Genomic DNA, 72,089 nt, shown 5'->3' with positions numbered 1-72,089 from the left:
TTATGGTATTAAGTAAAAAAAAAAAAAAATCATTACGTAAACAAAATATCATGTAGGAACATATATTAAAATATCATGTAGGAACAAATTGAATGAGACTTTTACATCAAACTTATCAAACTTTGAAGAGTAGGTATAAGGAACCACCTTAAAATATATAGAAAGCTTAGATTAAATTCTAAAACATGTTTCTAATAATTTAGTGCTATTTGGAGTCGTGAATTATAAATTAAGTATAATTTGTAATTATTACGAAGTTTCCTAGATTGTAAAGGTGCAGTAATGTGAATGATGTGCAAGTATAATATATATATAAAACTTTTCATTAATACAGAACTTTTAGAGCAACTAAGAGAAGAAACACATTATCTCAGAAGTGAAATGGAAAATTTTATGATTGAAATAATATACAGAAAACAAAAATGTAGCCTGAATACAATCACCATTTCTGGAAAAGCACTATGATATGTTAAAACTAGAACAAAGCAAGTGACTTTAATCCAACACCACTTTTAGCTTCTACAATGAGTAAGTAAATATTTCTGCTCACATAATACTTCCTAAACTGGTTAATCTGATTTGATGTGAAAAACAGCATAGTACTAATAATCAGAACCTATAAGATTCAAGAGAAATTCTTTGTAATGGCCTGATGTGTCAGAACGAACTGCATGAGTTAAAGGTTTTCCATATTTCTTATAATATTCTATTTTTATATGGTACATGTCTACCTCAGTTCTTGTCACAACTACCCTTATTAGTCTAGTATCTTGAGTTCCCACACCCTTCATTGACTTGCGCAAGATCTACCAAAAAAAAAAAAAAGAGAGAGACATAGGTTAATTAATATTATTTTGTGGGCATAGATTAATATAACTCAGAACTTAGGAAAATGTAATCTCAGAAAATATGTATACATAAAGGATGATGTAGTATGGCTTATTAAGTCGTGTAGTGTACTAATGAACAAGTAGGGACGAGGAAGGTGAGTATAGAATATAGACAATTGTTTAGGGGAATATTTCGAAACATGTATCCAAATAAAATTAAAAAGAAAAAATGAAATAAGTTTTTCTAAAAATTAAAGTTAATTTGTAAATAAGTTTAAAAATAAAATTTTGTAAAATTAGATTAATTGTTTTTACAAATTACCTTATATGAGATAGAAAATTTAGTTTTTTCTTTCCTTTTTTTTCTTCTTCTTAAAGTCTATATAGAAAAAATTGTGTAAACATAATGTAAAATACATATATCACATATTTTAATTGTGTACATATATTTTAGGATTGGTATAATTAGTAATTTAGAGGATTAATTATAATTAGTATGTACTTATATTTTAGGATTGGCATAAATGCGTTTTTTTATCACATTTTAGCACAAGTAACACGTCATGTTATCATGTCTAAAAAAACACAACATATTTTAAAATCTATTTTATAACTGAAAGGTAAAAAAACACAACATATTGTAAAATCTATTTTATAACTGAAAGGTAAGCTTTTAATACTAGTGTAGCGAAAAACTTTGACATCAGTGTTTCCATCATTATACTTCGGTTCTTCAACTTAAGCATGTTCCAACACAAAAAAGATGACAATGACCACCAAAAAATAGTGGCACCAACGAGAAGAAAAATAATGTTAGGATAAGGAAGAAAAAAGAAGAACGAAACACCAGTGCAAATGGGCTTTTGTCTGCAATTATTTTTGCAATTCTATTTCGGTTATAGAACCGAGACATGTTAGAGTGAGGCAGAAAGGGACAGGTTTTTGTCTTAGGTCCCAACCGAGACAGAAACTCTACATTTTGTCTTGGTTTTGTAGAGAACCAAAATCATATAGTCCAGAATTAAGCAATTAATTCTGAAATACGCTTGGCTTTTGGCTTCAATTCAGGCATAACCGAAGCCATATGTCTTAACTTTTGGCTTTGGTTCAGGTCACAACCGAGACCATATGTGAGTTTCTACTTCGATTGGTTTAACAACCAAGGCCATATACTCTATTTCTTTTAACATAATTTTTTTGTTTTTGGTTATTGCCACATTTTTTATCTTGCATATTTTTAACATACTAGACTAGACCAGAACATAAACAAGACAATACATTTTATGAAACCCAACATCATCCACAATCTAAATACATCTAAAAATCTTTAGTTATAACAAGTGAATATCTTAATGAATACTAATATATTTGAAGACAAAAAGAACCTCAATGAAGACTACAATGGAGGAAAATGCAAAATTGTAGCAACAAGGGAAAAGAATGTTGCGACACTATGCAATAGGACCTTTCGCGAGTTGTAAAAGTTCACAAACTTATTCTATGTAAATGGGTATAGGTTTCGGTTCTAGGTTAAACCGAAGCATATAACTGGTTGCATGAGTATAGGTTTAGGTTCTCAAATAACTAAAGCCTATATTCATGCAGTCAGTGTATAGGTTTCGGTTAAACCTATAACCGAAGTTTATACTTTAACACCCAAGATAAAGCCTTTCAAAAACACGGTGACATTTTTGAAATTATTTGCACAACTATAGACTTCAGTTCTAAGATAATTAAAGCCCATAACTTGATCTCATAAATATAGGTTTCGATTCTTTGAGGAACCTAAGCCTATACTCATAAGGTAAAAGTATAGGCTTCGATTCTATAGTTATGCAAATAATTTTTAAAATGCCACCCTATTTTGAAAAACTTCGTTTTTTTCTTGAAACCAAAGCCTATTAGGTGAAGTTAAATCATTTTTTTGCACTAGTCTAAAATTGAAAGTTCATGATGAAATTAGTTGTTAAATTAATTGATAAATCGAAAATAGTACACAAAGAGTTATATTAATATGTTAGTTTTTATATAAAAACACATATATGGATAGTTTTAATTAACTAGTTTAGTAAATTTTGCACTTCATCATTTTGAACATATGAATGTCTTATTAAAATTTAAAACAAATATCTTAAATTGTGTAGTATGAAAAAATTGAATAAATAAGGAATTAAATATTATTGTTTGTGATTCCAAAATAATTAAAAAGTAGTATTGTAAAATTTTTACCAAAGCTATAAGTTGAATATGTCAGTGAAATATTAGGTTCATTAGAAAAACCACTAATATTTTCAAAAATAAGTTTATAAACTAATCAATTAGGTTATAACAACTAATTGAAAGATAAGCCAAACACATTATAAGAATTTTTGTATCTATCAATGGATTTTGCTGACAAAACTAAATTTGTCAGTAAATCTAAATATATCGACATATCTTACTGATAGATTTTAGAATTTAAATTATCGAATGGATATTCTGTTGGTAACTAATACATCAGTAAAATCCGCTAGTAAATTGAAATATATATTATGACTAGACGTTTTCATTGGTAATATATCTGACAGTCAATTCTATCAGTAAATTCGTTGGTAAAATGAGCTACAAATTTTCCACCAAGTCAGATGGGATTTTTTTGTATATTAAGAGGGGATGAATGAGAAGAAGAAGAGAATAAGAGAAGAATGAGGAAGAGGAGGAGGAAGAGAAAGAGACGAACAAAGAGGAAGAGGAAGAGAAAGAAAAGAACAAAGAGGAAGAGGCGCAGTGACGAATGAAGTTGGAAGAGGGTAAGGAGAAGGAAGAGGATAAGGAGGAGGAGTTACACATGAAAGTGACAGCAGACGATGACAATGAAGAGGGAGGAGGAGGAGGAGGAGAGGAGGACGAAGAGGACGAAAAAGGAACAAGAGAGAAATAAAGACGAAGAAAAAGAAACAAGAAAGAAACAAAGAGGAAGACGAGGAATAGGACAAGAAAGAAGATCCAATTGTGATATTTACCAACAATCAAAATTCGTGGGTAACTACTAACGAATATTTACCAACATAAAAAAGCAATAACAAAAAACAAAAATGCATAAAATGTTTACAAATAAAAGGTAAAACTTGATTAAGATAGATGAGAAACCAAATTGAAAATTTGTGCTACCTGGGAAAAACAAATAATACCTTGGCAAAGTAAAAAGCAGAATCAGTAGCACAACGCAATATGGTCAAGAGGTCATATCGAAAAGCGCCAGATGTTTCTTTCTTTATTGCCTACATGAAAAACATGATGAGTTGAATGTTCACAATCAACAACAAAAAATATGGTGAAAACATGTTCAAGATTTTCCTATATATGTTTGATCAAATTTCTCTAATATTTTTTTCCTGTGTTTAGTCTCTCTAACTTTTCAAATGAGAAAAAAAAATACTTTTTTTATCTTTCAAGTGATTTGAGTAACTGGTTTATTTATGTTTATCACCAAGTGGATCAAGTCATGATAAAAAAGTTCAATTCCTAATTTTTAAGTGCTTACTTCAACAATTTCAAATTATTTCATAAAAGTGTGAAAGAAAATAGGTGACTACTTGTTTGGAGGCATAAACATATATTTTTACCTTTTCTAGTGAGTGTCCATGTGAAGTTATGTAAGCAGAGTTAACTGCAGCCAAATGTGTGCTACTTTTCTCACTAAAAATCTTTATGAACACGTCCTCATCAGTTCCCAACCTTTTCTCCCCTGCTTTATAGAGTAGTTTTGCATCTTCTTCTACAATTACAGGGTCCAACTCTGGGCCTTCATAACGTGGTGTAGTTACATATGCAAGCAACAACTATATTCAAGTATCAACATTAACATGTCAAAGATTATACACAAGTTTTCACTGGTTCTTTATCAAGATTCCTAAGCTACTATGTCCTCAAATATTTTGTAAGATTCTTACTAGTCAGAAAAAATTAACTTCAGAATATTACAATGTGATTTCACTCTAATAAGTGTTTAAACCTTGAATATATATATATATATAGAGAGAGAGAACAAGAAAAAAAAAAGTGTTCCAAAAAGATAAGAGGAGTTTGAGATAGATAAAACACCTTTTTATGATCACCACTGAGTTGGATTTCAATATCTGTCTCAAGAGGGGAATGATAAATTGACTGATAAACTTCTTTTAATCGTCTAATTTGTGATGGAGTACGTGAACATATAGTTTCTGTTAAAGCTTGATTATCAGCAACTCCTGGTCTTAAGGCTTTTCTCACTATCTTAGCATCCCTAGTTGCAGGATCATGCATCCAAAGTGACATTGCTTTCTGAAACCATTTAGAATCAAGATCAAAAAAATAAAATGACACTCACTTATCATTTGAGAGTGGTAAATATTAGAAGCTAAATTACAGCCTAATTCATTATTATAAACCTAGCTTGTAAAGTAAGAATTGATTCTATTTGTACACCATAAAATATGTTGATGGCTTTTTCCTAGAAGAAAATTAATCGGATATACAACACTAATAAAATATAAGTCTAATTCATATAATAGATTGATATCACTACTAATCCAAAATTTTTAAACAAGGTTTGAGTTTTTTTTATAAGATACTCAACTTTTTCACAATATTATAAACTTAAAATCACATTTGAATTCTCGATATATGTGTATTGAAAAATTTTATAAATTCAAACTGATTGAAAAATAATACCAGTAATAATTCAAAGAAAATTCTTACGTGAAATTTTATTATATTGTAAAGTTTACATGTAATTAAATATTGAATATAAAGGTTAATGGATGAATCAAACGTTATCAAATTCTCCTAAAAGAGAGGTGAGCAAATTTGCAAAAGGACAACACAAAAGGAACTGAACGTGTTATTAGATGAAAAAACTTAACACCCCACTTATTTCATTGTTACTGAATCAAACAAACAAAAATACCTAAACAGAATTATGGGCAAGACAATAATGTAACATTGTACCTTGAGATGCCCATGAAGTTCTTTTGATAAACGTTTGGAAAGTAGTTCAGAGAAGGTGGTTTCATATTCTTGTTGAATGAGACTGCGTTGTTCTTCATTTCTATGAGCCAAGATGTTGATAACTTTAGACGTGTCACAACCAAGACCTGCAAATTTAAAACAATAAAAATGGTGATTTTTGGTATTGTATCTCTAGTTTACCTAAATTCATTTTTTGTACAAACATTAGATGAAAACAGGACTGTTTCACCATATTCCATATGATTAAAGTGCTTTACTTTAACATGGCATAATGAAAGAAACAATAAAAATTAAAAAAAAAAAATTGTTTCTTTTGTGAGTTTGTGTTCATTAATTAAGAACCTTTGAAAGCTTTATGCAGCTTGACAGCATCTTCTCGAGCTGATGGTAGCACTGGAGGTATGCTCAAAGTTGACATTGCCAATTTTCTCTTCTTCTATGTCTTTGTCAAATATTGAAATGTTATTGCATCGATAACTTATTTTGTTTTGTTTTTTCTTACGGCGTTTTGAAATGAAACACACACAAGAAACTTAGCTAACACTTCTGGACAAACTCAAATGCCAAAAATTACTAATATTGGTGCTTTTTTCATCATCTCAAATTTAGGTCTCAAAATATGCCTCAATCCATAAATATAGTAAAGTAGAGCAATGGCTACGAGATGTATCTTGCTCTAGAGTTACGTATATCCTTCTATTTTGATTATGGTATGAATATAACAAGTGATTCAATGATTCCAAATTATCGAAAGTTAATTTGGTGAATCAACATTTAAAAAAAAAAACAATGAACTTTTCATAAAGTTATAATTGAAGAAAATAAAAACTATGCTTATTTTTTTCTATTGGGTTTATGTAAACATCTATCGTACTATCACTACAAGAATGTTGAAATTAACGTTTGATAAGTCCTTATTTTGGCATTTTTTGTGAGTTAAAAAAATTCTTTTTGGACCATTTTTAGTTCTTATTTACTTACGATAGATCACATTTGTTTTCTAGAGAAAAATAAATGTTTTCATTAAATTGTGTTAATAAAGTATTTTTAGTAGTATTTTCAGTTTAGCTAGTAGTATTTTTTGTAAGGCCCACTTATGTTTATGCCTTATTTTAAAGGGCCTTTCCCTAATCAGACGGGTCTAGGGCTGGCCCAACGAATAAAACCAACCCTAAGTCTGCCCTAATTTACTCACTCTACACTTTCAGAAAATCTTAGAGCTGCAGCTACCCCCTCTCTGTTAGGGTTCAGTCTTCGGCCGTCGTCGTACTTGTTCAAGCCAGATTCCATTCCATGTAAGTTGCCTCTCATTCCATACCTCTCTTGTTTAGCACTGTTACTTCGTGTTCCAACTAAGGTCGTTCTGGGTAGCTTCGTCTTATATTGTTCCTTATGTTTCCAGCTCACTAATATACTCTAGGAGTTGTTGTGTTCCCCTGTTCGTACCCAAGGACCCAACTGCTAGCTTGTTTTCTAGGTACGGGAGACTAGGGTTCGCCCTTTCTTTTGATTTGTGCTGATTGTGCTACTGTTTCATCATTTAATTTGTTTGGTGTGTTAATGCGAACCTATGTGTGGTAATATTGAGCCATTTGTGACCTGTTGAGTGTCTGTGCACGAGAGAACAGTGGTGAACACTGGTTTTCTCGCCCAAGCGAGCATGTCTCGCCTAGGCGAGATCAATAGAGGCTCGTCCAAGCTGCTTTACGCGAGTGGTCGCTCAGGCGACCCATGTTGCTCTTGAGCGAGCGAGCATCTCGCCCAAGCGAGAGGAGTCTCGCCTAAGCGAGATCCCGTGTGAGGCTACTGTTCCCATTTTCGAGTTATCGCCTAGGCGAAGGGGGCTCGCTTAAGCGAGACCCTTCAGCCTGAGCAAGGAGCTGGGCGAGGCAGTGTGATGTGTGATTATTTTCCTTGAATCTTGAATGGTTAATGCTTGCTTGGATTTGAGTATTGTGTTAAATACATGAGACAAATAAGTATGCCTGAGTGATAGGATTCATGAATTGTGAATAATGGGTTTGGCATGAACTTAACATGTGATCTTAATGAGGAAGTTGGTATCAAAGTGGCATGGTAACGAGATGAGTTGGAATGGGATATTCATGGATGGAGTATGATGAATTGGTATGGATTTGAGCTAAAACATGAAAGGTATGGGTAATAAAGGTTGACATAATATATGTATATGCATGATAAATCTTCCTTGATTGTTTGGGTGTGATTGGTCGATGGTCAGTGCATAAATCCTTGAGATTTCTAGGTGGGATCTCAGGTCGTGCTTCAGTGGTCGGGACGTAATTTCATGGCCCCTGTTAGTGGGTGTCCATGGTGGTGCCCCATGTATATGGTCTGGTAAGGATTCAAGGTAAGGTTGCATCCTAACACTCTAAGAAGTCAGTTAGTCTCACTTAGAGCGGACTGACTCTTGTGGTGAGAGTAGCAGGGGGCCTAAAACTCATTAAGGGCTAACCTTGTGCGTGAGGGATTGATTTATAAATACTGCTTGACTTGGGTGATAGTATGTGAATACATGACAAATTGATTTCTACTCTAGCTTACCCTACTATTTGTTGTTGTATGTTTTGTGGTGTGGTCTTTTCTTTTGCAATGATCATCAACTTATTGATGGGAGCAGAGGTGAGAACTCCCCGAAATAATCAGGGTGATGGAGGTTCCACTACATAGTCTGCTTGGACTGGATCCGTATCTTGATGGGTCTTCTTTCTAGGCTATGGCCCATGTATTAGTTTACTATTCTAATTTCCTTTGGGGTTTTCAGTTGAATGTTGTAACTAGTTACTTTTGGCATCGTGGTGTGCCTAGGATTGTAGGGGTTGTGTTTAAGACCCCAGGACTGCGTTGTTACACTATTTGTGCGTGACGTTTCTTTAATTACGCTTATTAATTAAATGGGACGTTACATTTTTAGTCTTCATTAGCGAGAGTTTAAAATTTTTGTCTAAATTGATGCGACTTTAAGGTTTAACGACGTAAAAATAAGTAGTGTCGGTCAAAAGTAGGCTAATTCATTTTTGTCACACTAATTCATTGGTAGTTAATGATGTATTAATTTAGACTATAATTCAAAAATCAATGAAAAACTTGTATTTATAATAAAGATTTTAAATACTAATAGTTTATAGTTTATAGTTTATAACTTAATATCTAACTTAGTCACTCTTGTGACTAATTAATTTTATTTATAAAAGTGATTATTATTTAATTATTTTGTTGCAATAATAATTTCATGTAGATTCAACACTTTTTTATATATATTAAAATTTCTCAACATACTTGCTAAATGTAAGAAAATACCCACAAGTGGATTTAAATGAAATGAATCCATTTGGTCTTAATGGAATTTTAGAAATGATTTAACTAAATGTATATTTGGTTTGTAAGAAATTTGCGGGAAATATAAAATCCTCTTTTTTTATTCTGTCATAATTTTAAAGGGCTGCCCCTAATCTAATGGGCCTAAGGGCTGGTCCATCGGGTGTCCAAGGCCCTTAAGGCAGCCAAACCCCCTCTCATTGCTGCATTCTTGCAAACACAGTTCCCTCACACTCCCTCTTTCTCAACAGAACGCTTTGCTAGGATTTGGGATCTATCCAAGTTCAACTGAGTTCAACCCCTTTCTTCCGCTCACGGTTTTTAGCTCTTAAATCTGCTTCGGGAACTATCGTGCTCATTTGCTTAAGTGTCGAGGTTGTTTGGCTAGCATTTTCCATGTAAGGGAAGCTAGAATCCTTTCTATTTAATGTGCTCGTCATTGGTCTTGCTTGTGTTTCATGATTCTTGAACTAGTATGCTACTATGGATGCATGGGATGGTTGGTACTATCATTTGTGTGTGAAATACAACTGGTGCAAGTACGAACAGTGGCGAGGACTGATAATCTCGCCCAAGCGAGCTTGTCTCACCTAGGCGAGACTAACAGGGGTTCGCCCAAGCTTTCTGCGCGAGAGGTCGCTTAAGCAATGAGTCCCCGTTTTGAGCGAGATACATTCTCACTTGGGCGAGGAGTGCTCGCCTAAGCGAGACCTCGCAGGAAGTCACTGTTCCCATTCCTCGACTTCTCGCCTAAGCGAGGGAGTCTGCCTGAGCCAGGGAAACCTCTTGCCTGAGCGAGCACCCTCAGCCTGAGCGAAACTTGGGCGAGGATGCGCCTTGTTCTGATTTCTTCTGTGTGACTAGACGAATGTCACATTTATGGCTGGATTATTGTATTAAAGTATGTTCTGATTGTTTATGCATGAGTGATGTGGTTCATGGGTTACGAATTAAGTGAATTTGTACGCTTGAGATGGTAATGATTGTGATTCATGAGTTTTAACATGATGTGAGTATGATGTTTGTATGGGATGATTCATGATATTAAAATGATGAGTTGGTTAATGGATATGGCATGGCGTTGGTATGGAATACACTTATACCTTCGTGGTTTTGGAAGGATGAATGAGATGGATTCAACATGGAATACAAATGAGGATAGATGGTAAAGTTCGGCATGAGATATTTATATGTGCATGTTAAATATTCTTGTTTGATTATGATTGGTCCATGGTTAGTGCATAATTCCTTGAAATCATTAGGGGGGGTTTCATGGTCGTGCTTTAGTGGTCGGGACATAATTCCATGGCCCCTATTAGTGGGTGTCTATGGTGGTGCCCCATCTATATAAATTGGTAAGGATTCAAGGTAAGGATCACATCCTGACACTCTAAGGAGTCAGTTAGTCTCACTTAGAGCGGACTGACTCTTGTGGTGAGAGTAGTAGGAGGCCTGAAACTCATTAAGGGCTAACCTTGTGTGTGAGGGAAATTGATTCATTGTAACGCTTGTAATACATAGTTCGGGGGTGAGCAGAGGTATCCATCACAAGTGCAAGCATCCGCTAAATCTGACCATGTTATATGTATCCGAATGAGTCGAGTCGAGTTTTAGTGTATTGATTGAAAGGTCATAATATGCTTGGGTGATATATGTTTATTGGGCTATGAAGGTATTTCTGATTTCATGATAAAAATCTTTTTGGCTCTAGCATACCCTTTGCTTGTTTGTTTGCTCTGTATGTTGTTCTTCTACTCTTGCGATGATCATCAATTTATTGATGGGAGCAAATGCGAGAGGTACTCATGGTCAACAGAGGACAGATGATTTCACCGCATAGTCTGCATGGGTTGGGCTTCATGTTCTTGATGGGCCTTCCTTTAGGGCTATGGCCCATGTACCTGTCCGCCTTTTTGATTTCTATATATTATGTTAAACGTTTTATCTAGTTTCCTTTTGGGCATCGTGGCATGCCTTGGGTTATAAGGAGTTATGTTTTAAACTCCAGGATCACGCTGTTATATTATCTTTATGTGATGCTTCCTTTAATTTCGTTTATTATATTAAATGGGGTGTTAAATTTATGGTATCAGAGTTTAGGATGACCTGAGGTTGTGGGTTTGTCATGCCTCGTAGGCATAAGTAGTCATGTCTAGTCGAGTTTGTCAGTTAAACCAAAAGTTTTAAGAACAGAAAACGCCTTGATAAAGTAATGAAGGTGCACACTCATGACTAGATTAAAGGTTGTTTTCCTTTCTTAATTCTATTGGTTTGGGGAAAGAAGGGTGATAGACAAAAGGGTTGGTTGTCTATAAGTGATAGAGTGTTACTTTGTATGAAGTAGTTTGCCTTGTTGCGCCTTTGTGCTTTGTGTCTAGTGTCTACGGAGATAAGGGAATGCAGATTGAATGTCAACTTGGTCTGCTCACTTTTACAAGTGTTGGATGGGGTCTCTGAGACAACGTCTTGCCTCAGAGATAAGAAGTTGATGTATGATGTATATAATTGAGCAAGGAAAGCTAAGTTTTGGGTTGATAAACCAGAGAAGATGCTAGAGTTCACAAAATAGCGTTTGGTCAGAGGGAGCTTTAAGGATAGACTCTCGGAAACCGATACTACAAGTTTTCTAAAAGGAGTCGAATCAAAAGATTAAGAACACTGAAAGGTATCAGTGCATGCAAGTGCCACATCGTTTGAGAAAAATCAACCTGATTCTACATCCCGACAATGTTGAAGTTCCGAGTCATGCAAATACATAGTGTTAGGAGAAGTGTCATTGAATATAGTCATATGGTCACACCTAGTGCTTCTTGGAGTGGTGGAGGAGGAACAATTGGAAAATTCTATGTTGCTGAAAGTGGAGAGATTGCTTGGCAACGAGAAACCTAGGAAGGGAGGAGATCGTGAAGTGCGAAAAGATAACGAACCTCTAGTGAGAGGCTGAGATGGATAATGGTTTACTGATCAGTCAGGAAAGGTGACGTTCCTAAGTAGGGGAAAGAAGAATTTATTATTAGGGAAGAAGTGGCATAAGGGATTCATACTAAGATTAATAGTCAACAGGTGAGGAAGGATCTTTTCAAATTGTTAGTGGGATGTTTCAAGGAAAAGTAGTCCCCATGAGCAGGACATTTGACCTTGGGTATAAAGTGAAAGGTTTCACGCACCAGAAGGAGGAGCACACCTTTAAAGGTTATTCTCGTATGGTAGGACAACCCAACTGATGTCGGAGCACGATGATGGAGGGGATGGAAATAAAAGTTTTGAATGGTTGACATGGTGTCTACGATGGTTGATGCTAAAGTGGTTAGCACGAATAAATCTCATCCAGATATGCACCTTACAAAGAGATGCTTGGGCTAAAAGCCAGATTTCTTGGGATCGTGTACTCCTTGGTGTCGCCAGTATGATAAAGGAGTCATGATTGTCTTTAAGAAAGGGTTGCGATTGAGATGATGGTTTTTGCTACAATTACGACCAAGCGGAGACTCGCTCGGGTGTGGTACCTCGTGGTGATCAAAGTATTTAAATTCAAACCCAAATTGAATTCTTCCCTTTGCAAGGTTGGAACATAGTCTCAAGGGTGAATCAGTTGTTTTCTCAATCTCGCTCCGATGAGCTGGGACAACCAACGAGGTGATGTTCTTAGATTAAAAAGAGATGAGTCAGTGATTGCGTATGAAGTATGGATCAAGCTAAATAGTGGGGGCATAGCTTCATGTGAATCAAAGACATTTGACGAAGGAAAGTGAATAATAGATGAAGAGGATCTAAATGGCAAAAGGATTATAGACATGTTCTGAAACAAGTACTAGAGTTTTGACCTTGGTGTGGTGGAGTTCACTTCTGTGTTGGTGTCTGAGGAAGAACCGGTGACAATAGTTCCTAATGGAATGGTTACTATTGTGAATTTGAAGTAAATATAGAAGTGGAGGAGATGTTGGAGAAGTAGTGGCTTATACTAAGTATAACCACAAGGATGACTGCAAGTTTGGTGAATCTTAGAGAAGAGGCAGTGGTAGGATAAACTGTTCAAGGGTAAACGTACGTTGGATAATGGAAGATTGGTTTTTCGGGCCTATGGTTGTAAAAAGTGGAAACATGATGAAGGTAAGGAATTTCAAGGCTTAGCGGCGAGTTTCCAAGTGCGAACAGAGTCTTTAGAATGTGCAAGGAGGGTATTGACAAAGGTTGGAGAGACTAGTAGGACATATGGTTTAAAAAGGGTGGATACGACGTTGAGAAAATGGGACGTTAAGACTGTAAAAAGGTGAGTCCAAAGGGTTTTGCAAGTTCCATAGAGGTTTTGGAGGAACATTTCTCAACGATGATTGCCTCCTTGTCACGGCAAATATGAAAGGAGCATCATTTTGAGTGAATGAATGAGTGACTTGTGTGTTGATCAAAGTGACGCAGCGGGATGGTGGGAAGTGATACCTGTGAAGGGTAAGAGGTGCGAGGAAAGAACTATCTTACTCATAACCTAGTGATTTCTATGACAACCAGTTCTTCATGAACCGTGAAATTGTCGTTCTTACGAGTATTAAGTAAGGATGTTCAGTGATCATTTAAAGTATAGGTAGGTGCTTAGCCAAAGAAGGGAACTCAAGATCGGGGTTTGACGAGGTGAGAGTAAGGAGTTGGTGGAGAAGTAAGTGTCTGAGTTGGGAGGAGAAGATGTGAAGAGATTTCATTGGTCTAGTCATCTGACTAGAACTAGTGAATCTCTCAACAAGGTTGGGTAAAAAGCAATTCAGAAAAAACTTAGTTTGAGAAGTATCTTAGAGTTGATAGGCATGAATCACACTAGAAATTTCAAGTCAAGAAAAGACATGGTTCTAAGACTTTGAGGAAGGATGATTACAAGTTAGTAGATCAGAAATGAAGGTGAGATGCCGAAATGAATTTGGTAGTTATAACAGGGGAAAGTTTAATTTGGAAATGGAATGACTTGGTTGTGGACCTTGTTACCATTGATGGAAGTCAGTAAAGGAGGCAAGATGTTATGAGTGTCGTTATGCATAAAAGTGGTCAAGAGTGTTGATGGTGAGACAGTAGGCTAGAACTCAATCGTGATCAAGTCAGTGGAGTGATGCATAAAGGAGTGAATAAGGTGACGGGAACTGATAACGAACATGCTTTAGTTTGAGACTTACAGTGATCTGAGAGGTATTGGAGAGCATATAGTGGATGAGTCAGTATATCAGATACAAGTTAGTTGGGCAGGTATGAAGGAGCATTCCAGTGTTAAGGTTGCAAGTTGGAAGTTAGTTCGAGTGTAGTGACTAAACAAATTTACATTGTTGAACACATATCGCATAACACAAAGGCAAAGTTTCCAGTGGCTATAGGTGTTGGAGTCATCAAACTTGTCATGTCTAGGCGTGATTTTCAGAAGGCATGAGGAAAACGTAGTTTTCTTCCTATCCCATCGATGAATTTTCGAGGACGAAAATTTTTGTTGTTGGGGAGAATGTAAAACCCTCTTTTTTTATTCTACCATAATTTTAAAGGGTTGCCCCTAATCTAATGGGCCTAAGGGCTGACCTATAGGGTGTCCAAGGCCCCTAAGGCAGCCAAACCCCCTCTCACTACTGCATTCTTGCAAACACTGTTCCCTCACACTCTCTCTTTCTCAACAGAACGTTCTGCTAGGGTTTGGAATCTATCCAAGTTCAACTGAGTTCAACCCCTTTCTTCCGCTCACGGTTTTCAGCTCTTAAATCTGCTTCGGAAACTTTCGTGCTCATTCGCTTAAGTGTTGAGGTCGTTTGGCTAGCATTTTCCAAGTAAGGGAAGCTAGAATCCTTTCTATTTAATGTGCTCGTCATTGGTCTTGCTTGTGTTTCATGATTCTTGAACTAGTATGCTACTATGGATGCATGGGATTGTTGGTACTATTGTTTGTGTGTCAAATACAACTGGTGCAGGTACGAACAGTGGCGAGGACTGATAATCTCGCTCAAGTGAGACCCCGTTTTGAGCGAGATACATTCTCGCTTGGGCGAGGAGGGCTCGCCTAAGCGAGACCTCGCAGGAAGTCATTGTTCCCATTCCTCGACTTCTCGCCTAAGCGAGGGGAGTCCGCCTGAGCGAGGGAAACCTCTCGCCTGAGCGAGCACCCTCAGCCTGAGCGAGACTTGGGCGAGGATGCGCCTTGGTCTGATTTCTTCTGTGTTATTAGACGAATGTCACATGTATGGCTGGATTATTGTATTAAAGTATGTTTTGATTGTTTATGCATGAGTGATGTGGTTCATGGGTTACGAATTAAGTGACTTTGTACGCATGAGATGGTAATGATTGTGATTCATGAGTTTTAACATGATGTGAGTATGATGTTTGTATGGGATGATTCGTGACATTAAAATGATGAGTTGGTTAATGGATATGGCATGGCGTTGGTATGGAATACACTTATACCTTCATGGTTTTGGAAGGATGAATGAGATGGATTCAACATGGAATACAAATGAGGATGGATGGTAAAGTTCGGCATGAGATATTTATATGTGCATGTTAAATATTGTTTGATTATGATTGGTCCATGGTCAGTGCGTAATTCCTTGAATTCTCTAGGTGGGGTTTCAGGGTCGTGCTTCAGTGGTCGGGACGTAATTCCATGGCCCCTGTTAGTGGGTGTCTGTGGTGGTGCCCCATCTATATAACTTAGTAAGGATTCAAGGTAAGGATTGCATCCTGACACTCTAAGGAGTCAGTTAGTCTCACTTAGACCGGACTGACTCCTGTGGTGAGAGTAGCAAGAGGCCTGAAACTCATTAAGGGTTAACCTTGTGTGTGAGGGAAATTGATTCATTGTAACACTTGTAATACATAGCTCGAGGATGAGCAGCTCGGGGGTGAGCGGAGGTATCCACCACAAGTGCAAGCATCCGCTGAATCCAACCAGGTTATATGTATCTGGATGAGTCAAGTCGAGTCTTAGTGTATTGATTGAAAGGTCATAACATGCTTGGGTGATATATGTTTATTAGGCTATGAAGGTATATCTGATTTCATGATAAAAAGATTTTTGGCTCTAGCTTACCCTTTGCTTGTTTGTTTGCTCTATATGTTGTTCTTCTACTCTTGCGATGATCATCAATTTATTGATGGGAGCAGATGCGAGAGGTACTCATGGTCAATAGGGGAGAGATGATTTTGCTGCATAGTCTGCATGGGTTGGGCTTCATGTTCTTGATGGGTCTTCGTTTAGGGCTATGGCCCATGTACCTGTTCGCCTTTTTGATTTCTATATATTATGTTAAACTTTTTATCTAGTTTCCTTTCGGGCATTGTGGCGTGCCTTGGGTTGTAAGGAGTTAAGTTTTAAACTCCAGGATCGCGTTTTTATATTATATTTATGTGACACTTCCTTTAATTTTATTTATTGAATTAAATGAGGTGTTACAGGAAACACTAAAAACATCTATACTAAAAAAAACACTATATGTATTCTACATCAATTATCGTTATAACCAATATAAAATTTGTCATTATTTACATTGATTGTGATTATTAGATATGAAAAAAAGTTATATTTTACGTTAGTTGTGAATTTAACTTTCTACATCAGATGCACTTCAAACAATGTTGAATATTAATTTTTACATTAGTGACATTTACCAATTCATCGACCAACGTAAAATATCTAAAATAATTGTAAATAATTCATGTTACACAAGTATAATTAATAATAAATTGAACCACATAAGATATTTACTTTTTACACTTCTTTTTAAATTAGTTTTTGTTAATGGAAATGAAAATTTATTTGACATACATGAACACTCTATCTAATGCATTAAAATTTTTCAAAAGTTTGTAATGTTTTTGTTAGGACAAGTTTAAGAAAAAATGAGATAAAACACACACCTACAGAGGAAATTTTTGAAATTTCATAGTAAAAGTCATGTTACGTATACTTTTAGTAGAGGCATGAACTTACACAATTGATTTGTAATACTCCAATGACTTTAATTAAATATAACGATTAATCACCCATCACAAATAATTAAAGTTATCTCTCTTACATTTAAAGTATATAAATATACTTTATAACACTACAAAAAATGTGTTGTTTATTGAAAAATTATTCCCGACGGATAAAATACCATCATTAATTACATCTTAGCGACGACATTTCTGACAAATAGTATAAGGTCAATTACTGACGAATTATCTATCGATAATATTGTCGATAAATGCATATGTTTAATTTTGAAAAAGGACTCGTCAGTAACGTCGTCAGTAATTTACACGTGTTTATTACTGATGGATAATTCTTCGGTAAGTCACTGCTTGAAATTGATTAAAATCAGAAAGGGTTTCGATGCACATTTCACAAAACGCGTCGCGCTCCCTCCTTACCGTCAATACTCCACTCCGCCGCTTGCATCCCAATCCGGTTGATGTTGAAGGTCGCACCACTATCGCCTACCATCACTTTGTGACCAAGGTGGTCAGTGTATCGCCATCACGTTGTCGACTACGTCCCAAGCTAGTGGAGGCTACTCCATCACCAGTGGTCGTTGCGTCGTTGAGGTCGCTCCGTCACTGTGGTTGCTTCGTCGTCGTGGTCGCTCTGTCACCTTTGTCGCTCCGTCGTCGTGGTCAGTGCATTTCCATCAGAAGCATGTGCTCACCCCCACACTAGTCTAGCCCAACCTTTGTATTTTCTCCATCGCTCGTTAGTGGGATTCTTCGTCCCCAAACAAGTTCGCGCGAGATGAATTTTTGGAATTGTGGGTATGTGTTTTGCTTAAATATGTGTTTTGCTTAAACTGATTTGTGCATCCCTAAAGATTGATTGTCTATTTGTCCTAAATTTGTGATGTGATGAATTGATGCTGTCATGAATTGGTTGTGCGATTAACTGAGATATCTTTTGTAATCTGTAATTGATTGTATAATTTCAACCTTTAATTTTGATATATTTTGTGTAGTTGTCATGGAACCATATTCATATGTTATGTTCAAGTTCAATTCAGAATTGAAACTTTGATTTGTTTGGTTAATGGAATAGGAATTTGCATAATTCTAGTTGATGTTATGGGAACTGCAAAACCCTAGTAGGCTTCGTTTATTCAAGAGTGCTTATTGAGTCAATTTGGGATTTAACATTAAATTTTTTTTCCTAATTTTTAAGAATAATTAAACTGATAAGAGAGTTAGGGATGGAAGTTTCTGTTTGGCAGTTTTCCAAGCTTAGCAATGAAAATTGGCAATTTTTGATTTGGGGATTTGTGTTGCTAATGGGTTTTTGAATAGAAAATGCTTGTATGGTTGAGTTTAATTTAACTTGAACATGGACACAATTTGAAATGGAAATTACTATTCTCGGTTTTGAAAGGTAATTCTTTGCGTCAATTTAAGCTATGTAGAAGTGATTGAATTAAAGCAAATATATTGAAGTTAAGTTTGACGAGTGGTGCAAATTAGTGGCACATGTAAATTTGAATGATTTTTTTTAAACAAAATCAATTATAGAACCTTCAACTACATCATTGAATGGATGCTTCGTTTTCTATTTTGAGTCTTATATACAACCACTAACACACCTACTTGTCAACTAGCTACTCTAGTTTAAAATACCCAAGAGTCAATACCAAAGGCTAACTAACCTAAGTATGTTTGGTGGAATGAGTGCTTCCTTCTTGACAATTTTGCTCTATTCTAATCCCTTTTAATGTTCTTAAGGGCTTCCAACTCTTGAATCACCAATTCCAACTACATATTTGGAAGTCAACCCTAAGGCCAAACTTCCATCCTAGAAAGGCTCTTCAATTTTGCATTTTTTTTTTGTGCAGCTGATGGATTCCAAGAATTCATATTTGAAATCAAATTTCAACCACTATTTTGATTGTTTTATCCTACACACAAGTTACCAAACACAAGTTAGTCTTTTGTTCACCTAAAGGAATCATAAATAGACATAATTGAATGCACTAGATTTACTAAATAAGCTAATTCTAACTAAGAAAAACATAAATGTTTAATTGTACCAAACCCTAAACTGTAATTCTAATTAGAAAAGTGAACTTAACTAACACTACTATAACCATTCACTATGTGCTAAGCCTAGGGTCGTATATGGTAAGTAATGATTATGTATACTATAAAATTAACTCATAAAGTCTAAACATTTCTTAACTCTAAAACCAAACTTAGGTACGAAGCTAATATAAAACTAAGCTAGAATTTGGAAAAGGTAAGAAACCATGTAGACACATTATAAGTGCTAAGAAACTAAACTGAAAGTTAGTAATTAAATTTGCTTATAACAACCTAGAACCTACACTACTTAAAAACTCATTATAGCAAAGTAATTGGCAAACCTTAAACAAGAAACCTTAATCTATGTAGACTACTTCCTACAAGTTTAAAACAGGCAAATAAGACTAGAAATAATACTAATTGCTGAAAAGTATGTACCATGCAAAATATGACCTATCCAAACCTAGAAATCCTCATTAAACTAAGCTAAAACTAAAAATGCTCTAGAAATCTATAATTTTATTTACTTCCTAAAATTGAACCTTACAACATAATTTCACTATCTAAAGCTTAGACATCACTATAAAACTACTCTAAAAATCTATACATCTTTAATTGCACTAAATCTATATAAGAAAGTGTAAATAAATTGTGAAACCTAGTTTAAAGTGGTCAAATAAAGCTATGGATCAAGTCAACTTCTAAATTCTACATAAAACTCAATTTCTAATATATAGACTACTTTTTACAAGTTCAAAACACTCAAATAAGACTAGCTCCCAATTGTACATAATTTTTTTTATCAATTTAAACCTCTTCCCTCAATTTCTTCCCATTCTTTTCTACTGCAGTTTGTCACTCTTATCTTCTAACGTATCTTACCATTGAAGGTTTCTAAGATACGAAATAGAAATTGGTAGTCATAGGTTGTCTTTCATGTTGGACTTAAGTAGTAATAGGTTTATTACTTAAGTCTCATGTTATTTCACTACCACTAAAGTAACATTGTCCTTGTTTGCCTTGTCACAGAACATGGGCGAAGTTCTTGGCCACCATCGTTGGGTGTATGATCGTTGTTACAGTGGTAGGAGAGGCTTGAAGGAAACTTTTGTTATAGGAGTTTAAGAATTTATCCAAACTGCTCGACAATATAAATATTATGCTCTTGAGGGAGGGATTAGATGTCCCTACGTCAAGTGTGAATGTACTCACATTTTGAAAGACGAGGAATTTAATGGTCCAGCAAGTCTCCATTTTAAAGTCATCACCTCAGTCGTGTAGAACTCTCAATCTCATATAACTTGACCTATACTAGATCAGTACACACGTAACATGGTTTTAGGGATTCCAATGAACATAGTCGCTCGTGGTCCAATTCTACGAATCTCTCCGCTCGTAGTCCAACTCTATGGACCTTCCCGCCCGTAGTCCAACACGGCGTGATCCATCCAGCTATGAAACTCCTCGCTCGTATCATCACATGAGAATATCATTAATATTAACCTCCCCGCTCATATTAACCACGTGTTCCATCACCAATCACGAACCGACCCGCTCGTGATACGATCAAGCATATCCCAGACCAAAACCCACATAACAACCATACAAGACGTAATAAAACAACCATTGTCTTTATGCTATCGCTTGGCGTGTCTAAGCGTTGCTGGGGAAAACTCCAACACAGACTACCTAGCGGTCTCAACTTACCGCCAAGCGCCGCCCGCTCCAAGGACTTCCCCCACTCACATCTTCATTAGACTTTTGGAGCCTTTTGAACTATTGTTGATTGTGTTGTTGCATTTGATTCATTTGTAATGTGAGCTTATCAAGTGCAATCATAATTGTCGCAGTCTTAGGTGATGGAGGATCACTATTTTGGGAAGAAGCCATGTCCTGCAGGAAAATGTTAGTAATAATATTTTTCTTTTGGAGGATCCCACAATCTAGCATATTGATAAGAATTAGAGTTCTAATCCAAGAACCAAGAGAATCCTCTCTCAAATAATGCAAATGCATATAATATGACTCAAAAATGTCTACATTAGTTTTTAGTACCTCTATATATGGGCACATAAGTTTAAGAAAACCTAGGAACCCTACAAGAAGGCCCAAGCCCAAAAACATTAAAAAACATGCACTAATTATAAAAGAAATCCCAAAGCCCAAAAACATAGAAACACAACTAATTTCTAAAAGAAAACCCAAAGTCTAAAAACAAAAACTAATTTTCCTAAAAACTATCCTTCAAATATGCTTCAAGCCATGATCTTCATATCCTTTGCATTTCCAATTGCTTGTAGTAGCATGAGCCTTTAATAGATTTGATCTTACAATATCTTGCTCCTTGTCCTTGCCATAGGTCCTTTGAATTGTAAAGGTTCATTTTTAAGTTCTTCTTTTATAAAGCCTAGGGTGAAACCCAACTAACCATATGTTCAACTCGGGTGAGCCAAGGTTCTTAATGGGTCATCATTTTTGGCCCTACTGAAATTTGGAATTTTTTTTCACTTAACCCATCTCAAGCTCGTGGTGGATTGGGTTGGCTCACAGGTTTTATTCCATTTTGACAACTCCATTGGTAAGTGTATAACACAGGAAGAAGTCAACATAGATTGGGTTATTATATGAGTTAAAATTAGCTCTCTTGTTCATATACTAATACATAATTGCATGCTTTTAACTTTTAATGGAATATGGCTTCATTGTTCTTCATATTAGTTATAATTTTGATAAATTTAGAGGAGTTCCAATTAAGACCTCCAAATAAAGATATATAAGATGACTCGGTGATTCTGTACATAGTCTCTATCATTTACTTAAATTATACAACTTTTACACAAATATGAAAAGAAATCATAATTATTTTATCATATTTTATTCATTATGATATGGAGAAAAAAAGGAAAAATGGCTCACATTGTTTTAAAGAATTAACATATACTCTTGTAATGAAAATCATGCAAACTCTTTACAAATTTAGTGGTGTCTTGGAGTTTTCTTCATGATGCCTCGCCATCTCTCTCATGAATATTATATGAAATATTCTTTCTATTTTTTGCAGAAGATCTTACTCAACCATTACATAACACTTGTGATGTGACTCTAAGCTAAATTGTCTATTCCTTGTGTTAGAAAAGATTCAATAGTTGTTAAAATTTCCATATATGAGTACCAAGTTGGCATAGATGGTTACAAGAATCACTTACATGAGACAATACTATCCTAAAAAGGATATAACCAAATCTACATCAACACATATCCTAGTTGTGCTTCAACATTCTTACTCTTCTTCTACACGTCACGGTCATTATCCCTTTCTTCGTCTTGGTCTTGTTATCATTAGCCTCATCGTCGTTTGTCTCTCTATCACTAGTCTCACTATTGTTGAAAGAGTATCGCGCCACATTAGCATCTCGTTGTTCCTCCAATTTCTTGCCTCACTCGTGTTCCCTTTGTAATATCATTGTTCTCTTCTCAACAATGAGTGTGTTGGCTTTGTTTGCTTAATTGATGATTGTAATGAAACAAAGAAATTGCCACCAATTTGCCTATTACGTTGCATCATTATTTAGGTTTTTGCTTTTTGGTTGATATTTTAGATTGCGAGCAAGTCAAGAATAGGCTTTGTTGTTGATTTTCAATCAAAGGTGTGATTCAATGTTTAAAGTAGAGAAAACAATATGTTGAGCATGTAGGGAAATATTGTTGATGAGAAGGTTGGCATTATGCATAAAGTGAGTCTACATGTCATGTTCAATTGTTGGCCAACTTAGTGCTTTAAGGCCACACGTATTGCATCTTGGGCTCTTGGCTTTTTCTACTAAAATGTTTGTGTTGTGTGATGGTGTAATGGTCTACAAATAGCATTTCATTGGCATGTTTGAAGGTTTAGGATTTATATTGAAGTAATTTTCTCACATACTTTCCTATGTTTGAAGGACTACATATACTTGCATTATAAATTTGGGTTCTGAAACTTCCCAACATCATATCTTAAAACAGATGCACACAAGTTGGTCTGATTTTTACATGAAGTTTCAAATCACAAATTCGAAATCTTTAAAAGCATAGATGTTGGTAATCGCACAACACAATAATTTTTTAATGGATAAAAACCAAGAGGGGCGGTGAATTGGGCTCTTAATAAAAATTGTGCTTTAAAAAATTTTCCCTTTTAATATCAAAGATCAATTAAAATTTTTTTCCTTTATTTTAATAATCACAATAAAATAAATAGAGTAGGGAAGAGAAAATTTCACAAGGTATTTATACTGGTTTGGATCAACACTGTTTTGGTGACATTTGAGAGGAAGGTCAGCACAGTCTAACCACAATTACCATTTTTTCCTCAATGCTTTTTCATTATGCATGACTTTTGTTTTTTTTTTTACTTTTTCACACTACATATGCGTTATGTTTTTCTAGTGTGCTTTTTCACTTTTAATTTCTAAAAATCACACTTTAATTTAATATTTTTTTTATTAATATTTTTTTCATTTAAAATAATCACTCACATTTCATTATAATATATTTTACACTAATTACAATTTAATTTAAGTTACTCACAAATTGTAATTTTTTCTTTTTATTAATTAAAATATTTTTTAATCTATCAAATCCATTACTTCACTCACTAACTATTATAAACTTTCCTTTCATTTCTCTTCATTTGTCACCATCTTTCCCTTAATAATAACAATCTTACTTTCACCTCTCTTTCTCCTCAAATCCACTTAAATCCACTCCAAAAACAAACACAAGCGTTTATGGTATGTTTGGATTAGAAGATGGATTTGGGAGAGTGGATTTGATTGAATTTGAAAGGAAAAGAAGGTGAAGTTGGGGTTTTTTAGATTAAGGAAAATATGTTTTTGATTTGAGTATATTTGAGATGAAAGTTTGTGAAAATTTGTGTATGATGTGATGGGTATGATATACTAAAAAAATATTATAATGAATAGTAATAGATGTTTACCAAATTACCCTTGAGAGAAATTGTGTTATAATTTTAAAAATAATTAGCGGAAATTATGTTAAAATAAATTTTAAATTTTTATTTAAAACTAAAAAAATGTTATGCGCAAAAGCATCGTATGAAATCATTGAGCTTAGCCACTACATGAAGCTCTCATGTAGAAAAAGTTGGAAAAAAATGAGGGATTTCTTAAAATTTTAGGTACATATGCGTAAAAGCACCCATATGAGGTGGCTTTCCCTTCTATTCTTCACACTTTTGCAAGTGATAGAAGAGCAAACAAATTTGCATATCTCCTTTTGCAATTCATCTCATTTCTCTAGAAACAATCACGCTCCTCAACTACAAATCAGTCTTCATGAACAATACTTCATCAGAACTAAACACAACGTTAATTTAATATCTTGTAGCATGTGTTTTGTTAAGTAGGATGATAGTTATATGCATCATAACCTTCTAAGTATCTTATATTACACTAAATGATCCACTTATAAGTTTAAACAATAACCATTAACTCTATTGTAATCAAAGGTATACCAAATTCATCTTTATACTTAAAAGTAACATATATATAAATTTAATAAACCTAAGTCTTAAAAAAGGAGAGTGTCAAATGCATGTCAACTCTGTAAATTTATTAAACATTATTATACATATTAGATAAGATGGTTAACAAACCTTTCAAATAAATACATTCATTTGAATTGAATTGATTCTCCCACTAGAGCTTCATATGCTAAAAGAATTGCAAGATGCTTGGAATCAAAATATTTTTTGCAGTAAATGTTTTTTTCTAGTTTGTGTAATGAGATTGGAACATTATTTTTCAAAATGTTAATTATTTTCTATTCTTGTATGGTAGGAAACCAAGCGATCTCAAGAGCCCTCAATCTTCTTCTTCTGACAACACGACTTCCTTCCTCGCAGCTGACTCTGGTTCACCGTCAAGAGTGGGGTACTTGCAAACACTCTGATGCCTAAGTCAACAATAACTCGATACTCTTTCTGTATTATATGAGTTTTTAGATAGCTCCCACTTGTCAATTAGTGAATTGTCCTTTATACTACCTGGCATTACTTCCATCTTTATTGCCTACAGGGCGGTTTCCTTCTCCCATTAAGTGTTAAGGAATCTAATCAATATAGTAACTGCCCCCCGGCCTTAACGGTACTACATTCTCATTATTGTCGATCTTCTGAGCTCTTGGGCCTGTATGTTATCTTTGTCATGACTGGGATAGGTCTACCCCTCTGCGCTGCTGGCCCATTACGTGCCAGGACCACTGGGTCGAGATGTACCAAACCCCCATGGCTGATATCTACCCGGCCTCTCATCCTAAATTCTATTGTTGTCCTGCCAAGTTACATAACACGCCTTGGCCGAGATGTATCTCATCATTTGGGCCGTGATGTTCACGGCCATCGGGCCGAGATCTAATCACGCCACCCTTAACCCATCACTTTCTTCCCATATCCTTCTGCTGACTGTACCTTATCCTGCACAACACCCTATTGTACTTAATTAATGAAATGTAAAGAGGCTCCCTATACACTAGCCCCCCCAGGCTCGTAGTACACAAAGTGAACAAGAGTCTGGATGAAAACATAAATGAAAGAGTAATGAATCGTACGACGGTGCTGCAAAACGAAAATAGGAGTGCAGGGTCTAGAGGTAGAGTGAGAGTAGCGCGGGGCTCGAGATACGAGCCATGATGGCGACATCGGAATCCGTGCATAACCTATGTACACCTTGTACCCTAGGGCTCCTATAAATAAAGAAGAGGGCCCCCAAGCGAAGAAGTAGCAACTTCCCCAGGTATGTCATCCCCTTCGACTTATTGTGCTTCTAGTAGGTGTAGTGAGTCAGACGAGGAGCGGGATATACCCGATTTGTCGAACAGTTTAACATCCCCAGAGGATAGTGACTGTGCTGTAGGGGTCGAGGAATATGCGGCCTTACATCAGCCAGGGTATGACTGGGTAGACCCTAGAGTTAAGCTTCCCTTGTCGCGGTTAACCCGATCCGCCGAACTAGCAGCCTGGCGCAAGCGGGCTGATATCATAGCAGATATTGTCGATGAGCGTATTGTGAGTGTTGAGCGGGTTAAGAAAGGGGATAGTGTGTGCCACGGGCGTGAGGGTCATTCGCATGATTTCTTTTATATGTACTCAACCTTGGTTACCGACTTGCATGTATGCGTGCCGTTTGACGATTTCACGATGGGCGTATTAAGGGTGTTAAATGTAGCTCTTAGTCAATTGCACCCCAACAGTTGGGTTGCCTTGCAGTCCTTCAGACTAATTTGCTGCGTGCTACATCTAAAACCATCACCCCAAGTCTTTCTGCAGTACTACAGTACCCGGCCAGGGGAACTAGCCAGTTGGGTGTCCCTTGTAGGTCAGAGTCATCAGTGTCTGTTAGTGGCGTACATCCAATCGTTTAAGAGATTTAAGACAGGGTTCTTTAAAGTCATTATTAGGTCCGCCGGGGCTGAGTATTTCTATTGTGATGATGGAACGCCTAAGTTTCCTTTCTATTGGACCAAATCCCCCACCACATACCGTACTTGGCTGAGAGAGTCTCTAACCCCTGAAGACCGACATACATTGTCCTACTTGGACCAACTGCCCAAGAAACTCTCTTCAAAGAAAATTATTGGTGTATTTAGATCCTCCCATCCACGCGATGAGTTATTCGGTATGTATGTTTATTTGGCTAAATGCCAGGGATATGATTTTAATGGTGGTTGATGCATTTATGCTTGTGCAGGTATCATGGCAGCGGCTGGTGGCTCTGGAAAAGATATTTACCTGGAACTAAGGCGCAAGAGGATGGAAGAAGAAAAGAAAAAGAGTGGTGGAAGTGCTGGGCGGATGGCAGCAGAAGGATCATCACAGAGGGGGGACCTGTTACCCCTACCTGTTGAAAAGAAGAGGGGCAAACGTCATGACAGGCCTTCCAAACCAGGAACCCCCCGCCCTCCTTCGCCAAAAAAGACGAGGAATGCTGAAGAAGGAGGTCAAGACGCTTTGTCGGCCCTCTTTGATTCCCAGTTGAAGATAAATGAGGGCATAGAGGTGTCCTTGTCCCTAGAGGAGGCGGAGATAGTGTCGGCCATCCGTCCAGAGACCGTGCTGTATGCACTGAACGAGTTCCAAGCGAGAGCTGTGGTAATGGGACGGCACCTAGAGACGGTGTTAAGCAAGTTGCCAAACTCCACTAGGCTATCTGGTGAAATACAAACATTGCAAAGGGATTTGGCAGAGGCAAATCAAAGGAGGCAAGAGGTGTCTCTACAACTGGGTAGTGTGAAAAATGAGCGATCCCAACTGTTAGGGGAACGCAATACACTGAAAGCGCGTTGCAAAGAGCTGGAAATGAAGGCTGAAGAATCACAAACAGCGCTGGAAAGGTTAGAGGAGAGATTGGCGGCCCTGCAGGCCAAACATACTGCGGCCCTGGAGCGGATCTACGAGTTGGAGGGATATGTCATGGCTCAACATGAGGAAGGCTTTTACAAAGCCGTTCGTCAGACTGCCCACCTATTCAACTTTGATGCAGGAGATGATCGTATTAGCATCGAGAAGGATGTTTATGATGGGGTCTTGATGAGTATTGATGACATAGCATCTGTCAAAGCCGCTGCTAGCGATCCCGGGAAGGTGTCATCGCCGTCGTCTATATGATGAACTTGTGTGTGTGATGTTATTTTGTGCTAATATGACATTATGTGTTATGTGTAAAAGGTCTTTAAGTCAGATGCTGAACATTTATGATTTGTAGGACGTTTGTAATGAACTATCGTATGTTTGTGTGATATTATCTGATGTTGAAATTAACTGCCGTATATGTACTGTGACTGAACTCAACAGGGGCGCGTCAGCATTTGTACTGCAATAGCGGCGTCCCTTAGCATGCGAGCGAGAGCAGTTGTCGGCCACTTGGGGAGATAAGTTCTCGGCCGCGATGGTCGAGCACTTGGCGAAGGTAGTTGTTGGCTAGATATGGGCAAAGCTAATGTTATATGGAGCGCAGTGGCAGTGTATGGGAGGGATCATCGTGGTTAATGATGCTACCTGACTCATGGTGAAGAGTTGAGGGGAGGGCTCGTCATGGTTAACGAGGCTTCCAAAGCCCTTAGGAGAGTAAGAATTGCATTAGCGTGTGAGAAAAAATAATCCAATCGCAAAACAATATAAAAGGAACGCAAATACTTTATTAGTAACAAGGATGCCTCATTAAAACCTCCTCGACAAAAACCCTCCTTAGGGAAAAAAATCGAGGTAGGAAAGAGTACATCGCGTGAAACATGAATAGTCTTAGCTATAATAAAATTTTAGATGTGACGAATTCCAAGTTGCTGGTATAGGGGTCCCAGATAGATATTCAAGGCGGTAAGCTCCTTTGCCAACGACCTCACGGATGCGAAATGGGCCCTCCCAGTTAGGAGAGAATTTGCCTTCATGCTTTCGTGCGTTACTAGCTATCCGCCAAACCAAATCTCCTTGATGAAACGATCGATGCTTGACTTTAGAGTTGTAACAGCGTTGAGCTCGAACCTTGGATGCTGCTTCCCATATGCAACTACGATCCTTGAGCTCCTGGAGCAAGTCTAGGTTGATGAGCATGCTTTCGTTGTTAAGGTTAACGTCAAAGAGCTGTCGTCTCAGTGAAGTGTCGCCGATTTCAATAGGAATCATCGCGTCAACCCCGTATGTCAAGCTATATGGTGTTTCCTGAGTCGTGGATTGAGGGGTGCAGCGATAGGCCCACAAAACTTCTAGTAGTTCGTCGGCCCAGGTGCCTTTCGCATCCCCGAGTCGTTTCTTCAATTCCTTCAATATGACTTTGTTTGCGGCCTCTGCTTGGCCATTTGTCTGCGGGTGTTCCACCGAACTAGTAACATGGCGAATATGGAGTCCTTTGTAAAAGTTAGCCAGCCTCTTATCAATGAACTGTAGCCCATTGTTTGTTACAATGGTTTTTGGAACGCCAAACCTGCAGATTAGATTGCGCCAAACGAACTTTTGTACCTGTTGAGCCGTGATCGTAGCGAGAGGTTCTGCTTCGATCCATTTGGTAAAATAATCGACTGCCACGAGCAAAAACTTGACTTGTCCCTTCCTAGGACTGAAAGGTCCTAAGATGTCCATACCCCACATAGCAAAAGGCCATGGAGATATAATGGCATGAAGTTCTTCTGGCTTCGCGTGTAAGAGATTGCCATGCTGCTGGCAGCGAGTGCATCGTTGGACATACCTGTTGCAATCTGTCTTAAGGGTAGGCCAATAATACCCCGCTCTCAAGATGCGAGACGCCATGGTTCGTGAGCCGGAATGAAAACCGCAAATGCCTGTGTGCAATTCATCCATCAAGTATTGCGTTTGATTTTCGGCTACGCATTTTAAGAGAGGGTTGGAAAATCCTCTTTTATATAACTCGCCGCCTATGAGCATGAACCGCGAAGCCTTCTTTCTGATTGCGGGGAGTCCCGCTGTCCTCACCGTGTTGTATGAATTGAACTATGGGAGCCATCCACCCCTTGTCTTCTGTTTCAGAGACCTCTGTGACATTGCTATCTATCATGGTGACAGTAGGTTGACTGAGAGTAGCATGAATTACTGTGTGATGTTGTCCCTTTGTCTTCGTCGTGGCTAACTTAGAGAGTAGATCTGCTCTAAAGTTCTGCGCGCGGTTAATGTGTTACAGCCGTACTATTTTAAATTGTGCCAACATTCCCTTTACGACCTGGTAATAGCGTGTGAGGAGAGGATCTTTCACCTGAAAACTACCATCCATATGTCCAACTAGGAGTTGTGAATCAGATTTGCACGTAAGGTTCTCGACGCCCATGTCTACTGCCAAGTGCAGTCTAACAATCAATGCTTCATACTCCGCTTGATTGTTGGAGGGTTTGAATCCGAATCGCAAGGATTGTTCAAGAAGAAGATTGTTCGATCCTTGCAAAACTATACCAGCCCCTCCGCCTTTAGTGTTAGAGGAGTCGTCCACGAAAAGTGTCCATGTGTTATCGTTTAGCTCTGTCTGTCCAGCCAGCTCGTTAACAAAGTCAGCCAGACATTGGGCTTTGATTGCTACTCTCGCTTCGCAGCGAATATGAAATTCGGACAACTCAACCGACCATCCCACCATACGGCCCGCCAGATCGGGTCTCCTCAGCATTTTGTGTATTGGGTAGTCGGTTCGCACTATGGCCTCATAGCTCTGAAAGTACGGCCGTAGTCTTCTGGTTGTGACTACTAATGCTAATGCCACCTTCTCAACTGTCTGGTAGCGCAGCTCAGCATCGTGCAAAACTCTGCTGATGAAGTAAACAGGTTGTTGTTGTCCATCGTGTTCCTGGACTATAGCAGTGCTTACAGCGTTATTAGAAATAGCTAGATATACTAAAAGTGGTTTACCTTTTGCGGGTTTGTGCAATATCGGGGGTGAGGACAAATATTCCTTCAATTTAACAAACGCATGCTCATAGGCTTCATCCCACACGAACTTACAAGCCTTCCTCACCAGTTTAAGCATGGGCTGTGTTTTCTCAGCTAGTGTCGGCATGAATCGTGACAGTGCCGCTAAACGTCCAACCAACCTCTGTGTCTCCTTGATGTTTCCAGGACTACGCATACTCAACACCGCTTGGCACTTTTCCGGGTTGGCCTCAATACCTCGGTGCGTTAACATGAAGCCTAGGAATTTCCCTCTTGTGACCCCGAACACGCACTTCTCAGGATTCAGACGCATGTCATATTGGCGCACTGCATGTAGCACCTCCCTGAGGTCTGTTATATGCTGCTCTAACGAATCGGACATCACCACCATGTCATCCACGTAAACCTCCATACACTTTCCAATTAGATGATGAAAAACTCGATCCATCAACCTCTGATACGTCGCCCCTGTATTTTTCAAGCCAAAGGGCATTACCTCATAGTAGAAATTGGCTTCCTCTGTGATGAAAGCTGTTTTCTCCTTGTCACCTACGTACATAGGTATTTGGTTGTAACCCGAATAGGCATCCAGGAAACTAAGTACCCTATGGCCAGCTGCTCCATCGACAAGCCGGTCGATGTTGGGCAAAGGATAAGTGTCTTTGGGGCAGGCCTTATTAAGGTCCGTATAGTCTGTGCACATCCGCCACTTACCATTGGACTTTTTGACTAACACCACGTTGGCCAACCAAGTGATATACGTAGCCTCTGTAATAAAGCTCGCGGAGAGCAATTTCTGCACCTCGACCTTGGTTGCTTACCTCTTCTCTCCCCCCATTTTTCGCCTCTTTTGAGCGACCGGTTTTGCTTCTGCATAAATAGACAGTCTGTGACAAGCAATTCGAGGGTCGGTTCCAAGCATGTCAGCTGCACTCCAGGCGAACAAATCGGCATGTTCGTTCAACGTCTGCTTCAGCTCTACGACATCTGCATATGCCTTACCGGTGTAGCTGTACTTGAGCCCATTCCCGAAGTCATGTCTCTCTATGGCCTCAGCTGGTTCGACCCGTGTGTCATCATTGAAGCGAGGATCTAAGTCTGCGCCCTCAATCCTCGATGTCCTCTCAATGTTGTGCACTGCGTGTCTTAGGGGTGACTTGGGTCGTCCTCTCAAGCTATCTGCATAGCACTTACGGGCAGTGGGTTGGTCCACGTGTATGGTGATGATGTCTCCAGATGCGGAAGGAAACTTCATTGCCAAATGATATGTAGAAACGACTGCGCCTAACGTATTAAGAGAGGGCCTTCCTAATAATATGTTATATGATGTGTGTGCATCGATAATGAGGTACCTGATCTTTACCGTCCTCGTCACCTTTCCTCCTCCAAATTTAGTGAAAAGGTCGATATAGCCTTTCGTGTCCACCCTTTCACCTAAAAAGCCAACTATGGGTTCCGAATAATGTTGAATGTCTGCTTCTGAGATTTTCAACTTTTTGAAAGTTCTCCAATAGAGGATATCCACCGAGCTTCCTTGATCCACAAGGGTCTTTCTGACGGCGAAGTCTTCGATTTCCACCGATATGACCATCGGATCATCATGTTGAGGGTCAACAGCCTGAAAATCGTCGTCCCGAAAGGTGATAGGCGGCATACGCCTACGCGGATATATGGAAACTGCATTCACACTCTGAACTTCACGGACATACTTTTTTGTGGCAGATGCAGTGGAGCCCCCGCCGGCGAAACCTCCCACAATGTAATTGATAACTCCCCTTAATGGCTTTTCCTGTGGTTCACGTTGCTCATCCCTCTTATGATCGATCTTTCGTCTGAGGTTATATTCGCGCCGCCCCCCATACGCTGGCGCTCTGTACTCTTTCCTCTCGTTTCCCCCATCTCGGTCCTCCTTTCTGGATGAAAATCCCCCCTCTTCACGTCTTACAAACCTCTTGAGATGCCCAGCTTGTATTAGCTCCTCGATCTTGTCCTTTAGTGTGAAACACTCTTCCATAGTATGGCCATAATTTCGGTGGTAACGGCAGTGCTTCGTGGTGTCCGCATGGGGGGGAGTTGGGACCTTTCTAGGAGGGGATATAAGGTCGGCATTAAGGGCTTCCTCTAGAATCCGTGCCCTGTTGGATATCGGCGGGGTGTATCTATGATACTTTGGTTGTCTTTGCTCTCGGAACCTAGAGCCTGATCTAGAGGTTGCCGCTCTGTCATTCTCGGGTTGCTTCCTGTCATGGATTTCCCCGCGGGTGGTGTTGCGAAACTCCTTCAACTCTTCCATTTGCATAAATTTTGTAGCTTGCGTTCGGAGCTCGTCCAGATTAGCCACGGGTTTTTTGCACAAGCTGTCCACAAACGGGCTCGGTCGTAGGGCTGTAATCAGATGATGCATGGCCACCTCTGGATTCAAATTATTGATGTTCAGGGACAGTTTCCCGAATCGCTCCATGAAATTGCGCAATGTCTCATCTTTTTCCTGCCGCACATTCACCAGTGCCAAAGAGGTACTGTGATAGGGTTTGGGAATAGCAAATTGAATGCTAAAACGCGTTTTCAGCATATCAAAACAATCAACAGAGTTGGGGGGAAGCCGGGTAAACCAATGGAGCGTCGGACCCTTCAACGATGTTGGGAAAACGCGATAGAGGATTGCGTCTTCGGTTGTGTACAGTCCCACCTGAGTGGTAAAGATGTCTATATGCTCCTCCGGATCTGTGGTGCCATCATACTGATTCATAGTAAGCCCCTTCCAACGCGCGGGGAGGTCGACCGTCATGATGCCGTCCACGAAGGGGTGACGCCTAGGTGTTCCTACTCGAGCACCAATCTGATTGGGGTTAGTTTGAGCGCGAGACTCCTCCTGGTATGACGTCTCTTCCTGTACCTCCTCTTCTTGTGGCATCTCTCTCCTTCTCACCGTGCGTTCGGTCTATCTCCTGATTCTTTGGTTTTCTGCCCTCAAGGCGTTGATTTCCTCCTCGTTTTTACGCCTTATCTCAGCTAGTTGTCGCTGCATTTCTACCTACATCTCTTCCTACATTTGTCGCCGCATCTCGGCTAGGGCTGCACTGTGATCTATCGTTGTCCTGGTCGAATCCATGTCCCTTGAGAGTAGCTTGGCCCCACGGTGGGCGCCAAATGTTCTTGTATGGTAGGAAACCAAGCGATCTCAAGAGCCCTCAATCTTCTTCTTTTGACAACACGACTTCCTTCCTCGCAGCTGACTCTGGTTCACCGTCAAGAGTGGGGTACCTGCAAACACTCTGATGCCTAAGTCAGCAATAACTCGATACTCTTTCTGTATTATATGAGTTTTTAGATAGCTCCCACCTGTCAATTAGTGAATTGTCCTTTATACTACCTGGCATTACTTCCATCTTTATTGCCTACAGGGCGGTTTCCTTCTCCCATTAAGTGTTAAGGAATCTAATCAATACAGTAACTGCCCCCCGGCCTTAACGGTAACCTTTCTACATTCTCATTACTGTCAATCTTCTGAGCTCTTGGGCCTGTATGCTATCTTTGTCATGACTGGGATAGGTCTACCCCTCTGCGCTGCTGGCCCATTACGTGCCAGGACCACTGGGCCGAGATGTACCAAACCCCCATGGCCGACATCTACCCGGTCTGTCATCCTAAATGCTACTGCTGTCTTGCCAAGTTACATAACACGCCTTGGCCGAGATGTATCTCATCATTTGGGTCGTGATGTTCACGGCCATCGGGCCGAGATTTAATCACGCCACCCTTAACCCATCACTTTCTTCCCCTATCCTTCTGCTGACTGTACCTTATCCTGCATAACACCCTTTCCTGTCGTGTCCGCGTTTGAGTACATCCCTCCCAGGCTTCCCTATTGTACTTAATGAAATGTAAAGAGGCTCCCTATACATTTTCTATCAACATTGATGAAAAAGTTTTCCTAAAGAAATTACTTAACAAGGCTAACACATTCCATGTTAGTTTAGGTAAGGCTTTAAAGGCAATGGAAGTAATCATTGCATGAACAAATGACAATCATGGTTCTTCATTTCGAATAACTTTGCTACCTCATGTTAACACATCACTTAATTAGCAGTGTAATCACCTAGTAGCTTTAGATTCAAAACTCCCAAACAAATAATCAATCTTTGTTGTTTGGTTCATCACTAGTGCAAAAAGCTTTTTTTTTATAATGACTTGTTATACCAATTATAATCTTTAATGCACTGATACTTCAATTTGGGTAATGTATCCGTGTTTGACACATACCTGTGTTCGATACTTTAAGATATTTTATTGATACTTATCAATTATGACAATAATTTATAAAACAGTACGTAGTACTTTTATGATGACAATAATTTATAATTTTTTATGTTAATTGTTAACATGTGAAACCAAGGTGGTTTGCTTCTTGAAGATTTAATGAAGACTTAATGAAGCTCTTTTGAACTATCTTGAAGCCATTACCATTGGAATGAAGCCTACATCGATGAAGGAAAGGAGATTTGATGATATCCATGGTGATCAAGGCTGGAACATGTGCTCTCCATGTAGTTACATCATTAAGAAAGTGTATTTGTAGTTTGTAATTCATATTGTAGCCTTATAACATTAATTAGATGTAGTTTGGTCTTTATTGTGTTTTTAATCTGTTGAATGGTTTTTAAACAGGTTAAAATGTCTCTTTTAATCTGTTGAATGGCTTTTTAACAGGTTAAAAGGTTGGCTGCAGTAGTCTTAAACTGCAACAAATTCAATCAGTTGATTTAGTTTTTAATCGATTGATTTCACTTAAGTCAAGTGAAATCAATCGATTGATTTGAAAATCAACTTGTTGAATTTCGTAACAGTTTGACTATAAAAGCTGTGATTTTCGAAAGAGAGGTAAGTTGATCATTTTAGAGCACGAATTTGTTCTGGAAACTTGTGGAAACTCTCTCCTTCGTGATCATACGTGTTGCAGTTGTTGAAGATTGATCTTGGATCAATTCTTGGAGCTTTTGGCTTGGTTTGAAGCTTGGAGAAAGTGGTTTGTGGTAGGATGGGTTGTGCTACCACTGAGGTTTGATCTTTCTCAAGCTTTGTGTGTGTGCCTGGTGGTTTTCCAGGTCTGCAAAAGGGTTCTTGTTGTGCTGGTGTGATTCTTGTGTGATTCAAGAGTCTTTTGTGGTGTTTTTGCATATTTTGGAAGTGTAAGGGTGGATACTTTGTAAAACTTTTGAAATAATGCAAAGTCAAGCTAAGGTTGCCTTGATAAACTGGATATAGCTCAGGTTTAAGTGAACCAATATAAAAATCTCATGGTGTCCTCTCTTCTCTAACCTTTCTCTCTTGCATTTTCATTTTAAAGTTTCAAGAACTTGTGCTTTAATAATCTTTTTCATGTTCTTGCATGTTTCCATGGCATCTGCAGCATTGAACATGTTTGTATAATCATTTGGAACTGGTCTTGATCATTCTTGAGCATTGTTTCTGGTTTAAAATTCAAATTCGCATTTCTACATTTTTCCTAGTATTTCAGTCGACTGTTTTCCTGTTTCAATCGGTTGATTATACTAGAACAGAATCTGTTTAGTAAAATCAATCGATTAACTCTGTTTTTGATAGATTGAAAGTGTACAGTTCAGTACTGTTTGCATCCTAACTTGGTGATCTATTTGATTCAATTAAAGGTGGTTTTTAACTTGCAAAGATAGCCTAAATTTTTAATAGCCAATTCAACCCCCCCCTTTCTTGGCTTTTCAACCATTTCAAAACTAACATTAACAACTTTAATGCATATGATTTTAATTTGGATTCACACAATTCTCATTATGCATATATCATATATTGTATCTCGGTAGTTTCAAAAAAATAACCTATCGTCGTATCGTATTCATGTATCATAGGTTATGTATTATACTAGGTGGACAAGACTGGTATTAACAGATACCCCGTCCTAGTCGCCAACCTATAGTCCTATTCTGAATAAATCATTGATTAACTATATAGGAAAATGATATATACGTAGCGATTAAACTCCTACTTTAAGCATATAACATATGAGTAAGGGCTGTTTACTCCAAACTTAGGAAATAATAGCTAAACTCCTAGAATCAAGTCATAAGCCTAATATTTGAGCCCTGATCAGGCCCATACAAAACCAAAGGAGGCCCAGTGAGCCCAATAAAGGCCCAAACTAAAATAAAACATTTGAAAATAAAAAATAAATGTAAACATATTTTAGGGTTTTAAATGTTGTCAAAGTTTTCGTTTGATCTTGAACTTCTTTTAATATATTTTTATCATTATTTTGTTTCCGTCACATTTCACCATGAAACATACATGACAAAACAATTTTAGGAACTAAAATTCAAATTAAAAATTAGTAAAGACTAATAAAAACCCAACACTATTTGAAGAACTAATAACATTTAAGGCTGAAATGTTATAAGAGAAAAGTTTAAGTCTAAAATATAGTTTTAGCTATTAAAAAACTGAATTTTTTTTTTCCAACAAATTTGGAAGAGAATATTTTGATACTCTTGAAAAACACTTCTCCTACTTTACAACCTACTTTAATAATATAATAATGGATATTAAAATTTTAAATTAATAAAAAAAATAAATATAAATTAAAATATTATTATTTAGGGTTGTGAAGTGGATTTTTTGGTTTGAAGGTGTCAAAATAACACCATTCGAATTCTTTCTTTACTTTTGAAAGTTATTGAAATATTTAGGTTTAAATAGTCATTTGGTCCTACTTTTGGATCAGTTTTTTCAGTTTGGTCCTACTTTTATTTTTTTGTTCAATTGGGTCCTAAATTTCGATAATGTGTTTCAATTAAATCCTTCGAGCTAACTCCGTTTAAATTTTTAACAGAATATTGAGTACGTGTTAGTTTGTTATTGACGTGGACACTGTTTAGTTACGTGAACACTGTGAATGCATCTGTGACATGGACTATGGTTTAATTGAAAAAGGGATTTAGGGTTCGTAGAGAAACCTTCTTCTTCCCTTGTCCACTCTTCTCTTGTCGTCCACCCTTCACTAGAAAGTGATGTCTCGTGGACCATCGTTGTCGTCCTGCAACAATTGGGGGCAACATGGTGGTTCTAGGGTTCTAGGCGGAGCACCCATGTGTGATTGCGAAGAGCTTGCCGTAGTACGGACAACACGAACTGCGAAGAATTTGGGTAAAGAATTTTGGGGTTGCGTCAATTTCAAGGTTTGTTTCATATGAGGTTTAAATTAAAGTTGTTTATGTTATTTAAATTGACCTTTTGTTTATTTTTTTTAACAGAGAAGAGGGGAAGATACAGTGGGGTGTAATTTTTTCAGATGGTGCTTTGAAGATAGTGTTGATGAAAGAGATGCTGTAATCATTAGGCAAAGGAAAAGGATATATGGTCTGGAGAAATCAGTGAGAGTTTGGAAGAAAAGATTTCAGTTATCAATAGTTGGGATGCTGTTTCTGGTTTTAGTGAACATAGTGTTAGTGATCTGTAATTTTCATGGGGTTTTTAATAGAAGTTTGAATGTACTTCCCATGGTGTAATGTTATTTAGTAGTTAATGAAGCTGTTTTGGCACAATTTCTCAGTCCATTCCTTTTCACAATTCCAATTCATTTCCGTTTCTGGTTAATTTGACAGTATCTGATTCTATGAATTTAAAAGTTAAGTTTATTTGAAAGCAAAAAAGTAAACCAGAATCACAACACGAATTGATGATAACATATGCTTTGATTATAAATTTCAAACAACAATGTTTGTCAACATACATTCCAAAATACATTGCAAAAAGTGCACTATATTAGTTGGTCCAAAATAATGCAGTACATAACAGAATAACTAAAAAGTAAATAGTTTAGTACATAATGTCATCCAAAATAGTGCACTACATAATATCAAAGATCATAGTTCACAAAACGTCATCATAGACATGGCCTTCGGATTTGCATTTTTGGCCTCATCTTTCTAATGCCATAAGATGGTGTTGGAGTAGGTGCTGGAGTGATTGCTGGAGATGGTGCTGGAATGAGTGATGGAGATGGTGCTGGAGTTGGTGTTGGAGTAGGTGCTGAAGTTGGTGTTGGAATAGGTGCTGGAGATGGTGGTAGAGTTGGTGCTGGAGTGATTGCTGGAGTGGGCGCTGGAGTGGGCGTTGGAGTGGGCGCTGGAGTGGCTGTTGAAGTTGTTCCTTCTTGTGGTTGACTTTGTTGTGTTGGTGTAGTGGGTCGTTCTTCACAGCCTTGGATAGGGAGTGATGGACATGTATTTCTGTTATGGCCAAGTTGTTTACAAACTGAACATATTTTCCTATGGCCACCATTCCTCATCTGTGTGTTATCTTTTTTCAATTCCCAACCCTCTAGCCTTCTTTTTTTCTTTGGTCTCCCTGGCAACCTTCTTTTTCGTGGTGGTAATACGTCAGGATACTCAGTTCTCTCCCAGAAAAGATTTCCATTAACAGGGTATACTATAGAGTTGTAAATTTCTTCATATGATGAACGTAAAAACCAGTGTGGAATGAAATCTTCCGCCTTCAGATTCAGAAAGTTCATGGCAGCAATTGCATGACAGCATGGGAGTCCACTGACAAGTCATTTCCAGCAGCTGCACTCTTGACTCTCTATATTGACGGTGTACTTGTCCCCAATATGTGAGACATGCCTAACCTCAAACAGTTTATAACCTGACCAACTGCAACAAAATAATTAACACATTAACATAATATTAAAATATGAAAATAATAAACAAATTTGACAGTATCTGTACCTTGAAAGCCAATTGTATATTCTGCTTCTTTTGATAGTCTACTGCGTATTTTGGGGCAGATAAGACCTTGATATTTTTTGACTTTGGATCTATTGGAAGCCCACCTATTCATAATATATAATCTGATCCCCTCCAACATTGTTATTATGGGCTTACTCCTGGCATCAACAATAACACTGTTGAACGCCTCGCTCATGTTGTTGACTAATGTGTCACATCTTGCTTGCATAGTAAACCTAGACCTTGACCAATATCTGCCCAAAAAAAATGTCATTAGCAGAAAAATTCATTCATTCAGAAAAATTCACAATTAAATCACAATCAAATATTATAAAGAGTACCTTTTGTTGATCGGACATGAATGTGCATGACATACATATATCAGGACCCCCAAGGTCTTCCACCAGTAACTCCAAGAACCAACTCCATGTGTCTTTGCTCTCAACCTCAACAATGGCATAGGCTAAAGGTAACATTTGGTCATTTGTGTCTCGAGCAACTGCAGTCAATAGTTCACCCCCATACTGTCCCTTCAAGAAACATCCATCTAATCCTATGATGGGCCGACAGGAGATGAAACTGTCCTTACAAGCTTTCAAACAGGTATAAAACCTCATGAATATCTTATCACCATTTACATCTTCTACTTTGATTTTGACAGTCGATCCGGGGTTAGATCTAATCAATTCATAAGCATAATCACAAATCCTTTTGTATTGGTCTCTAAACGATCCTTCAACTTCCTTTGCTGCCAATACCTTTGCCCTATGAGCCATATAAACGGTAACCTTTGTATTCCATTTTCTCACTGTTTTGTTACATATATCCACTAGCTTCAAATTTGGATTTTCCCTTAAAGAGTTATCTATTGACTTACTCAACCATTTGGAGTTCATTAAATGAATGCCGAATTCCCTACTGCAGTTGTGAGTGTTAATCACTTTTTGTAATTGCCAAGTTTGACATGAAGTCAAAAAAGCACAATATAGGGACCACTCACACTGTCCTTGGGCCCCTAAACACCTCACCCTTACCCTTTCTTTATCATTTTTTTGTGAATTTCAAATTCCTCCCAGCATGCACAACATAGGTCCTAACACCATCTACAAATTGATCCTTGTTCACAAATATTGTACCCACACCCCATTTGTAATATGCCATAGATTTTGGTTTGGCAAATGTCCCAAATGGACCGCAACTCCCAAATGGACCACAACTCCCAATCTCATTTTCGTCTCTTTCATTATCACTAGTGGTTTCCCCACCAATGTATTTAAAGTATTCATTAGTGGCAAAGTTTCCACCGTGGTGGACCACAACCTCGAATCTTTGGTCACACATCCCAAAGATCGACAAAGCCTGTAAAAGTATTAACAAATTTCAATGGGGGACCACTAACAAAATCAATATGGTATTAAAGGTTGGGGGACACAATAACCCCACATAAATCTGGACCACACCCACAACCGAACACCGAAAACCAAAAACCGACACACAAACATACAATTTTTAAATGGGGGATAGAATATCAACAAAGAAAGTTGCATTTAAAGTGAAAAATGGTAATGCACAAACAAACAAAACTACAAAACCCATATCACACAACAAAATCACACAATAACGAATACCTAAGCTCTTTGACGATACGCTGTGACCACAAGCCAATTTTTGTCGCGAACTTCTCTTCTCCACTCGTCACTACGAATCCTGCGAACCAAACGACGAACACGAACCCTAAATCCCACCAGCCGGCCAAACGACGAAGATGAACCCTAAATCGCTTTTAATTTCAACCCCTAATCCTTCAATCCCTAATATTTCAATCCTTTTAATTTCATTCCCTTTCAGTTTCACAGTGTCCACGTAATTGAACAGTGTCCACGTCAATAGCAAACTGACACGTACTCAATATTTTGTTAAAAATTTGAACAGAGTTAGCTCGAAGGACTTAATTGAAACACATTATCAAAATTTAGGATCCAATTGAATAAAAAAATAAAAGTAGGACCAAATTGAAAAAAACTGATCCAAAAATAGGACCAAATGACTATTTAAGCCAAATATTTATAAATTTTGCATTTAATTTGTCAAAATAATTTTTTCCTTAATTTTTGAGTTTTTTATTAATAGATATTTTTTAGAGATAAAGAAAATTTGTAAATGGGAACCTAACTTAAAATATGTATTGATTCAAATTATTTGAAATATTGAATTTAATTTTGAAGCAGGAAACAAAATAAGAGGCGGAGAGGGACATGTCAGTTGTACAGTGCAGTATATATGCCGAGACAACATTATTTGACTCATGTGGGTGTGTGTTACAGTCCCTCAGAACTGAAAGAGAGCCAGCAGCTGAAAAGATTGAAGCATTGAACAACAAAGAAAAAGGTGATGACTTCATTATTTCACGATTGCGCACAAATCATCACACCCCTCATCACAACTTTGAACCATTCCTGCCGTTACCTCTCAATTTCATCTGGGCACACTCATATAATAATTTTTAATTTTATTTTTCATTTGGGTCGGATCAATTTATGTAAAAGTTGAACCTTTATTCACTTTTTTCTTATTTTTGTATTTTGCCCCTCTTTCTCTCTCCAGAACTTTGGCTTTTGAGTTTCTCTCTCTTGACGTTGTATTATTTGTCAGATATTAATGGGCACTGCAGATTCCTGTGGTTTGCAACTTGGGTTGTGGCTTTTTCAACCCCAGCTGTCCTATTTGTAGCAAAGCAGTTGTTGGGATGGGACCAAATTGACCCATCCTGCACCTGTGTGTGGGTTTTCAAGACAACCATCAATGTCATTTATGATTTGGGTGTGAGTTCTACCCTTGAAATTTTCACCACATGCTAGGGTTTTTACTTAAACCTGAATTTATCATCTGTTAGTGTGTGTTTTTTTCCCCCTCTTTTTTACTGCTTAGGTTGTTCTTATCTGTCTTTATCGCATTGATTGTGAGTTTTATTTTGTTTTAATCAGGCTGAAATTAAGTTAGTTTCAAATGCAGTTTTATGAAACGTTATGTTTTTTGGAGAAAGAATTGGTGGGGGAATTTCTCTTTTACCATCACCCTCAGAATTAGGTTTTACTTGGCAGTGAATGTAATATGTTAGGTGGCGTTAAAGAAATCTTTTTATTGTTGGTTGGTTAACGTGTCAGAAGCTTGACAGTGCGTGTGACTTTGTGCATCCATTTTTTTTTGTTTTGTTTTTTCCTCTCGTGTTTTTTGTGACACTCTGCATCCATTGTTTTAAAGTGGAGATTAGTTGTTAGTTCATTGAACTCTTATAATACCCTTTTCATACACCTACTGAATGGATTCTACAGAGGAGAGTAATTCATTGGATGTTAATGGGATTGGTTTTCTTGCTCTTGTTAAGTTGTTGGATCAAAACTGTTGAGATTAAGAATATTTATTGGATTTTGTATTTGAGTGCAAGGTGGTTTTATTAACTTCCAATCTAGGAAAAAGACTTCGAACCAAATTGATGATCAGTGTGTATGTCCTTTCACCCTTTTTAACTTTTTTTTTTTGTTGAGATTTTAACCCTACATGTCTCACTTATTCTGAGACCTTGATGATGCCTAGTTAGTTACTACGAATTACTATCTGCTACATAGCCGGGTCAGAAAACAAAATATGATGCTGAGTGTGTTCAGTGAAAATGAGCTTTACAGTAACTATACTTATGGGTGAAAGTTTTGTGGGCCTGTGCTGTTAAAACAGTTGTTATCAGTAGGGCTGTGGTAAATTGAAGTTTGTTTTTTATTGAATGGAAAATAGCAATTTTGAATGTCCTTTACTTTCCCTTGTAGTCTTATCTATTCTTCCTTCTTTGTTTGTTTCTGAAAGGTCTTTTTCTCAATCTGAATCCTAGCTGGTAATTACCTTGGTTTCATTGACTAGCCTTCACATTAATTTTTTAAATTTCACACATCTTAAACTGTCATGTATTGCACATATGATTTTATGGTTGTCAGACTGAGATATTTTTCATGTCCTAACTGAACCTTTTTTGCCCTTTCATTCATCAACAGGGTCAGAAATACACAAGTGTCCGGTTCTCCGAATTTTGAAGCAATTCACCTTTGAAATTTCACATACCTCATGATTTTTGGGATTCCGTTGGTATTCGGCTTATTTCAGCTTCCTGCCATTTTCTGCTCATCAGGCTGCTTCCACTAGTCCAACATATCTGCTCCCTACGTTTATAACATGCCGGCAAAGTTAATATTTGTGGTACTGAGCATAGAACAGAGCAGAGTTTGTGGTTAATAAGAAGGTCTTAACCAAGATTTAGAGCACTTAGGTAGGTGGAAACCTTTCTTCTCCTTCTAATCAAACTCAGTATTTGCTTCAAACAAGACTAGATGACTGTGGATGAAGTGGATAGTAGCTCTGAGTGGAGCAGAGAGCAGGATAAAGCATTTGAAAATGCGTTGGCAACTCATCCGGAGGATGCTTCAGATCGATGGGAGAAGATAGCAGCTGACGTGCCGGGGAAGACTATAGAAGAAATCAAACAGCATTATGAACTCTTGGTTGAAGATGTTAGCCAGATTGAATCTGGTTGTGTGCCTTTACCATCTTATAATTCTTCTTCAGAGGGTTCAACAAGCCATGCTAGTGATGAAGGAGCTGGCAAAAAGGGCACCGGTGTTGGGAATTTTAACAGTGAGTCTAATCAAGGAACTAAGGCTTCAAGATCAGATCAAGAAAGACGGAAGGGGATTGCTTGGACGGAGGATGAACACAGGCAAGTTCATATTGCTTATATATGTTTTGGAAAATCCTACATGCTGCTAATGCTAGTATAGGTTACATTTAAATGGTTATTGTTTTCATCTTAAGTTTATGATCTTTAAACACATGCTTTTGTTGTTAGTTCAAGTTTTATCTAGTTGTGGGCTCTGTATACAATCCAATGCAATCTGAACATTAAGATAATTCTAGTCAGTGTGCTTATGCTCCTAAAACATAGGACTGTAAGATCTCATCGAAAATGTAAAATTACACTAATATATACACAGATAAAATAGGACAAAAAATGGGAAGTATACCAGTTTTTTACCCACTAAAACACTAAACCGGCCCCAAAGATGGGGGGAAGATGTGCAGGGAATCAGCCAGATAGCAATATAGAAGGTCCAAGAGATGGTGGCAGGATGGGAAGCAAAACAGATGGTGTGGATAAAACAAGATGTCATCTTCTGTCACCTGCAAAATGCTCCGATGAAATATGGGTCTATTTTGGGAAGAAAAACTTAGGGCCCAAAATTCGGGTTTAAAAATCCTGATTTATATGGACGGGTTGTGCAACCTACAACCCAAAATTCTCCAACTTCAGGATTGACACTAGCACAATCTTGCAATTTCATTATGATTTTGCCCATTGGTGATTTCAGGTGCAATTCAGACTGGGAGAGGGCTGCAGGATCTTAAGATCATGGAGATACAGTTAATGATCTAGTTTGCAATTTTAACAGCATTGGTTGCTTCCATCTATTGGTCTCTTGTTAATATCTATAATTATAAAATACACTAGTTTGCTGGAATACTTTCATGACATCTCATTTTCATAGTATGCTGGACATAGTTTTTGAACGACAATTTAGAGTAATTATGCCTCATAAATGCATTTGCTCTGTTGTGTTCATTGTTTTACCAAAGCCGCTAGTTGGCCTTTCAATTTCCAATTTTCTTTTCCTTTACCAGGATAGAGAACCTAAACTGTATTTGAATGAGCGTTTAGTTATTTTAATATTCAGTGCAACACTTTTGAAGGCTTAAATCTATAGAAGTGCAAATTTATGATTTGATTTAAGAATGTTCTATGAAAGTAGATCTGTTCTGACATAATGATTTATGTCATTTGGTTTTATTTCTTGCTTGATATACTGTGCTGCAATTCTGCGGTTATCTTCATTGGATGGCATAAATCATCTTTATGTCATGTCAATTTGTTGCGTAGTTTGTCGTTGTCGTTTATCATGGCTTCAAGGAATTTCAGTTTCATCTAAGTCTAGTAAATACAATTCTAGGAAGAAGATTACACGTTAGACCTTTTGTGGAGATGCTTCTACAATCTTCTCTTTAATAGTTGTGATCTAGATTGAAGGTTAATCTTTTGTTCCTATTAACAGTCAAATAACTAAGTTAGAGAATCTAACAGTACAAGATCTTATAACTGCAACAAAATTAACACTTTTATCCTTGTCTTGTTCAATCACCAATGAAATAGTATCTTGCATCCATAAATGACAAGAAATGGTGTATGTAGCTTTGCTGTAGCGTAGAAAGTGTTATAGAGATTTTGTTCATACTGGACTTGATCATTCTTCTGGAGTACCATTTCATGACTGTTGTGGCCGAATTATCTGGGGAAATTATGGTAAATTGCATGATATAGGGGCACTATAACAATTGGAATTGAAAACCATTTTCCACAGTTGTCAAAGACATTCTTTTCTCCTGCCTTTTTCTAGCAATGTTAGAATTCAAAGAAGAGATATAACAGTAGCATAGAGAATGTTGTCTGTATTTCATTCTGAATAGGAAAAGTGAATACATAGAGATATATAGTGTGGTCAGCACTGCTGCTAACAGAATGCAGGCCTAGGCAGCGTAGTCAGCACCACTCCTAACAGAATGCTGACACAGCATGTTCTAGAACATCAGAACGAAAACATAAAAGAAAATATGGTAATTATCATATTCTAACATGCTGGCTGCATTCTGTCTATGTTTGCAGCCGACATTATGGCCACCTTGGTTCTTTTTCCAACCCTTTTCTATTGCAGTCATTATTTATTTGTATGTTTTCCTAAGACAACCTTTCCTTGTTAATTATGAATATATAATGAATTTTGAGTATTTTTTTCCTCTGGCATTTATATTTATGTAGTATAAATTATATAAACTTTAGAATATATCACTTTAATTGTCATCGTGCTGCGTCGCTATTTGATATTGATAACTACGCCAGATGGTAAGTATGTAACTTGGTTTTGAACTTATCTGAATTTCTATGCAGTTCCTTGTAGTAAAAGCCTCAATGAGAAATGGAAAATCCATGACCATGTACTGTGTCTTCATGAACTTATTTTGTACCTAATTTTAGTCAGGTGTATTGAGTCACTAAGTTAAAGATGTTTTCAGGATTTTAGTTTGGTTTAAGGTGCTGATTCTTTAGGAAATGACTTCCTATTAGGAGAGTCTGAGAGGGCGCATTATATAGCTGTAAGGCATTGTAACCCTTAAGGGATACTTCATTGTAGAAAATGGTAGAAATTAGTCAGTTCTAGAGACAAAATAGAGGATGATAGGCACTGTTGAAGGAAAAACAAATTGTAATTTGGGAACTTGGGAGTGGGTTAGGTCACCTTGACCTGTTAAGTATGATCCGCATTAGGTCAGATTTGGTGACTATCGTTAAGATCTATTAGGAAGTGGATTAATGTGTAAGTCAGTTGTACAAAACTATCTTGTTAGGTGAGGATTGCATCCACTTGTAAACCATGATTCATATTTGTAGTTAATATATGATCTTCATCATACCCCCTTTAACGTGGGACTAAATGTTTATAACCGGTTGAACACCAATCCAGTGGTAGGTGATATGACAGGCTCAATAAATCTTGTTATGATAGACTCTAATACCAACTTGAACTGAGGAGTAAAGAATTATTTTATTGATAATAATCACATTCTTTAAAATAAGGAAATAAAAATATGCTGAAATGAATTATATATTCAAATTTTATTTTCATATGGTATTTATAACGTTTTCCCTCAAGTTAGTAAATGAATATCAATCATTCCCAACTGGCCTTTGCTAGTTTAAGCTCTCTAGGGACATGGGTTGTAAGCACAAGACCTATGTCAAGATTATATTTGATGAAGTGCTTGTTAATTTCAATGTTTGGTTTATCATGTTATCCTGAATTATGGACCATGCTCATGGTTGACTTGTTATCACAGTAAAATTGTATAGGGATGTCAATCTTTATTTAAATTCATCTAGTATGAGTTTCATTAAGAGTCCTTCATACACACCTTGAGCATGGGTTTGACATTCAGTTTGTGTACTAGAACAGGATATTTTATCCTACATTTTCCTTCTCTTGGTTACCAGACTTGCTCCAAGAAACATACAATACCTGGAGGTAGATTTTTCATTAGTAGCATAATGTGTATAGTCCGTATCAGCATATATCTTTAGGGTCAAAGTGTTTTCTTTTCTAAACAGTAGCCCCTTTCTTGGGTTTGATTTCAAGTACTCAGTTGACAAAATTCTTCTGTACTTGAAATCAAACCCAAGAAAGGGGCTACATCTTCTCGTATGTAATAAACTGACACACTAATTGCATAAGTAATACCTCGTCTCGTATGTAATAAATAAAGTTTTATTACCAATACTTGATATTGGGTCCTTCTACAAGAGAACTTTCTTTATTTCCAATTTTTGTGATTTTGTTCAATAGGAATTCATGAGACTCTACATTCTAGCTTACTTGTTTCCTTGAGGAAATTAAGTACATATTTTCTTTGGAAGATGAAAATCTCTGTTTTAGAATAGAAACCTCCAAAATAAGGAAATGCTTGAGGTTTTCTAGGTCTTTCATTTGAATTTGGGTTGCCAGCATTCTCTTCAAAGTCAATGTTGTTGTTTCATTACAATAATCATATCATCTATGTAGCGCAACATATAGTGAGTTTTTTTTGTAACGGAGTGCCTTATGAATAAAGTATGATCTTCTTGGTTTTGCTTGTATTCTAAGGAAACCATTGCTTTCGTAAATCTCTTAAACCATGCTCTTAGAGATTGCTCAAGACCATACAAGACCTTCAGGAGGCATATCTTATCCCTCAAGTATATCACTTTGCAACTAACTTAAGTTTATATTTGTCTATTATCCCTTCTACACCCAAATTCCAGATAAAAGGTCATATACTGGAGGGTCCATTTCCCGATAAGGAGTTCTTTAATCTTAAATTCGGCTTTGGTGTTCTGAGTCTCGTTTACATGGTCATCTGCCCCTTTTATACAGTAAGTTTTACATTGCTATAAAAGTATTGGACACACTTTGGATTTGTTATTCTTTTAAAGTAAAAAACAAAAAGCAATTGGTCAACAATCATCTCTCATATCAACAAGAGTTATGCAATTAAGTAACTTATTCTTGTGTGCCAGAGAAAGTGAGTCCAATTGGATACTTTATTATTAGATTATTGTAGATTTCCTCTTGGAAGAAAGATTACAGAGAATTCTTAACGAGAGACTTCTCGTCACTAGTCTCTAATGTTGGTAATTTGAAATAACTGCAAATTCCAGGACCGAATTTCACATTACTCTGTAGTTTGAATAAAGCTTTCAGGAAAGAGGAGATAATATTTATGTGTGCTATCATTTAATGGGTTAGATTGGATGGAAAAAGGAGATATAGAGCATACACAGAAAAATATTTTTACTTCAGAGTCTCCATAAACAGTGCAGTGACTGACTTGTATTCATATTAAAATCAAGACTATGAAAAGTCTACTGAATTTTACGTTGAGACAACCTACAAGTAATTATTAACTCAAAGTTGAAGAATTGCTGATATGTTTTGGGGATTAAAATGACAAATGTTGGTACTGACATCGAAACAAATTTGTAAGATTGTTATGTACTTTTTCTTTAATAAGAGATAAAAAACATATGCTTCATGTCGACATTAACAACCTATAGTATGTAAAATTTTGGTTTTTTATTTATTTCTCTCTTCCATTCAGGACGTGGTGTATGTCTTCTAGGAAGGCTTGACTTTTGTAGCTTATATGGTCGTTCTATCCAATGTTCTGTTCTACACACGTTATATGCATATGCATTTTGTGTTTGGGGATGCCATCCTTTGTTTTTTAGATACAAGTTGCATGGTAAGGCTTGGTTTATTTCCTTGTTCTGTTTTAAATCAAGGATACAACTTGTGACCAGGATTCGTTTATTGGATATTTCACTTGTATCAAGACTGTATTTCTGTGAGAATTTGTTCGGTTTTAGGGTTAAAGTGTTAAAGTCATAAAATGGTAAAAGAAAAGTTGTAACTCTAGCATTATAAAGGACTAACATTGTAACAAATATTACAGCATTTCCCACAAGAGAGCAATTCTGTGGGGATTGGAGTGATGCTTAAACCTTGTCCTACTTTTCTCATGTTTAATAAAAAGCAGGATTTTTGGAGGCTTAACGAGAGTTTTGGGGCCTTGGGTGGTTCCACCATGGTGGAGAAGCCTAGGAGATCCCCCACTAGGATGCCCAAAGGGATGGGTAAAGGAACCGGTGCATAAGATTGAACCTCTTACAGTGAGCATGTTTGGTACACCATATGTAGCTAAGCCAAAGGCTTTGGGAAGTAAAGTCAATATTTTATTTATCCGTTTTCTGTTGTCCATTTTATAGTTCAGAAACCATTATAATGAGTACCATCTTTAACCTTTCTCATATTGGACTCTCTGGATAAGCTATTTTGCATTGCAGACGTTAATAAAATCTGTTCTGTAGCTGGGGCTAGAGAGTGAAGTTGTGGACCTTGCAAAATCAAAATGCTTTATACATCAAGAAATCTGAGTTTTCTACATTTAATTTTTGGTTAGTTACACTTATGGCCATTGAGTGTTTGGCTATTGCATGAAAATTGTGTTAATTACTACTATTGATTTTTTCTAACACATTTCCTTGAGATCCGCTTGGTTTGTTTTGGATTTTACTTGAAACATACACATAAGAAAAATAGAAAAAATAGATTCTTAGGTGTTGTTTAAGCCTGGCATGCTTGAAGTTCTTATTGGACAAGCATTTGGTTGTTCTGTAACGAATTTTTTATGGATAAGTCCAAGCTTAGGGTACTATATGTCTGCTAAGTCCCAGCTTAGGATACTATACGTCCCTTGAAAAAAAATATTACAAGATTCTTAACTGAAGTGATCTGCTGATTGGGGTTCTTTAAAAGCCACATAGGCCAGAATATTTTATCATATAGGCAGCTGCAAAATTGCAGATCTGATACAATGAGGTTTGGGATAAGTGCCAAGTAACATAGACCCTTTAAATATATGTCAGAAGTTGGATTCTTGGCTTTGTGAATAGATCCACAGATGTGGGTAGAGTAGTTTCTCCTTAACCCACGCTCTACTTTTGTGAAGGTTTAGTTTCCATTACTTCCAGTTGTGTAGACACCCTTATGTTCAATCCTGGATCTATAATAAATTGCTGATCTGATTTCTGTCATCATTTTACTTTTTGTGTAGAAATATATTTGATGTTAGGGCTACATTTGTGTCTATAATTTAATTTTGTTATTCAGAATTACTCGAGTTCGTTTAGGTTTTTTGACATATAAAAAGGAACATACTAGGATTCCTTAGTTAGTATTTGTTCCTTAATTCTTCTAATTGTTTATGGTCAAAGCTGACACATTTTTTCCATCCTTTTACTGGGTTTTAGTGTCAATGTTTCCAAGAAATGGCAATAATCCTGGTTTTGAGTGTGGCAGGGAATGATGTATAATATAAAGTATGGGATTGTTAGATTTTAAGTTTGCCTAAACTGCTGTGTTGTGGTTACTTGATTATAGTTAGTCTTTTAAGTCGTTTATGTCAACCTTCTAGTGCACATTAAATTCTTAAGTAGGTTGCTATATTCTTTTTCTCACTAAATAGCTAACAAGATTGCATCCTCTGCAGGCAGAAAAAGAAAGATTGATTCTTAATTTCCCATTAAAAATATGAACGCATTCTAATTTTTTCAGAAGTATGATTATGTTATGGTGTGCTCTTATTATTGTATCATAGTTCTCTAGTAGGCTTGCAATTTGGATTATTACACAGGCACCTTCTCTTGATATCTTTCAGCTAAGCTTGGCTCCCTATTCTTGTGGCCTCGTTAAATCTATAGAGAAAGTTGCGTATAATTTATCATCAAATTCTCAAATCAAACAAACATTGACATGTGATGAGATGCTTTTTCCAGCATTAACCAATCTCCTTTAGGGATATTGTAGTGCGTTTTATTTTAAAATGTTCGCATATCAGAGCTGATTTAAGACCTTAAACAATAATATAAGAAACTTGATATTTAAGTTATATATGTATCTGTGTGCTGTGTTTGTGATGCATTGGATTTCTTCAGTTCGGAATTACAATCTGAGGACCAATGATTGCATCAGTGTGTTAATTTTGCAGTTTCTGGATACTGTTATTGAATGGTTCTCTTTTTTGGATCTCAGAAACATGCGTCCATATACTTATCACGCTTTATTTCCTTTTAATATTTCAAATTGTTTGAACAGGTTATTTCTTCTGGGCTTGGACAAGTATGGGAAAGGTGACTGGCGAAGCATATCAAGAAACTTTGTGGTGACAAGAACACCTACACAAGTTGCCAGCCATGCCCAAAAGTACTTCATTCGATTAAACTCCATGAACAAAGATAGAAGGCGATCCAGCATACATGATATCACCAGCGTTAACAATGGCGACGTGTTAGCTCCACAAGGACCAATCACCGGTCAGACTAATGGTTCTGCCACCAACTCTACTGTCAAAGCAACCAAACAAGCCACCCCGGCTTCAACCGCGGTGCCCGGAATTGGAATATATGCTGCTCCTACCATTGGACAACCTGTAGGAGGACCCTTAGTATCTGCAGTTGGCACCCCAGTGAACCTTCCTTCACCTGCACACATGGCATACGGTGTCAGGGCTCCGGTTGCCGGTGCAGTTGTACCTGGTGCACCGGTAAACGTGAATCCTGTGACATACCCTATGTCACATACATCTGCTCCTCACAGGTGAATTGCAGCAAAGAGAGGCCTTAATGTACAAAATCAACAAGAAACTAGTGGTGGCTTCTGCAGTTGATGTAATTCTTTTCTAGACAATTGCTTTTTGCTTATGTATGCAACAATGAGTTATATGCATAATCATCATTTCAAATAAGCCATATGAGGAAGCAATTGAATGTATCCGCATAGGCTGCCATGGAATGCTTGACAGCCTTGACATAGAACAGCATAAAAGTACGGTTGTTTTGCAGACATTTGATTGCTATTGTTAAACCGTGCTACAGAGGAAGGTTCTATGGATTTCAAGTGTAAATTATTGTTGCATTCTCTTGGTTTTTGCAGGAGATATAAAATGTTCAATAATCTGTCATCTACTTTAATTTCACGTGTGTAACGTTACTCCAATTGGCACGAACTGTCATATAGCATTTTCCATTGGCCATCAAAATTTAATAAGATTAAGTTGATCTTTTGAGATATTTAAAAGCACTTTCAAGAAAATTTGGCAGAAGGAAAATTTTTATTTTCACAGGAACATGAAGTTGAGAAACATTTTTCCAAATGCTTTCTTATTTTGAAAGCAACAAAAAATGTACCCTTATTGGTTTTAAATTCATTTTCCAAAAAGTGGAAGACAATTTTTCAAAAGATTGGTTAGAGTTTTATAAGTGATCCGTGATTGTCACTCAATTTTCAACTGAAAAAGTAGAAGCCAATATTTGACTTCTGTAGCACAAAAATGACAAAAGAAAAATTTGAATTTGGTACCTCCTTTTGTTTAGGTTTTGTATATTACTTTTCACTGTTTAATATTCTTTCAACCATTCAATCTTACATTGGGTGTTATATTCTAGAGTGAATAATCTAGAATACACTTATGGATTCAAAACTGATACTTAGTGTTATTTTTAATTTAGTTATATTGTAAAATGAATAATCTAAAAAACACTTGTGGATACAATTTTAAAGTGCACGATTCAAAATACAATAATTACATTTAGGATTACAAAATCTAAAAATGATACTTCGTATTACTTTGATTTTAGTTTTTATTATTTAATTTTATTTTTGGCACATGGCTACGACAATCTTAAGAAATAAGTGACCCTTTGTTCGTAGGAAAAATTATATTAGAGGTTCTTACGCGTGTTGTTTTAGATGCTGAATTAACTTTACACTTTTAGTATAAAAATAATTAAACATAATATCTAAAGGATGAAAATTCTTGATTTCTTAAATACGTAAAGAGTGGACGAATTACATTCCCCGTGAAGTTTATAGGACCATATCATAATATTAAATCAAGCATTATTTGTAAACAAATGGAGTTGTTATCAAAATTCATTGAGTTGTATATTTTAATTCCAACTCTTTTCCTTTCTGTTTTACTTTTTCGGTGTATATGTGTGTAGTTAATTGATATCAATGTAGAAGAGAATAAGAGTGTCGTTGTAAGCGAAAAAGTATATTAGTTACGAGTGGAAGTGTTTCCATCATGTTAAAAATTGAGTTAATATAGATACAGAGATGGTCACTTTGTTACAATATTATATAGTTGAATATCAAATTATATGGAAATATAGATTTTAATTATTTGAATCCTTTATCATGTGTTTGGACGAAGAATCATTTCAAGAAATTAAAATATTAAAATATATAATATTTGTAATCAATTTATTTTTTATTTTTTAAATATTTTATTTAGATAAAATAATTAAATTTCTCTTGGAAGATAAAATTTTATATTAAAAACATTGATTCTGAAATTTAAATTTGTAAAAAATATTAGTTAAATTTAAACATTAAAATAATATTTAATATTTTTTTTTCCAAAATGTATATGTATATAATATAATATGTATAGAGAGTATAGAGCTAGTCTAGCCTATAGGACTTGGCCTTGGTTCACCAGAGTAAAAAAATAAAAACCTTATAGGGCCAAAATGCCTAAAAAAAAAGGTTGAGCCAAAAAGCCAAAAAGATTAAAAGAGTAGCAAAAGTAAAAATACTCGATCCGAGCTTAAGGCCGAGCTAAGTTGGCTTATGTAGAAGATCGAGAGAAGGTTAACTCGAGTCAACCCGAACCAAAAATTTTATTGAGTCAGTCAGCCCAAAAAATTGAGTCAAATTGACTTGGGTCGAAGGTCAAGGCAAGTTTTTCCAAGTCAAAGGTCGACGTTAGTTGGCCCAAATGAAGGTCAACCTAAGCCGATTTGGACAAAGATCGAAGAATTGAGTTAGGTTGGCCTAGTCGAAGATGGACCTATGTTTGCCCAGAACCTTGGTCAAAGGTCAATCCGAGTCAATTAAAGACAATGGTAAACCTGAGTCAATCCATAGTCTAATAAAATAGGGTCTTTTTTGGGAGTTGGTTTGGGCTCAACCATGGGTCAAATTGATACCTAGAATAGAGAGGGAATGACTAGTTGTGGAATTGAAATTCCTTATTTTTTAAGTGAATTTAAATTATTTTGCCATAGTTATTTAAAACACCTTTTTAAAATTCCTAAATTTTACTTTCCTTTTAATTTCCTCATCCAAACAATTTATTTTGCTTCAAAGATATTCAAATTTATTAAATAAAGGAATTACTCTTTGGACAACTAACTCTACCCTTCGACCTAGGATGGTCTTGACCATTGCCCCGAATCGACTCGTACCGACCTTTGATCTAGGTCAATGTGTCCCGAACTTCGACTTGGGTCGACCCATCTTGACCTTCATTCCAGGCTAACTAGTTTCGACCTTCAGCCATATTAATCATAGGACAAATCATATTAACCTTCACCTTGCGATAAAACAGCTTGACCTTCATTTTACGCCAAATTTGCTTCAACTTTATCCTGCACCAAATCATCTCGCCCTTCAACCCGATCGACTCGTCTCAACCTTTGGCCTATGCGACTCATCTTAGCCCTCAGCCCGATTATTCATCAGAACTTTTGGTCTAAGCTGACCTGTCACCACTTTTGCCCTGTTTTGACCCATCTCGACCTTTAGCTTGACCAACTTGTCTTGACTGTCAGCCATTATCGAGTTGACTCAACCTTTGCCCTAGGATGAATCAACTAGAGCTTTGGTCTGGGACAACTCAACTCGACCTTCAATTTATGATACAACTTCACCTTTGACTTATATCGACTCGTCAGGACCCTAGACCCAGGCTGACTCATCTCGTTTTTGCACCTAGGTCGACCTTTTTCGACCCAACTCTTCTTGACCTTCATCCCAAATCTAGTTGTCACGACCTTCGGCCTAACCACCTTATCTCAATCTTTGGCCATAATTGACTCGTCTCGTCCTTCGTCTCGGGTCAAATCGGCTCGACCTTTGATCTGAGTTGAATGAACTCAACCTTCAACTTGCACCAACTAGTCTCAAACTTTGATTTGACTGACTCGTCTCAACCTTTGGATTGCTGATCCATCTTAACATTCATCCCATGCTGACCTGTCCCACCCCTTTAACACAGATCAACTCGTCTTGAACTTTGGCTCAAGCATAATTGACTCAACTTTCAACTTAAGCTGACTCAATTAAGCCTTCAGCTTGTCGACTAAACTTTCAATCTAAACCGACTCGTTTTGAACTCCATGAATAAAGTGAAAAAAAGTGAAATTTCAAAATATTTTTTATTTAAAATTTTGTTTCTATTTTATTCATTAGAAATGCCTTTCAAAATATATTAAATTTTAATTAATTTATCCAAACAAATCATAACATTAAAAATTCTAAAACGCCAGATAAATAAATTATTTATCCGAATGCAATAGTGATTACACATTTTGAGAGTTTAAAATATTTAGAGTTTCTACTGAACCAATATATTGGAGATAACATGTTCCTCCCAAGAGAAACCAATTTAGAAAAAGAGGATAAAGTTTATAGATGGAAGAAATCTTTATATAGGTGTCGCAACTGAAATCACGACGGGACGACGAAACAAAAAATAAAATTTGTAAAAAGAGGTTTTGGAGTCGTCACCATAGTTATTATAGGAAACTATGGAAAACCATAACAAAGAGTAAGGTCTGCGAAAAACCAGATTTTGGGTCTGGGAGTCGGTTACGCGTGGGGAAGGTATTAGCTCTGACACCCAAACTACTATACTAAATAATTATTATTCGATAAAAAGATATGGAATTAATTTTTTTTTACCATAAGATTATCCTTGAGGGAACATTAATAATAACATAACTTCATATTCATATATATAGTTTACATCTCTGTAATTGTTCATGAAATATTACAAAAATATATATTTGTAAAATATTAAGAGTCCTACATCAGAATAGAAGATTTATCTATATTTTTAATATCTCCTAAAGATATTAATAGAAATTATCCATGAGTCAATCTTCAGAAGATCCACCAATAATATCCCGAACAACTCTCACTGAGCAGGTTCCTCTTCTGCTCATGCAACAAGTACATATGAAAGAAAAAGATATGAAAGGAGTGAGGTCTTTACAAGCCTTAAATATCAATCTTAATAAACTCAACAAACAATACAGACACCGAGGGCCTAGATTTGGACCTACAACCACAAAACTTGATCTTGTTTTACCAGACATATGGATCCATATTCCACTTCTGATGATCCAATATGAACATCAAAAGTTACTTTGGGAAGTGATTAAGTAGTTGAGTATTTCTCATAAAACATTGGTACAATCATAATTATTTCTTTCTCGAGAATATTAGCCATTCATCGGCTCACAAAAGAGATATATACTCACTACCTAACCTTGGCGATGCCGAGCAGGTATCGGATAGTCCCAAGTTTGGCCTATGAATATCCTAGTCTAGTGCGCTATTCTGAACTATCCAGATATTCACCTACTTGGTAAAACTTCCTTAGACCCCACCATGGTCCCTGCCTTTCATCCCGCAGTGTACCAAACTGTGACTTTCCAAATACAAACACTCTGACACTGGTTTAATCTCAACTTATTGAAACCAGACTTAACTCTTACTTAATTGACATACTCTTGGATATTTTCAAAGGTCATAAAATGTGATGACTATCAAATCATGTCATTGTATAAACTATACACAAAGAATATAAAACAACGATAAAATGTACATGCAATTTTTTCTATCCAAGCTTACTCAATAAAATAATATTTACTTTCACTTCACATTTTTTTAATTATAAAATAATGATAAAATAAGAATCAAAGCAAGAACTTTAAATAAATAATTAGATAAGGATTATAACATTATAAATAAATAAAATAACAAAAATATAAATTAAACGGGACCAGTGCGTATCTGGAGATATATTAATTGAAATAAATAAATAGGATCAATGCATAACTGGAGATAAATAAAATAAAATAAATAAATAGGACCAGTGCATAACTAGAGGTAAATAAAATAAAATAAATAAATAGGACCAGTGCGTAACTGGAGATAAATAAAATAAAATAAATAAATAGGACCAGTGCGTAACTGGAGATAAATAAAATAAATAAATAAATAAATAGGACCAGTGCGTAACTGGAGATAAATAAAATAAAATAAATAAATAGAACTAGTGCGTAACTGGAGATAAATAAAATAAATAAATAAGACCAGTACGTAACTGGAGATAAATAAAATAAAATAATTAGGATCAGTGCATAATTGAAGATTAAATAAAATAAATAAATAAACAGGATCAATACATATTTGGAGATTAAATAAAATAAATAAATAAACAGGATCAGTGTATAATTGGAAATTAAATAAAATAAATATAAGAGGATAATAAATGAAAATAAGTTAAATGAAAGTAAATGGAATAATATATGAGTCAAAATAAATAAAAGATTAATATAAAACCCATGAGTTTATCAAGATTAATATAAAAAGAGCTTAACCTCACTCCCCCCTTACCTTATTAATTGAAGAGCACACCAATAATAGTTGTAGAAGACTTGAATCTCTTTGAATCTTTGCTCTAAACTTTCTTTTCTATTTTCTCTTTCTCTTTCTCTCTTCTTTTTATCTCTCTCCTTTCTCTCTCTTTCTCCTTTCTTTCACTTTCTTCTTCCTTCACGTAACATTCATTATATATATATATATATATATATATATATATATATATATATATATATATATATATATATATATATATAAAAGCTAAGCATATGCATGTTTATCCAAATCATCATTATCCTTTTTTTTTTCTTCTTATCTTTTCTTCTTTTCTTCTTATCCTTCTTCTTTTTTTTTTCTTTTCCTTTTCTATATTATTTTTTTTTTCTTTTAGAAAATTCTTTATATATATATATATATATATATATATATATATATATATTATTTTTCAATAAGTAAAAATTGCATCATGATAAAATATATTTTTAATGTTTAAACTACATCATAATAAAATACAAAACATTAGTAAAAAAAAAATATAATTTTTTCTAAGTGTTTTATTTAAAATAAATAATACAGTTATTAAAAAAAATAGGGATGTTACATTAGCACCCCACAACGTCTGTCTTAAGACGATACCTTTAATTAATTGTGCAAAAGTTATGTGATTTTTTCAAAATATTTAATTTTCCCCAAAAATATTAATAAAAGAATGTACAAAAAACAACAAAACTATTTTTTTGATTTTTTGGGCCCAACGAGGATTAATCCCCGCTTCTATGTATCTCCATGTGAATGGAGAATCAAGGTTACGTAGTTCTTTTTGAAAAATCTATTTGGAAAATTATTTGAAAATGATTTAATTTGTTTTATAATTTTGAAAATCTTTTTATTTAAATTTTACTTTTATTTTAAAATTGGTATGACACGACGCGAGCGACCGGATATACACTTCAAATAAATTCTTTTTTTTCTAATCTATTATTTTTTATTTTTTTTAATCATTTATAAATTTTTAATATTTTTTTAAAGTTATTTTAGAGTAGTTGTGGATGTCATTGCAACGTGAGCAACCAAATAAATATAAAAGAGTAAACAAAGAAAGTTATATTTTAGTTTTAGATCATCTGTATATATTTTTAGAAAAAACAAAAGTCTAAATTAGATGTCATGCGACGCGAGCGGTCGGGCAGACAATAAAGAAAGGGGGAAAATATATTTTTATGATAAAAAAAAAGAATGAAAATTGAAAAACAAAACTAAATCAAAAGATGAAAGAATTGAGAGTGACGTACCTTAAAACAATTTAAATATCTCCTCACCTTTTTTCTTTTTTTTTTTTTGCTTTCTTTTCTAATATTTTTTTTGTTTGTTTTTCCAATAGAGATAAAGATGAGAGGTGTCTATGTGAGTGGTAATGAGAGAAAGAGAGAGTGTAGAGAATGTTTTCTTCTCTTTTTTTTTACCTCCTTCAATATTTTTTTTTAAAACATAGATAAAAAAGAAGGTGTGTGTGGGAGTGGTGATGAGAAAGAATTAGAGAAATGTAGAGAATTGTTTTTTCGATCAAGACAGAGTGCGTATTTATACTCACACCTTACAATACAATGCAATCTCGGCCTTAATTGTAACGAACAATATAAGGAAGAAATTGGTCATGATAGTAGCAAATTATGAGTATCACATCGCAGCAAATCATAGCACAAAATCAATCATCATCAATAACAAATCAGAGCACAAAATTAATTCCAATTAATAATATTGATTCTTACCATTTGAAGAGATATTGCTTCTAATTATTATTATATAATTAATTTCTCTATCAGAAACAAAGGTAGAAAATATTTGAGTTATTGAGCTCATGAAAATTAATAACAAATTGGGCTCTTCCTCCTTTTTTTTTTCTTTTTTTTTCTAAAATTAAAGCTTGAAAATATTTAAAGAAAATTTTGTTTCACCTTATTTTCTACTTTTACTTTTATTTTTTGAAAATAAATTTATTCACTTGGACGAAATTGGGTGTTGACAGTTGTCCCTTCTTACTTAGACTTTATTAGATAATATGAAAATTTGACTTTTTCATTTTATCGTAATAAAAGATAAGTAAAGATAAAAACACTAATTTTGTTCGGGTTTCAAAAGAAGATAAATTTGAAGACAAATTGACCATACCAAGTAGAGGGTCTTGGTTTGACACACTAATTCTTTTTGTTTTTTTTTTACTTTTTGAAAAAACCAAATTAGACCAATCCCGTTGAGAGGGTTTATTCAAAAGATTCAGTGACCATTACCATGTAGAGGGCCTCGATTTGAATTTTTTTTTATATTTTTTGAGAAAAGATTAGACTAATCCCGAGGAGAGGGTCTATATCCAAAAGATTCAGTGACCATTACCATGTAGAGGGTCACGATTTGACAAACCATATTCTTTTTGTACTTTGTTTTTTGAAAAAGAGATTAGACTAATCTCAAGGAGAGAGTCTATATCTTAAGGATTCGATGACCATTGCCTCGCAGATGACCTCGATGTGTCATAAGAAATCAATGACCATTGCCTCGCAGAGGGTCTTAATGTAAAGAGATCGAAGACCATTGCCTTGCAGAGGGTCTTGATGTAAAGAGATTGATGACCATTGCCTCGTAGAGGGTCTCGATGTGACATAAGAAATCAATGACCATTGCCTCGTGGAGGGTCTTGATGTAAAGAGATCGATTACCATTGCCTCGCAGAGGGCCTCGATGTGACATAAGAAATCAATGACCATTGCTTTGCAGAGGGTATTGATGTAAAGAGATCGATGACCATTGCCTCGTAGATGGCCTCAATGTGACATAAGAAATCAATGACCATTGCCTTGCAGAGGGTCTTGATGTATAAAAAGAGAACCTGGATTTTGCTTTTGAAGTGTCGACAAACATTGCGTGAATGTCTAACATTGGTGAGACTTACACAAAAAACTATCATTGTTGACTTTTTTTTGAAATGATTTTCAATGATTTTGTGGAGTATGATGGATGATTTGATGATGCATGACATGTTATGATTTTCTTTTTGAACCTATATGATGATGCATACATGGATGCGTGGATGCATGGGTAGAATTTGCTTTTTTTTCATTTTCCTTTATTTTAATTTGAGAGCAAAGAAAACTAGGCTTAGAGGCTAGGAAAAAACCTATGAGGCCAGACAAAACTGGATTTAGGGGCCAATGTGGAAACTAGGCTTGGGGGCCAGTGTGGAAACTGGGCTTGAGGTTAGTGTGAAATCTGGGCTTAGAAACTAGTGTGGGAATTGGGCTTGGGGGCCAGTGGAAATTGGGCTTGGGGGGCCAGTGTGAAAACTGGGCTTGAGGTTAGTGTGAAATCTAGGCTTAGGAACTAGTGTGGGAATTGGACTTAGGGGCCAATGGAAATTAGGCTTAGGGTATATTGGTCATTCATATAAATGAAAAGGACCAAAATTTTAGAAACATCATAGAAACCAAATTGTGTATTTTTTTTATAATTTTCTTCCTTCTAAAACGCAAGGATTCAATAACCATTCATATGAGTGAAGAGAGTTTTGATTGGAAATGTGTAAACTATTTTATTCAAAAAGATGAATGACTCATGTATGCATGGCTTGGTATGATGTATGAATTACCTTATGTATGAATTTTCTTTTGCATTTTTTTAAAAAACATTCGAATTGTTCCCCATTTCATTATTATTTCGAATTCATGGAATCATTCTACTTTGATATTTTTTTACTTTTCCAAATCATTTCTTTGATCTAATCAGCTACTAACGAATCATTTTTTTTAATCATTTCTTTTGAAACACTATTTGAATGACATGCATGAAATTGCCAAGAGTTTGAAAAGGTTTTAATGAGGTAATGAAGATTAACTAGGGAGTTGCCCCAATTTGAGTTGGTCTCGGGACACAAAATGTGTTTGGGCTTTCCTAGTTGTGGATGATATGAAGAAAATGATGGGGATTTAAAAAAAAAATTGCCCCTAGTGTGAGAGCCTAGGATGGTCTTAGGGTGCTAAAGCGTGTTTGACTTTTTCCAAACGAGGAGATTAAAAAATGATGGAGTCTTCACAAGTTGCCTCTGATGTGATCACAAACTTCAATGTAAATAAATGCCCCAATTCAAAATGAATGATGGGAATATATGAATCACAAACAAAGTGACTGCCCCAGTTTGGGTTTGTGATTGATAAAGATGGACTATGTTAAGGTTGGTCAAGGTTTAGGCTTAGAGCAGAGGATACTGTATGAGCAAAAATGGAATTTCATGAAGAATGAATTGAAAGGGAACAACCGAAGTTTAGCTTAATTGGCTGATTGTCCATGCTAATTTTGAAGTTTTGAAAACATGTCAACCAAACATAAACTGCCCCAATGTTTAAAAGAAAATCTCTGAACACACTTTTTTAATCTATTTTTTTTATATTTTTTTTAGAACAAACCTGTTAGCAAATCAAAATTTTCCTCTAAATAAAACCTTCGAAAGATAATAATCAATCTTTGATCTGTGTGGACTTTATTAGGCTTGTATTGTGGCCAAGGCTAGGGGTATGGAAGTAAATGATAGTAAAGGCCCAAACAAGTGATGTGAGGATTGTTTCAACAAGGATCTTTGAATAATGTTTCATTCAGAATTTGTTTGACTTCTTCTTGTTCACCTTTTGCTTCTCTTTTTTATATTTTGACCTTTTATTCTCATTCTTCAAACTTTTGCTTATATATATATATATATAATACAAAAATATCAAAAAAGAAGAAGAAAGAAATGATATGGTTATATATATATATATATATATATATATATATATATATATATATATATATATATATATAACCATATCATTTCTTTCTTCTTCTTTTTTGATATTTTTGTATTGGTGAACTACAAGTCGGATGAAACAAATGCAAACATTATGTCAACCCTCAGTGGAAGGGTGATCCTTGTTTAGAGTAATTTGAAAGAAATTTTTTGGAAGGCTCAATTTGGGTAGCAAAGGATAATTACTTTTGTTTTTTTTGGATAAAGAAACATGACCACACATCATTCAAAACATGATTGTGTTTTCTAAAAAAAAAATTCACAGGAAAATAATTGATTTCATTTTACAGATGCCCCTTGTTTGGTTCTCTTTTTTCACTTTCTTTTTGTCTTATTTTTTGCCTAGACTGTCCTTCAAAGTTGTTAGTCTAGCGAACTTTTCTTCCCTTTGTATTTTTTTTTTTTGTGTTCAAAGAGTTTCTTGTAATCATTTTTAAGGCATGTGTCCCCTTTATGATAATTCTCCATGAAAAAGAAAACAAGGTTATATGGTGGAAGAGAGATGGAAAGGAAGATAAATTTGAGCAATTTTATGCATGCAAGATTAGATGGGTATTTTAAAAGAATTGATAATAAAAATTATTTTATTTCTTTATTAAATCCACTGATTTGACCAAAGAATGTTTTATTATTTACTCATTTTTTATAAGAAATATTCCAAGAAATCATTGACAAGCAAAATGGGAAACAATTTGAATTTATTTTAGTGCAATTTTTTTTAATTATGCATATGCATGTTGAAACTATGAACATGATACAATGGATGGCCACATAATGGAATGCAATGCATGTTTGTGCCTCCCAGGGCACTTATTCACATGATATGCAAGATTGTGATGAATTTATTATTATATTCAAAGAAAGTATATGTGCTCACAATAATAGTTCTCTAATACCTAAATATCAAGGTCACTAGAGTTATGACCCACTTCATGGCATTTCCCACGACAATTGGTAAACAACAAGAAGTAGGAGTACCAATGAAGCAAACAAACTCTAGCTGGGGTTCTCACAATGACCACTTGGGAAGTACATCCACTGTGACACTGCTACACAACCCCGTCTAATTCTAAGCAACTCAGACCCGGGTATAGGGCCCCACTCAAGTAATGAATAAAACGTGTGTGTGAAGGGAGAACACAATGTATACCCAAACCCACACCTGGCAATTATTCCAAATACAAAAATAAAGAAGAATATACACATAAAATTATTCTAAATATAAAAAAAATAAAAAAACACATATCAAAAAAAAAATGAGAAAGAAAAAATATGAAGAAAAACCACATCAATTTTGCACATCCAAATAAATGGTTTGACTCTCTAGCATCCCCAGTGAAGTTGCCATCTATCGCAACCGAAATCACGACGGGACGACGAACCACAAAATAAAATTTGTAAAAAAGAGGTTTTGGAATCGCCACCATAGTTATTATAGGAAACTATAGAAAACCATAAAAAAGAGCAAGGTCTGCGAAAAACCAGATTTTGGGTCCGAGAGTCGGTTACGCGTGGGGAAGGTATTAGCACCCCACAACGTCGGTCCTAAGACGGTACCTTTAATTAAATGTGCAAAATTTATGTGGTTTTTTCAAAATATTTAATTTTCCCCAAAAATATTAATAAAAGAATGTACAAAAAATAACAAAACTATTTTTTTGATTTGTTGGGCCCGACGAGGATTAATCCTCGCTTCTACGTATCTCCATGTGAATGGAGAATCAGGATTACGTAGTTCTTTTTGAAAAATCTATTTGGAAAATTATTTGAAAATGATTTAATTTGTTTTATAATTTTGAAAATCTTTTTATTTAAATTTTAGTATTATTTTAAAATTGGTGTCACACGACGCGAGCGGCCGGATAGACACTTCAAATAAATTCTTTTTTTCCTAACCTTTTATTTTTTATTTTTTTAATCACTTATAAATTTTTTTAAAGTTATTTTAGAGTAGTTGTGGATGTCATTGCGACGTGAGCAACCAAATAGATATAAAAGAGTAAACAAAGAAAGTTATATTTTATTTTTAGATCATCTCTATATAGTTTTAGAAAAAACAAAAGTCTAAATTAGATGTCATGCGACGTGAGCGGCCGGACAGATAATAAAGAAAGGGGGAAAATATATTTTTATGATTAAAAAAAGAATGAAAATTGAAAAAACAAACTAAATCAAAAGATGAAAGAATTGAGAGTAACGAAACAATTTCAATATCTCCTCACCTTTTTTCTTTTCTTTTTCTTTTGCTTCCTTTTCTAATACTTTTTTTTTTGTTTTTCCAATAGAGATAAAGATGAGAGGTGTCTATGTGGGTGGTAATGAGAGAAAGAGAGACTGTAGAAAATGTTTTCTTCTCTTTTTTTTTACCTCCTTCAATATTTTTTTTTAAAAAGAGATAAAAGAGAAGGTGTGTGTAGGAGTGGTGATAGAAAATAATTAGAGAAATGTAGAGAATTTTTTTTTCGGTCATGACAGAGTGTGTATTTATACTCACACATTGCAATATCAATGCAATTTCGGCCTTAATTGTAACGAACAATATAAGGAAGGATTTGGTCATGATAGTAACAAATTATGAGTATCAAATTGCAGCAAATCAGAGCACAAAATCAATCATCATCAATAACAAATCGGAGCACAAAATTAATCCCAATTAATAATATTGATTCTTACCATTTGAAGAGATATTGTTTCTAATTATTATTATATAATTAATTTCTCTATCAGGAACAAAGGTAGAAAATATTTGAGTTATTGGGCTCATGAAAATTAATAACAAGTTGGGTTCTTCCTTCTTTTCTTCTTTTTTTTTCTTTTTTTTCTTTTTTTTTTCTAAAATTAATGTTTGAAAATATTTAAAGAAAATTTTGTTTCACATTATTTTCTACTTTTATTTTTATTTTTTGAAAATAAATTTATTCACCCGGACGTTAATAATAGATTGATGTATTATTTTATGCACATGACGTGTTCCAAAATATATATATATATATATATATATATATATATATATATATATATATATATATATATATATATATATATATATATATATATATATATATATATATATATACTTTTGATGATCTAATATTTATTAACAGATGAATTTAAAACTAAAAGCTGTGATAAGTTGTTATGAAATTAGTAATTTAAGTTAAATGTTAAGCAGAGTGATGAAATTTTTATTTTCTAAAAAGAAAATATTTTTAAGGAAATTAAGGGGGGAATTAAAACCAATTTTGCCAGTAGTTAAAGAAAAACTAAAACCGGTAAAAGAAAGTAAAGAGAAAGAGATGGATGCAACTTAATCAAATTTTATTGGAAAGTTTGAGACATGTGAGACTTCAACTGAAACGTACATAATTATGAGGTTGGTTTATGTATTTGTCATATAAAAGTAGTGAAGAGAATTGTCCCAATTATATGACACACATACTATTTATTTATTTATAAACCCATGGATCAATTCCACAATTATAATATTTTTTATAAAAAGTTTTAGAAGAAAAAATAAAATAATTAAAATTATTTTTTCATAAATTATTATTCATTTATCCATAAACTAAAGGCTCCCATATATCATTTATACTTTTGTCTCAATATGTAATTTAATTTTAATATATGGAGTAACTTTTTTCTTAGAGAAACTCCGTCGATTCTATTTGAAAACTTAGCTCAATCAAATCCAGGAAAATCCATTGACGTTGTTTTCACTTACCTAAAATAGCTGTCTTGGCTTCATTCTCACGTTTTTGATTTCTTGGGTTCAGATCACTTGCAATACACAAATTTAAAGTCGAAACTAATTAACAAGTTTCTTCTTACGTTCACTATATAAGTATTATCTTACCACATAGTTGAAGTTACAGTAATGGCTTGTTATGCATCCTACTCCATCATTTTGATACACCTTTGCACCAGTGTTGTTGTTGTTGCAAGCTTTGGCAATGACTTGATAAGACCAAAGTTTTCATCCATTCTAGTGTTTGGGGATTCAACAGTAGACACAGGCAACAACAATTACATCAAAACTTTGGCTAAGGGAAACCATTTTCCTTATGGTAAGGATTTCCCTGGTCATGTTCCTACTGGTAGGTTTTCTAATGGAAAACTGGTTCCTGATTTCATTGCCTCAGTGTTGAACCTCAAAAACACTGTTCCTCCTTTCCTTCACCCTAACCTATCAGATGAAGATCTTCTAACAGGTGTCAGCTTTGCATCTGGGGGATCAGGTTTTGATGATCTCACCACTGCTTTAACAGGTGCAATAGCAGTGTCACAACAAATTGAATACTTCAAAGTTTACGTAGGAAGACTCAAGGCCATTGCAGGAGAACATGAAGCTAAACAGATACTTAGAGATTCTCTTGTTATTATCAGTGCAGGAACAAATGACTTTCTCCTCAACTTTTATGACATTTCCACTAGAAAATTGGAGTTCAACATTGATGGATACCAAGATTTCGTGCAGAGTAGGCTTCAGATATTCATGAAGGTAAACAGGAGTAATTTAATGCAAATTTTTTAATCATATTATCACAGCTCAAGATTTTTATTCTCAAATAATAATAAGTTAGTTCAATGGAGTTGAACTAAACTTAAAATTCATGGGCTTAAAATCCACCCAAGTAATTTAATGCATTTTTTAATCAAATTCTCATATTTTAAGATTTCTGTTCTGAAATAATAAATAAGTTTCCTGGAATTGAGTTAGTTTTAAAATCCATTTTTAAGATAGTATTAGGGTCATTCGAAGTTTTTCATAGTAAAATTTATTATCTTTTGGGTTTATGTTACCATTTGTTAATTATTTAAAAAATTTGTTATTTGTTCAGTCTATGGTGCCACCTGTTATTAGATAATTATCGAACTACTCATTAATGTCTAGTTTCATATTAGAGATGTATATGTCTCGATATGAACGGGTGTATTGGAGATTCTATATTGATGAAAGATAAAATAGATTTATAAGATAAAAGTGGGTGAAAATCTCATTTTATAAACTACTTTTGAAACATTGAGTTAAATTTAAAGTTCACTTCATAACACTAATCCTTCAGGAAAAAAAAAATTGTAGGAACTGTACGATCTTGGATGCAGAAAATTTGCTGTCTCTGGGCTTCCTTGCATTGGCTGCATACCTATTCAAATAACAAAGTCAGGAAAAATAAAAGATAGGAAATGTGTAGAGGATGAGAATTCAGATGCAAAGCTCTACAATCGAAAATTGACACGGCTATTGCCTAAAATACAAGCAATGCTTCCAGGAAGCAAAGTTGTTTATACAGATATATATTACACACTGATCAACCTTATTAATCAGCCACAAAAATATGGTGAGTATATTATAAACAGATTTAGACTATATTCACTTTTAGTAAAGAAAAGTTGTATGTGTTGAGAATTTGTTTGATGTATGAACTAAATTATATGTTTAACCAATATCTATAATACACTGTTTATGACACAGGTTTCAAGGAGACGAATAAAGGGTGTTGTGGAACTGGGTTGTTTGAAGTAACTCCATTGTGTAATGAATTCACTTCAACATGTGATGATCCTTCAAAGTATGTATTTTGGGACAGTGTTCATCCAACAGAAGTTGTCTACCAATATATTGCCAAATACATACAAAAGGAAGTTCTGCCCATGTTCCAATTTCATAGGGATATATAGAATGTAACACGTGGTTATTTATAGGGAAATAAATAAATAAAAACAACTTTTCTAAACAAACATGAAGTATGTGTTTATTTACTTTACTATTTAAACTTGAGAGTATAATTATTTATTGGGTGTTTAAATACTAACAAAGTGTTGATCCAGATGAAGAATGTGTTTATTTACTTTACTAATTAAACTACAGAGTATATGTTTATTTACTTTACTAATTAAACTTCAGAGTATAATTATTTATTGGGTGTTTAAATATACTAACAAAGTGTTGATCTAAAGTATAAGTTTAAATCCTACATTGAATAGAAATAACAAAATTAAATGTCATATAAAATAAGAGCTATTAATGAAATGTTGAGGTTTTGAATTAAGAGTACTGTCAATCTTTATGTGAATTCACGTATATTTGATCTCCCTCTCTAATGAACCTCTCAAAAGGAAAAAGAAGAAAAAACTCTACCAATAACATTAGAATCAATTTCGTCATGGTAATTGCGGCTTAGACTTTTGTAACACCAAAAATAACTAACATAACACAACATCATAACCATAACAACAATGCTATAAGATCATTGTATACTTGAGATCTTTGAGGAGAGATTGTTTGGTCTCGAGGTTTTGGATTAAAAGTAGTGTTAATCCTCATGTGGATTCAACTCATGTCACATATATATAATCTCTCCCTAATAAATACCTTTGGAAAACAAAATTAAATCAAAAGAAAAATCAAACATATTAAAACAGATTAATCCACAAAATCAAACCATTCATACGAATCAAATCTCGAAACAGAAAATGATTAGTACAAAACTCAATGGTTTGTTTGATTTTGTAACCATGAATTGATATTTAGGAGATTTAGTTCTTGTTTGGAATAATCCAAATATGAGTCAAAGTCTCACATTGAATAAAAAAAATAAAATTAAATACTATATAAGATGAAATACCCACAACCCCATTGCTTTAAAATTTTAAGTTAAAAATGATGTCGAATGACTTATATGTGTATACAATGTTATATATATAGAACCATACTCGATGACTACAACCTCTGTATGGAAAATATAAACCCAAGAGTTATAACATGTAGGATTCCTTTACAAAATTTTGACGATATACATCAACTTCTAAAAAATTGTAAAACATAGTAAAGAACTCCATATATTCATCAAATGTACATTTTGAAATCTTAGAAAATGTAAAAGTTAAAAGTATAAGTATCGTAGAGATAAGGAAAGATAGAAAGACAAAGCCAAAAAATTAATTAATACAATAATATACATGGAGCCCTATTTCAAAATTATAATGAATTCTCTCATAAATTTCTAACATATGACTATACTAATATTTTCATCTACTCAACTAATCTAATCTAAACAAGTCATAAATGACACCTAATTAAAGACATATCTAATGTAAATTTATACCTAGAAATCTTAAACTTAAGAGTTGAATCTTATAAAAAATTTCATTGGAACATGTTGATGCGGTCTTTTGAATTTAAACTTCTCAATGTTAAACACAATCACCAATTATAAAATTACATTTTTTATCATAAACAATTATATTTACATAAAATTAGTAAAATGTTGTAAGACTTTTGTATTAAAACAGCAATCATAAAATAAAATCTTAAACTTAATATAGTATGATGAGATCTTAAGAAAGCAGCAAAATAAGAACTTACATAAACTTTGTATTGGATAAATGACTTAAAAGAAATAAATAGGAAGCAGAAAAAAAATATACAAAAAAGTGAGTGATATAGGAGACTATAAGCATTAACTTTGGAGTTATTGGATGGTTAAATATATCACTATTTAAATAAGAAAAAAACTGTTTTATTAGAAGTAGGAAATTACGGTGAAAAACCCACATATTCTTGTTGGATAATTTTTAATTTTGTTAGATAATATATAGATTATTTTTTAGATTATAGAGTTGTTTTTATTTAGTAAAGTGATAGGGTATTTTATATTCGGTTAATTAGATTTAAGTTAGTTGTTATTTTAGTTAGTTGGAGTATATAAGATTTAGTTTGATAATATGGGGTATTAGATAAGATTAGATTAGATAAAGATTTAGTTTGGTTTGTTATTATTTGGTTTGTAATTGGCTATATAATAGCGCATTCTCCATCAATGAAAAATACCACAATGAGTTACATTGCATATTTTTCTAGTGTGTGTGAGTTTTTTCCAACAAATTGGTATCAGAGCTTTATGCTCCGAGTACCGAGTGAAGAGAGAGAGAGAGAGAGAGAGAGAAAAGTGTGCGCTTGAGTGCTTTGGGAGAAAAAAAAGGAGAGATGGCAAAAGTTGTGAACGGTATGACGGTGCCGCAATTGACCAAGAAAACCAATTATGATAATTGGTGTCTGCAGATGAAGACCCTTCTGGGATCCCAAGACATTTGGGATATAGTGGAGAGCGGATACGAAGAACCCACGGAGGACGCAAATCAGACGGCAACCTAGATTACTGCACTGAAGAAGACGCGAGTGAAAGATAAGTCGGCTTTGTATTTCTTGTATAATGCGATGGACGAGTCAGGCTTCGAGAAGATTGCAAACGTTGCATCTTCAAAGGAAGCATGGGATATTCTGGAGGTTGCATACAGAGGGAACGACCGGGTCAGACAAGTCTGGCTTCAAGCTCTTAGAGGAGAGTTTGAAGGGTTGAAGATGGAAGATAAAGAGCAGGTAACCGAGCACATAACTCGGGTAGAGAAGGTGGCTAACCAACTCGGCAAGAATGGAGAACCAATGCTAGCAAGCCGGGTTGTGGAGAAAATCTTGAGATCATTGACAGATGATTTCGAGAGCATTGTATGCGCTATCGAGGAGTCGAAGGACCTGTCAGTTCTCTCTGTGGAAGAACTTGTCGGGTCATTTGAGGCCCATGAACAAAGGAGAAGGAAGAAGCACGAAACGTGTGATCAAGCACTAAAGGCGCAACTTGATTTGGATGAGACTCGGAATACTCAGAGCCGAGGTCCTGGAGGCAGAGGACGAGGTGGCAGAGGACGAGGTGGCCAAGGTTGAGGTAGACAAGGTCGAGGTGGATGTGACCGAGATGAATGTTGAAGAGAGCACAGATCAGACTAGGCAGCAGAATTGGCATGGTCGTGGTCAAGAAAGGGGCCAAGGAGATTGGTCTAAGTCAGAAGTGGAATGCTTTAGGTGTGGCAAGTACGACCATTACGCAAGAGAATGCAGATCGACATGTTGCTACAATTGTGGCAAGATCGGTCATATAGCAAAATATTGTCAATCGGAAAAAAAGGAGAAAAATCTTCTCACAGAGGAAGACGACGAGGAAGAGATAGGGATTTTAATGATGATGCAAAACTCAGATGCCGAACTCAAGAGCAGTAAATTGGAAGCTGAGTGGAGTTCAAGCCATGTGAAGGAAAGGAGATTAGGTGACGAGCTTAGTCCGGGTTGTTTAAACTCGGTTTGGTATCTAGACACAGGAGCAAGCAATCACATGTGTGGAGATGATAGTTTCTTCAGCGAACTCACTAAGGTGGAGGTCGAATTAGTGTCATGTGGAG

At 35.6% G+C, this 72,089-nt stretch overlaps 3 protein-coding genes and 2 pseudogenes across 5 annotated transcripts; 3 read left to right on the top strand and 2 right to left on the bottom strand.

Moving 5' to 3' along the window:
• Positions 1-351: 351 nt before the first annotated feature.
• Positions 352-6,375, bottom strand: LOC114166903 (annexin D5-like). The gene is made up of 6 exons (XM_028051782.2): positions 6,162-6,375; positions 5,799-5,944; positions 4,914-5,132; positions 4,436-4,651; positions 4,001-4,090; positions 352-806 (listed from the first exon to the last, which is right to left on the bottom strand). Exons 1-6 carry the CDS (start codon positions 6,235-6,237, stop codon positions 603-605), a joined length of 951 nt encoding a protein of 316 aa, XP_027907583.1. The 5' UTR covers positions 6,238-6,375; the 3' UTR covers positions 352-602.
• A 23,455-nt stretch (positions 6,376-29,830) lies between these two features.
• On the bottom strand, positions 29,831-33,484 carry LOC114174403 (uncharacterized; annotated as a pseudogene).
• Positions 33,485-41,579: 8,095 nt separating this feature from the next.
• Positions 41,580-52,539, top strand: LOC114173635 (transcription factor SRM1-like). 3 transcript variants are annotated; one of them, XM_028058128.2, is made up of 3 exons: positions 41,580-41,717; positions 43,373-44,091; positions 51,665-52,539. In XM_028058128.2, exons 2-3 carry the CDS (start codon positions 43,706-43,708, stop codon positions 52,167-52,169), a joined length of 891 nt encoding a protein of 296 aa, XP_027913929.1. In that variant the 5' UTR covers positions 41,580-41,717; positions 43,373-43,705; the 3' UTR covers positions 52,170-52,539. The 3 variants fall into 3 exon arrangements, with proteins under 3 accessions (XP_027913929.1, XP_027913930.1, XP_085525885.1); XM_028058129.2 differs by lacking the exon at positions 41,580-41,717 and adding an exon at positions 42,011-42,149; XM_085669759.1 differs by lacking the exon at positions 41,580-41,717 and having other exon boundaries at positions 43,299-44,091.
• A 14,190-nt stretch (positions 52,540-66,729) lies between these two features.
• Positions 66,730-68,645, top strand: LOC114174401 (GDSL esterase/lipase At2g30310-like). The gene is made up of 3 exons (XM_028059240.2): positions 66,730-67,353; positions 67,936-68,194; positions 68,329-68,645. The coding sequence occupies exons 1-3, from the start codon at positions 66,730-66,732 to the stop codon at positions 68,532-68,534; spliced, it is 1,089 nt and encodes a 362-aa protein (XP_027915041.1). The 3' UTR covers positions 68,535-68,645.
• Positions 68,646-70,842: 2,197 nt separating this feature from the next.
• LOC146888272 (uncharacterized) overlaps positions 70,843-72,089 on the top strand; it is a 1,908-nt pseudogene continuing 661 nt past the window's right edge.

This window comes from Vigna unguiculata, chromosome 2 (genome assembly GCF_037176805.1).
Source record: "Vigna unguiculata cultivar grain cowpea cultivar isolate G323 ecotype 2 chromosome 2, ASM3717680v1, whole genome shotgun sequence".
Taxonomy (NCBI): Eukaryota; Viridiplantae; Streptophyta; class Magnoliopsida; order Fabales; family Fabaceae; genus Vigna; species Vigna unguiculata.
Note: the sequence above shows the minus strand (reverse complement) of the source record. Positions and strands in the feature narration are given on the sequence as shown.

Bases quoted from the DNA above. Each gene is read 5' to 3' on its own strand.
- LOC114166903 (XM_028051782.2), bottom strand. From the start codon at position 6,237: ATGTCAACTTTGAGCATACCTCCAGTGCTACCATCAGCTCGAGAAGAT. The intron at 5,945-6,161 runs GTTCTTAATTAA...TTAAATTTGCAG, and splicing joins GCTGCATAAAGCTTTCAAAG to GTCTTGGTTGTGACACGTCT. The intron at 4,652-4,913 runs GTGTTTTATCTA...ACTTGAATATAG, and splicing joins TCAGTGGTGATCATAAAAAG to TTGTTGCTTGCATATGTAAC.
- LOC114173635 (XM_028058128.2), top strand. From the start codon at position 43,706: ATGACTGTGGATGAAGTGGATAGTAGCTCTGAGTGGAGCAGAGAGCAG. The intron at 44,092-51,664 runs GCAAGTTCATAT...TTGTTTGAACAG, and splicing joins TGGACGGAGGATGAACACAG to GTTATTTCTTCTGGGCTTGG.
- LOC114174401 (XM_028059240.2), top strand. From the start codon at position 66,730: ATGGCTTGTTATGCATCCTACTCCATCATTTTGATACACCTTTGCACC. The intron at 67,354-67,935 runs GTAAACAGGAGT...AAAAAATTGTAG, and splicing joins GGCTTCAGATATTCATGAAG to GAACTGTACGATCTTGGATG. The intron at 68,195-68,328 runs GTGAGTATATTA...TTTATGACACAG, and splicing joins TAATCAGCCACAAAAATATG to GTTTCAAGGAGACGAATAAA.